The sequence below is a fragment of the Eretmochelys imbricata genome, chromosome 3 (genome assembly GCF_965152235.1).
Source record: "Eretmochelys imbricata isolate rEreImb1 chromosome 3, rEreImb1.hap1, whole genome shotgun sequence".
Classification (NCBI taxonomy): Eukaryota; Metazoa; Chordata; order Testudines; family Cheloniidae; genus Eretmochelys; species Eretmochelys imbricata.
In genome coordinates this window covers 103193916-103255860 of record NC_135574.1, presented here as the reverse complement: position 1 = coordinate 103255860, position 61945 = coordinate 103193916, and the positions used below count along the sequence as shown (strand labels likewise).

The following is a 61945-nucleotide window of genomic DNA, read 5'->3' as shown; positions in this document are numbered from 1 at the left end:
AGTGCAGAGCAATGTGACTCTGCGAACTGCAAATAAAGCTACTGAACCACTTTCCCCCATTCAAAACTTCATTAAAACAACTTGGTGCCTGATAGAAAACCACAAGAGCTAGACATTGCTTCCTACAGGCCCCATCCAAGGCCCAATTAATTCAGTAGGAATTTTTTCCATTGACTTGGATAAGCTTTGGGCTGGGGCAGAGGTAAAGTTCTTCCAGGATCCAAGTTCAAGTGCTGGAGTAGCTTTTGCAATTATTTTCCATGCTAAAAACTTTCAAAGTCCTTACCCAGACCAAGTGCCCATTGATTTCAAAGCGTAAAGGGCTTGAAAGCATAAATATTTAAATATTTCATTACACTACAAGTCCCACTGAAGTCAATGGAGATTGCTAGGCTTATCTACCATTCAACATCTTTAATGTAGTCTGATCCATGTCAGTAGGAGTTTTACCATAACTAGGCTTCAGTGGGAATTGGCTCAGGCCCTTAGTCATTAGCATTCTCTTTGTACAACTTTTGCTTGGTAAATAGTAAGATATTGTATTTACACAGTGTCCATAAATAGAGAGGGAGAGTGTAACTTCCCACTCTGGTTTCTCCGTTGTTTGTACCTAGCTATGTCATGCTGACAGCACCTATTGTTCTGATGCCACTGAAGGGCGGCCAAGTTTTGTATCATTAGATTGTCGTCATGGTGCTAAGACTGCCGTCCATGCACAATAAAGGAGTTTTACTTCACCTACAATCACTATGTGCTGTTATCCCCGTTAATGAAACAGCCAATTATGTCATGGCTGTGCGGGCATACAAATATATGCAAAATGATTTGATTTAAGAGTGGGAGGAAATGGTTTTACAAGGTTAGCGTTCCCTTCGCCATGGAATTCCACTCTAACCCATGAGAGTCCAATTTAGCCAGCGAAGAGCCGGCAGTATTAGAGTATTATTTACAATTTGTTAATAACGGATACAAAAATAATAGTAGTACTTTGCAATTTTATAGCACCTTTCAGCGGAAGATTTCTAAGTGTCTGATGAATTAAAACTCACCCCAATTAACAAGGTGGGGAATGTATTAGTATGACCAAGAAAACATCCAAGCCTCACTGTTAAAAACAGGCTGGCCGGCAGATGAAATGGTTTTCACTTCCCTGGCTGCACGATGGAGAGGCTTTGTGCATGGGCATTCCAAATGAAGGCCACTGAAGCCATAGCTGGCACAGGGCTGCAGCTTGAACGTAGCATATCCAGGCTAAAGTGGCAGACAATGGCATCATAGCCTTGTTCAGCTTTCCGGAGTCCCCAAGTAGTTGTAGCAGCATGGCCAGCTACCACCTCACAAAACCTCAGGCGTTGTTTTACGTGACGATGGTGATGCTCAGGAGAAAGGGGAAAGGAAAAGGGGGCATTGCTGGGGGCAGGAATACAATGGCAGGCTAGCAAGGTCAAACTGCCTGAGGTAAGTTATTTTTAATTTCATTATTCCAAGTGAATTAGCTGACACTCTGCCTGCCTGACGCTAGTACAGGCTTCAGTCAATAATAACATTATTCAACATTCCCCCTCCACTGCAACTCAGGTACCCAGTCTTGCCCTCTCAGAGCTCTGGTGATCTCCACATTTTCCCATGCGTTATCCCCTCTTCATTGTGGCTAATGAGGCTTGGCTGGGGCTAAGTTTGGCTCTCATCAATGAAGGCAAGATTGGGGAGCAGCACAAGCCCATCCTTCCCACCTCCCCTTCCCACCCAGCGGGCTGGAGAGCGAGAGACATAGAAAATGAAGCTAGGGTGCCCAAGGGAACAATGCAGAGCACAGCCTGCTGGGAAACACAGACACTATCTCCCACCCCTCCTCCCCTTCCTCCTGCCCCTCCTCCTGGCTTGGTCACACTGAAGAAGGAAGGTAAGAGTGAGTCTGGCTGTTTAGCCCCTTAAATCATGCCGGTTCCTGGCTCCAGAGAGCGAGGAAGAAGCTTTCAGTATGTGACCACTGGTGAGAGATCAGAATAATGAGAGACAGTGTGGAAAAAGGGATGTAGGGAAAAATTATCTGGCCCACATGTACTCAGTGGGCGGGAGGAACTGTGTGGGTGACAGCGAAGCGCAAATGTGACAAGATTTTACCACGTGATATGGCAGCAAAAAGGGCCAGTGCAATTTTGGGCTGCCTGTGCAGCGGCCTCACATCATTGCGCGGGGATGAGAGAGTCCCACTCTGCATGGGTCAGGTGCAGCTTCACCTGGAATGCTGAATTCATTTCTGAGACCCGTGTTACCAGAGAGACACCTGGAAAATTTGAGAGCGTTTAGAACAGAGCACAAAAATGATCAACGGGTTGGAGGACCCTGGGGGAAGTTTAAAGGAGCTAAATATGTATATCTTGGCATTGTGACAGCTCGTTAGGCTGGGATGGGCATGGCAATGTATAAGAGTGTAAACACAAAGTATATAGAATTATGATTTTGTATGATAGCTGGGGGTATAATTAGCCAGAATTGGATGAAATTAAGAGAGGGAAAAGGTAGGCAGACTATCAGGGGGAACATCCTGGCTTTGATACTGTGGAATAGTGCCCCAAGGGAAGTAATAGACACCCCATTGTTTGAGCCGCTGAAAACGAGACAGGAAAGTAACACTAGCCATGGCACCTTAGGGAACAATCCTGCATTGGCAGGGCCAGGGACTGGATGAGGTAACAGGGCTTTGTTTTTTGGAAGGAATAATACATTGTAGGTCTCCTTGACCACTTGTGCTCCTTAAAGACCCCATGGAACTTTTTATTTTAATGTTAATGTCTCAATCAACCTTCAGTCTGGGGAATTCCAATCTGCTCCATAAATCCCACCTTCATTTCCAATTGCTTATATTCTTCATTTCCTGTCCCAAAGTGCTTGTCTGAAACTACTGCATAGTTTTACTGACCTCTATTAAATGACTGCTGCCTTCCACCCCAGAGTTGGCTGCATTTCAGTGGGGGGGGGAGGGTGAAGTGACCTTGGTATAGCTTAACTATTTAAGGAAAGTTTTGTAATTAATTGGCTAATGGTTGGAAAGTGCTCTAAAAGCCTAAGAAGAAAAGTACTATGGAAATGAAAAGAAACTGCAAAAGTACTATGATTAATCTGGTGGACAGTTTTTGGACTGTCATATCATTAGTTTAGCTATTTATTTATGCAATTTTTAGCTAGGTTTTTTTTTTGGGTCCATCTTGGGGAAAAAAGGGTTAATAAGTCTCAGTAAAACATTGACAGTCACTAGAGACTACTAAACTGAGATGAAAAACAAGACTGCACCTGTATGCTGGCAATTTCAGCTAGATTCTGGTCAGCTATTTTTCTCTAGTGCTTTGTTCTGCCAGCTGCCTCAGTGCTTTGGATGCAGGTGGAAGGATGGACTTTGCTATCTATAAAAAAATTTAATGGTGAAGACCAACTTCCGCTTCACCTCCCAGGGGATCAAAGTTACTGTATTGCTACATAACATGGCAAAGCAGCACAGAACAAGCTGCAGGCTACATGCCTAGCTACTGTGAGGGACACTTTATTCAAAGAAATAGCGGGAGATATTCCTCTTCTTTTTGAAAGACATAATGGATGCATGGAAGGAATCCCAAACTGAGCAACTATACACAGAAGGGACAAGCATTCACTTCAAATCATTGCCAGGCAGTATCAGGACCGTACTTCCTCCACTAAGGAGGAGTTGTATTTGTTCAAATAATCCAGTACACGGAAATGAAGTGCCCTGGAACGCTACGTATATGGCATGATGTATGTCTGACAAAGCAACTCTGAGGGACCCTACAGAGTCAAGTCATACGTGCTGGCATATAATAAACAGCCCCACCTGCTCCTGGAGGCACTTTCATTGTCTGTGGTGGAAAAACAAGCTACCGTCCAGACTTTTCAAAGGGGTTAGACCTATTCTCAGATTGTGAGAGTAATATTGTGAAGTAAATCTTTTAACTGAGATTTATCTAATCGCTTGATCCTCTGGGAGCTCTCTGGGGCAACAACTGCCTTTGTGCTATGAGTATTGCCTAGTAATAATGATAATATTGAGCTCTTATAGAGTGCTTTTCATCAGTAGATCTCAAAGCACTTCACAATCAACGCCACTGTGAGGTTTATCCCCATTTTACAGATGGGGAATTGATGCACAGAGACACTATGTGGCTTGCACCAGGTTACAGTTCTGACTGGAGTGCTTAGGTGTGACTGTGATAGAAATAAATAATAATCCTCTGATAGCAATGTAAGAACTCAGTGTGAGTAAGTCACAAGAAATATAAAGAATCTACATAAAAAAACATTAATAAGAGGGGAGAGAACTATCAGATCTGATGGAAAGGTTAAATGTAAAAGAGCCATGCACCAATTGAGTGGGCTTTGTAAATGCTAGTAGGAGCAAGGGACATTTGCTCTTTTTTTAAGTCACACAAACAGCTGCTTAATTTAGGTTGTTTTCTTAGGTTGTTGTTTTACATCACTGCTCTATGACCCCACGCCTCCAAAGTGACAGAAAAAGAGGAAAAAATACAGAAGTTGCTAAATGGAGATCAACGGGTTACAGCAGCTGAAAATAAGTATGTTGGGGGGGGGGGGTTGGTTTCTTTTAGAAGTGGCTACATAGCAGACAAATGTTAGAAGGTCAATCTATTCATCATGGTATGCCATGATAATCACAATGTTATCTAGGTAACATCACCTATTGCATGTAAGGATAATGAAATCTCCCCTGAAAGGACCCACAAGGAATTAGTTGCATCATGGGTGGTGCTTACCTTACTCTGAAGTAACAGGTGTTGCCTGCTGTGAAAGGCAAGATACCAGGATAGAGGGACCAAGTGTCTTATTTGGTTTAGTAAATTGTATGCTCTTGTGCATTTTCTGGTATTTGGACATTCTGATGCAGTATTGTGGATGCTGCCACAGACCCGCGTGTAGGAGGGGTCTGTCAATGGGCAAACGTCAACACTAGTTTCATATGTGGTCATGGGACAACTCTTACTTTTCCTGTGCACCACATACAGTAAATGAGTCACTGTTCCACCACCTATGGCAGATGAGCACTTACCTGACACATGTCTCTGGACTGCCTGAAGCATGAACAAGCTGCCCAGCTTTCCATTAATGACCTTCAGCTTTATCATATGCTTGGCAGACTACTAGTGCCATTAAGGCACATGACCTATTATATTAAAAGAAATATTTGACTTGGGTGGTGCTGTTGCATGCAGGCTCTGGACAGGTTATTCTGTGAGCCAGATTTATCCTGGCTTCAATGGTGTTACAGCCAGGATTAATTTGCTCTAATATGCTTATACTGTTCTAAAGATAATAAATAAGACCAGCCATTTCATTGGACTATGCATGCATGAGTGAAATAATTTCAAAATCTTCTCCCATTGCATGCACAGATTTTGATAACTGGTATTAACTTGTCTGTGGGGCAGGCTGGGATTGTCACTTGAACCAGCCCACCCGGTTAGCAGATGTTGCTGCTGCTGACATGGAATGTATTGGGTTCTGCGCTCACTGACTAAAGCAGGTGGATCGTTATCTCTGCCTGACGTAAGTGAAAAGGTGGGAGAGGTGCTCTAAAGAGAGGGGAGGGCTGAGCAGTCCTGAGGTAGGAACTCTAGGAGCAGCCAAGCCCGAGAAGAAGGTTTGAGCTGAATCATGTGTTGTACTGTTGTTAATTTCTGTGTTAGCAACTCTCCAGAAAGGGGTGAGTTAGGACTCTCCATTGTGTATGGACTGTGTCTGAGAGCTAGTTGGGAATGGCCCCTGATCGCAGTCTTTGTGTAGTAAATGTGGAAATGTACTCTGCAGTGGTATAGAGCGTGGCGGGTCCTGGGTTTATGGCTATATATTAGGAAGGGTTTGATTAGCTACTATGCCCATGGAGCAAGTTAATGGAATCTCTAGTTTATTTGAATATAAATCCTTCTCTCTTTGTAGGCTTTTCACACTTTGATTTCTACATGGGAATACATTAAAATTGCTCTTGTGTACAAGTCCCTCTCCTTCTCATATGCTTCCTGCAATCTCCCTGGTTCCCCTCCCAGAGCTGTAAAATGTGTGAGATTTTTCTAAGGAGCAGAATATCTAATCAATTGACATGGGGCCAGATTCTGCAATTCACACTCACACTGAGCAGTGTTTATTCAGGGGAGTACTCCCCTTGAAATCCTTGGAGCTAGCTGCATGAGTTAATGATAATCAACATGAGTGTTACATAATCTAGCCATATATTGATAAATGAATCCACATGCATTTCTATGGCTCTCGCCATTGTAGCACCTGAATTAAGGTAAATTAAATGATAATTCTCACAAATCCTAGCGAGCACCTATCCTGGCCACCCACTAGGACTGCTGTGGGGGGAATCCAAGCCTGTATGAGCTGGATCCCCTGAGGTGTGTTAAGCTTAAAGCCTCAGCAGGCTGCCGCTGTATTTCTATCCTTAGCCTCTCTGGCATATTTCCTGGGCACTGACTCTAGGACCAGTGCTGAACCCCACCTCTTTCCCAGAACTCTGCCCTAAGGTGTGAAGCTTCTTGTTTAGTTTAAGACTCTCAGGGGCATGCAGTAGTTGTAAAGCAGCTAACACACACTTTGCACAGAGCTAACCCATTTATGCTCTTTTATTCTTAATCACACAAAAGCACAAGAGAGTACAGATCATACAAAACTGATTAACAGGACTCACATTTCCCTGTCTACCTCACCCTTTCCTTGGGAGTCCTGTGGCACTATTGGGGTTCAGAAAGGCAAGTGGGGGTGTCCTCTGCATCATGAGGTTGTTACATGATGGGTGGTCTCTCCCTCCTGGAGCCCGTTACCCAGATGCTGTGACCTTGCTCTCTCCTGCTGTGCACTTCCTCTTCCTATCCGACTCCCTATTCCTGTGTGGCTCCCTTATTCAAACTCCTCCTGGTTACCTGGCAGCCTTTGTTCTATCTTTTGGGTAACTTTCTGTTGCTCCTGCCTTCCCCACTCCCTTCAGAGGGGTTGTGCTAAAACTGGATTTCTAAGGAGCCAGCTGCTTTTTAGCATAACCTTTGTGAGCAATAACTACCACTGTTAATAAGTATTTCTTATTGTCCCTGTTTGGTGTGTCCTGCTACAGGCCCTTTTGGCAACAGTGGATCCACGAACATGTAGGCACTCATGATATAGCAGTTTTTCCACAGTATACTTCATAATATCAATCAAAATTCATAAGTTTTGCAGACATAGCCCCAATGTATCCCGATAGTGCTGTAGGAGTGTGTTGAAGGTTAGAATTATTCCTTCAATGGACTACAAGGGGTCACTGCAGGGTGACTGAGACCTCCCCTTCCTACAGAGTTTGCTTTGCAGCACTCCTTGGTACTGCCAGGAAGCCAAGGACCAAACTCAAGGATTCGTTTCAAATCTAAGCCATCTGAAGCTGCATCTCCTCATAGGATTAACAGTTCCCAAATGGGCAGTTTTATTAAGAACTGCCAAACGAATCTCATCCATAACCTGTATCTTCCTCCACCCGTCCACTACTAAAATATACATGAAAATTGATAGTCAGTTGTCTTGCCTTCGTGTCTGTTCCCAGTTCCACTTCCACCCTACAGTGCGAGTGGCTAAGTCATTATGCAAGGTAACCTATTTCCCCTTGTTTTTTCCTACACCCCGCCCCCGTTCCTCAGACGTTCTTGTTAAACCCTGGATTTGTGCTGGAAATGGCCCACCTTGATTATCATACACATTGTAAGGAGAGTGATCACTTTAGATAAGCTATTACCAACAGGAGAGTGGGTTTGCGTGTGTGGAAAAGGGGTGGGGAGAAAACCTGGATTTGTGCTGGAAATGGCCCACTTTGATTATCATACACACTGTAAGGAGAGTGATCACTTTAGATAAGTTATTACCAACAGGAGAGTGGGGTGGGGGGAGAGAAAACCTTTTGTAGTGATAAACACCCATTTTTTCATGGTCTGTGTGTATAAAAACATCTTCTGTATTTTCCACAGTATGCATCCGATGAAGTGAGCTGTAGCTCACGAAAGCTTATGCTCAAATAAATTGGTTAGTCTCTAAGGTGCCACAAGTACTCCTTTTCTTATCACCAATGATGTAAAACATTTGCACAAAATAAATAACATCCCGGTTAAGTAAATGTGCTTATACACTTTACCAATAATTAGCTCACATATAAACAGTGCATAACCTTTGATTACCATTTGCGTCTTTTCAGTTACTCTTCTCAACTTGAATGAACTCTGGTGTAAAATATTCCCCTTGTTTTGATTACATATAAAGAAAGTTACATCCAAAAAACTATGTTAAAAGAACATTGAGGTTGCAAAGCCAGGCACTCAGGAGATACCACAGCTGTGGTTAGGGGCGACTCTACCAATTTTGCCGCCCCAAGCAGTCGCAGTCACCGCCGAAAGCCGCCATGGTAGGAAGAGCGGCGGAGCTGCTGCCGAATTGCCGCCACGGGACACGGACTGCCGCCCCATTCTAAATGCTGCCCCAAGCACCTGCTTGGAAAGCTGGTGCCTAGAGCCGGCCCTGGCTGTGGTCCCCCTGGTGTGTATGCGTTATGATACAGTCTTTAATTACAGGATCACTTCCACCAGTTCTTACCACTCTCAGCCTATCCTTGTTCCCACTTTGCTCTTCATCCCTCAGTAGTTGAGTCAGGTTGCTTCCTCCCTCTCCTCTACACTGCCTTGGGGCTATCAGAGGAAGCATTCTGAGCACAGGAGAGCCAATCCTCTTTCTCTTAGTTCTGATGCCTGGCACCACAACGGCCCTCTGTAGTGGGAGGAACATTTTCCGGGATATCCTTCTCAGCCCCTGCAACCTGGGATGGAGCATGCTCTGTACAGACAGAATCTCCAGATAATTTAGCTACCGAACTCAAAAAATCTTTACTGAGCATGTGTGAACTCAGATTTTCAGGTGTTATAATTTGGCCAAACTTGGTTCACAAAAGGCACATCCCGGACAGCAGAGCAATCACTCTGCCAAATGTTAAGTCCCTGATCCCAAGCATGGAGGCACCAGAACTTCTCAGTTAAATGGTTGCAAGATTATTATTTTTTAAGGTGAGCAAAAATTAAAATAAAAAAATAGTCCCTACCCTCATTCTCAGAAATGGCTGAACCGTTTTTGCTAAAACTGTTTTGTTTTTTGATTGATCCCTTTTATTTGTTTTCAAATACAGAAGGAGCATTAAGTAATTTCATTACCTGCAATAGTACTAACCTTCTTACTAATTGTGACATGGCTAGTGTTAGTCAAAGAAGACTCACTCTAAAGCTTCAGGTTCCCAGAAGCTAATCCTGAAACACCTTGCTTATCTCAGAATTCTGGATATATTTAAAACAAATGTCACATTTTGGATTGGACAAGGTTGTCTTTGTCAAAAAGCAGCCTTTGGGACTAGCTGTTGCGATGCTGTTGTTTCATCAGAATTTAGATTATTGTACTTCTGTTTATCAGCAGTTAACATGAAATTCACCAAAACTTTAAGCGAATAGTTCTCCTATGAAATAGTCCTTGCCAAATACATTTTTTGGACAGAATGCCATCTACATCTATGTACAGGAACCATTGTACAAGGGAACATTTAAAATGAATACAAACCAACCTTCCCTAACTATGTTTTAAAGCCAACATGTATGTCACCAGGATCCATAAGATATAGAATATTTGTTCTGAATCGTTATATCATCTCTGTATCTCTTTTAAGCCCAGAATCAACATGCCCCCAGCTACGCAAACATGTCTGACATCTATCTATTCCAACATTCTTAATAAGTAATTTCCAGCCTCATGTGTGTACTTTCACACTTTGTGCTCTGAAAGGTTGTGGAAAATAGAGAATATTGTATTTGAGGTCACATAATTCACAGAGGAACATACTACATAAATGGAGCTTCAAAACCCAGGGCTTCATGGACACTAAAACCTCCAGGGGAAGCCAAATATTCACAGGGTATCTCTGAGCCCACAATTTTTCCCTTTGGGTTTCTGAATCCTCAGGGAGATGATAGCTGCGACACAGGTTGCCCCAGCATATTGCCAGATCAGCATGGACAGCTGTGGCTCTCAACAGTAGGAAGCATTGTTAGGTCAATCTTAAAGTAGGTCCTTGAAGTTAATGTGATTATGCAAATGCTGTCCTAACTACCATGGCTCTCTTTTATCCTTCACAAATGAATGCATTGTCACATTTCATTATGTGGATACAGTCCCATTGGTTTGGTGGTATCATTATATCTCTTGGAAATGGACCACGTAAAGGCCATTCACTGTTGGCATTGCATTGTGCCTTTCCTCAGGCAAAGAAACTTTGACCCACAAATTAGAGTGGTAGGGATTTTCAGGCCAAATGGTGCTTGCCTTATTCACATGATTACTCCCATTGACTTCACTGGGACTACTTGAGTAAGGCAAGCAGGAATTACTGTTAGAGACAATTCTACAGTTAAGTCCAGGCTGCAATTTACACATGTTGAAGCTAATATGTGAGAAACATTAAAGCCCTGTGTTGCTGGACAGATCACTATCATCCTAACATCTGAACAGGGTCAAATAAATGTTAATGGTTTCATTCAAACATATCAAACATGACTGATTTCAGACCCTTTGTTGATTTGTCTTCAATGAAAACTGATAGCACGCAGTTTCATTTTTCATAGCAAAAAATGGTCTTTGCTGTTCACACAGCAAATCTGTTTTTGGATTATTTTCAATTTTTGCAGTGGGGGGCTGTCAGTTCCCTCCATTTATTCCCTTTTGTAAGCCTATGTCTTTCGAGCGAAGAAGGCACATCAATACTCTGAGGCGCATCAATACTTCTCCTGGGTTGGCTAGAAGGGAGTGCCCCTAAGAGAAATATGGAGTGCAACTTCTCAAAGAGCAGCATATACACTATCACTGGAACAGTCCTAGCTCAGGGAGATGGTGAGTGGTACCTGGAGCTCCACATCCTCCCATTATATTCTTCTCTTCTCTATAATATCTTATATCATCCTCGTCGATGTATTCTCTGAATGCCACTAGAGCAGTAGGTAGGTCAGCCCTCTCCCCACCGATGTACATAATGAATAGAAAACCTAAGTTTAAATTATTCTAAATGTAGTGAAATGAATTTCTCCTTTCTTCCATATATTTCAATTTCCTTGTGAACTTTCGACCCCGTCCTAGGCAGGTACTGCCAATGTAACCAGACTGCAGTTCTAGCATCATGAGTCTCTCTGGCATGACACACAAGTACTTGGAAATTTAAACAGCATGGACAAATTGGCCTTTCAGGTGGGATTTCTTTATTTCAAGATAAATTTTTTAACAAGAGTTTATTTCTTGGTTTGGAAATCCTTTGAACAAAGTCAGTTAAAGAGGAAGCAAAAGGAGCTTGTGTCAGTCTGACGGTTAGGGAGGCAAACCAAGGTATCACTTTAAATTTAACAGTCCATCCATTCAAGCTGTCATATCAAAAAGGTGGTTGCTCCATTCATCCAATGCCAAAGTGGATGGTAGCAGGGGTTTTTTGGAAGTCAGAAAGATGCCCAAACCATAGAAGTGACAGCTTAACACTAGGAAAATAATCCAGCATGTTATTTTAATGATCAAATAGGTGGGGAGGGGGGTGCAGTTTTATGATGCCTAAGGCTGAAGTATAGGGCAGGTGTGTCAGATTTATCCCTTTCGCCTCACACTGTTCTTGGGACCTAAACGTTCAGACTATGCCACTTTGGTTGAATGCAGACAATCCAAAGCTGAGCTGGGACACGTTGTTTTTACAGTTGAGGTGCATAGGATATATACACCGTAGTTTCTGTGATGGTTTTCTTTCACTATATGAGCTGCAGTTGTATTTTTATGGGTTTTGTGACAAAGTATATAGATTCCAATCAGAGGTTGGCAAGGGAAGGGTTAATCCTATTTTGGTTAGAGGAAGCTAGGGCTATGTCTTCATTGCAGAGTTAACTGAAGTTATCTACACTCAAGTTACTCTTCTCAAGTTTGCCTAGCTCTAGTGAAAGTGGCCATGCTGTGAAACAAAACTCCAGCTCCTGGGTCGATACTGGAGCTGCCGTGGGCGGCAGGTGAAGCTTCCCCTGGGGGAGGATAGCTCCCTGTCCTGCCTCTTCCTCCCATGCCCCCGCACACTCCGTCCCTGCCCCTGCTCTGCCCTAGGCCTCTGCCCCCTCCCCACTCCATCGGCCACCACCACTCACCACATTGCTCCTCTCCTCGCCCACGAGGCTCCCTCGCCCACCACTCCCCTCATTCCTCTTCTCCTCCATTGTCCTCCCCATCGGGGGGTAGGGGGGGCAGGGTGACCAGACAGCAAGTGTGAAGAATCGGGATGGGGTGGGGGGTAATAGGAGCCTACATAAGAAAAAGACCCCAAAATCGGGACTGTCCCTATAAAATCAGGACATCTGCTCATCCGAGGGCGGAGTGAGGAGGAATGGGGCAAGTAGCGGGCAGGGAGACCTCTCAGGGAGGGGGGTGAAGGAGAGGAGGGACGTGGCGAGTGGCTGGGACTTCCAGAGAGAGGAGGCGGAGTGGAGGACAGGAGAGATTCACCAGGCAGGGGCAGGCAGTGGGGGCCTCAGGGAAGGGGTGGAGTGGGGAGGAGGAGTGCAGGCGGGACCACCACACCGCCCAGGCACCTGGCAGCTAGTCAGCAGTGGCTGTGCCAGGGGAGGCTTAGCTTCCTCTGGCCTATTATACCTGCCGCCCATAGGCACTGCACTCACTCAGATGTGGCACTAAGCCGTTTAGATCCCATGGTGCCTAGCCCTGCATAAGCTGAGCCACTCTATGAATTGTTTACCAGGAAACTGCGGGAGAACCAGTCTGGCCCTTTCTGAGCACATGGTGGGGATTGCGGGAAGGCATTGGAGGACTAGCAGCACTCAAATGGTGCTAGCCTATGCCCACGTTGCAGGAGTAGCTGCTAAGCAGCTGATGAGTTGTGCTAATTCAAGCTTCAGCGGACGTCTCCTGATGGGCCAGCCAATTCCAGTTAAGGGTTTTTGTGTATGGGTGGGATGTGAGTTGCAGCAACACCTGAGCTACAACTCAAGTTAACTTTGCAGTGAAGACAAGCCCTTAGACACCAAGATAGCAAGCACTTCAGAAATACCGTAGTGAGAACCACAGGTGCCTTCCCTGAGTGCAGGGCTGAGTCAGCTGCGGGCAATTAATATTTTCTAGCCCAGTACTGTGTGGGTCTGATCCGAAAGCCACTGAAGTCAATGTGGTTTTTCATTGGTCTCAATGGGCTTTGGCTCAGGCCCTATCACACAGATGTGCTGTGGTGGTTAAGTCTAGCAGCAAGAGAGGAGTGCTAGAAACATGACTGGCGCTGAAAGGCAAAAGAAGAAAGAAAATATTGCTCTTCTTTATTCCATGACTGAAATGAGATGTAGCTAAGACCTTTGCTTTGGAAGGAGCTGAAGTAAGCCCTCGCTTGCCTTTTCTCTGGCTGAGGTAATCCCTGTTGTATTTTGTTTGGCTCTTTACTTTTCTCTTTGAAACAAACCACACCACAGAGGGGTTGAGGCTCCATTGAGGGATGCAGAACCGTTGTCACTGGGTTTAGGCGATCACAGGATGCAGATTGTGTTAGGGAAAGCAGCCAAAGCTTCATACACTTTCTTCATTGCTCCTATGCTAGTGACACCAGTCTTGTGCCACAGTTCAATACCAACAGCTTTTGTTGATCATATTCTATCTGTGCTCATGTGTGGCTATGTTACGGTATTCAGGGGCTATGGTTAAAACTGCAAAAGAGGCATTTCCTTTCCCTCTCTTTATTGATCAGACCTAAGCACGTCATAAACTGTCTACTCACAGCCATCCATACGCAGCAATGCAGGGGATGTTGCTGGCCAAAGACATAATGGCAAAGTCCTATATATGAAAAGGGCTATGGAAACTCTAATGTCCATGCAATGCAAATAGGACACTCCATTGTTAAGGTTCCCTCCAACAGACCTGCCACCACTTCCCCACAACTCCATGATGAATTGCACAGTCCATATTTTATCTACCTACAAAAGTTGGAGTAGTGCTTCTAGGATCAAAACCTGTGGTTATTGGGAATATAGGTACTGTATTGCAAACCCATGGCTTACCATCCCCTCAAGTTTAGAGTGTGCCCACGTCTGTTGATTTGAGAGTAAGTGAAACATTATCGCTAGAAAATGACAAACAGAGGAGTATACATGCATTCATGCCCATCTGTGTTCAGCCATTCAAACTTCCTGATGTATTTGGCATCAGCAGTGCTCTCGTTATGTGCTACACTGGAAATAATTGGGAGATGTGTAGAGTTGGTCAAATAGTGTAAACATTTGTTTATGAACACTTTTCTGAATTAAAAACGTTATTAGGCACTGTTTGTGAATATTCATTTGACCAAAAAAAATAAAAAAAAAATTCAGATAAATGTTTGTAAATGTTACATATTTGTGATTAATCAAAAAACAAAATTTGTTTCCCCCTGAAATGAAATTTGTTTCTGACAAAAGTCAAAGTAGTTCATAAATATTAAGCTATTCAATCAAGGAACAGAAATAGCAGCACCATGTGACTTAGGTGACCAATCACAAACTTCAGTATAAGGAATTCTGATTAGTTGCCCAAATACTTTCTATGAACAATTCACTTAAAGTTCTTAGACCCAAGTATGTTTGTAAAAATGATTTGTAGAACCATATTAAATACATAACAAATTTAATTTGATTGCAGATAGTTCACGAATAAAAAGCATCAAACGTGCTGAATAAATTGCTAACTTTGAATTGTATAACCAGCCCTATTAATGTGCCTGCATTTCTGAGGGCAGAATTTGGCTCTGGATGATATATCCTCACTCATTTAAAACACAATAGTCATCCAAAGGAAAAGCTCTAGCTGTTTCTTTCTGGCAGGAAAAGAAGGTTGTGAGTTCACACTGGCACCAGGGACTGCAGTGAAAACTGCCTAGACGCCTGTGTCAAGTCCAAAAAAAAGAGGTCAACAACAACAACTACTCCAGTCGGTTAGGAATGATCAATTTAATTTGAATTAAAGACATGAGTCCTGAGGATTGAAAGATTTGGCCAGGCTGCCTCTCCTTGGCTGCTCAGCTAAAAGCATACCTCAGACACACTGATTCTTGGCAATGCTTGTCTGCTCTATTGATTGAGTCCTCCCATAATAATGAAAAAGCAGCCAAGCAGGATGCAGAACAGTGTTTAAAAACCATAATACCTACTCTCCTCAACTCGTTTTCTTCTTCCTAGTAGAAACAGCCTGGTTTATTCTATAAACTAAATCCTTCCTCCTCTGCCCCCTGCATAGGGGAATGATTTAGATATAGAATTTAATCTGGCAGAAGGGGAAGGTAGAAAGGGTGGATAAACCACCAGGTTTAAATGATTGACCATGTGGGGTTGCGGTTTGCTCCAGAGCTGTGGTTTTCAACCTGTGGCCCATGGACCCCTGGGAGTCCGCAGACTGTGTCTAAGATTTTCAAAGAGGTCCATACCTCCATTCAAAATTTTTTAGGTGTCCACAAATTAAAAAATGGTTGAACACCACTGTTCTAGAGCCAACCACTTGCCTGGCCAGCCAGCGTGAAGGAGCAATGTCAAAAGGATGGCTAGGGAGAATACAGTAGGACCAAGAGAGTGAGGGTAAAAGTAATAGCAAAAACAATAAGGAGTCCTTGTGGCACCTTAGAGACTTAACACATTTATTTGGGCATAAGCTTTCATGGGCTAAATGACTGGTGACTGAATGAAGTGGGTTTTAGCCTACAAAAGCTTATGCCCAAATAAATGTGTTAAGTCTCTAAGGTGCCACAAGGACTCCTCGTTGTTGTTGCTGATACAGACTAACATTTCTACTACTCTGAAACCTGACACCATGCAAGGCGGTAAAAATAATGAACACCTGGGAAATATTTTTCCTCCAGCTTTTTGTAGCGAGATGTAACCCAGTGGTCAGTTTGTGTTATGGGTCTCCTGCGGTGTCTGATCCACTGCAGATGTGAATCCGTTACAGCCACTAGCTAGGAGAGAGTGGCTCTTTAGCTCAAGATGTACAGACTTATACTTTTCGCTCTGGAGATCCGCAGTCCAAGATGGTAGCTCTCACATAGTTGAGTCTTTTCCAGGATTTGAACCTGGAACCTCTTGCACAGAAAATGCACTATTCTGGAACAATGCACTGAGGACAGGTAAAAAAATGCAAAGCTTGCTGGAAAACTGCTTCATGGGCTGGTATTTTCTGTTACTGTTTCACTGCTCCTCTGCCTCTTTTAAAATACCCCCCCCCCTCGCCGCACCCGAGACAAAATAACACCTTTGAAATTAGTGCCCCCTGCTTAAATAATATACATATATATATAATTCTTTGCAAAATTCAAAAGCCTTCACACTGGTGATGTTATGAACCTATAATTGCAGGGCTGTAAAACGGTTCATAGATGTTTGAGCCAAATTCTGCTCCTAGTTAAATGCAGAATAACTTGACTGAATCTCAGTGGGCTAAATTCTACTTTCACGTACACTATTGACTTTGCTGGAGTGACTTCATATTTCCAACAGTCGGGGGTAAATTCACCCAAGTGCAGAAGCTGAATTGGCACAAAGCCAATTACCTCTTGCGAAGACCATTTACAACCTCAAGAGAGGGTTTGAATGCTGCTTAACTAATGCATAGGACTTATGCTGAGCCTCTGCAAGGAGGTGTATTTTACTCTTTGAGCAGAATTTGACCGAAGGGAACTGTTCAGGTGAACACGGCAAGCAGGATTTAACCTTTATTTTGAAGAGCAAGCACAGTGAAAGTTGGGAGAAAAAAATAAATAATCAAATATGTGGGCCACAGCATTCAAACAAAGCCTGTTCCCTTGTTCATTCCAAGATCCACATGCATGCAGAATTCTATGCAAATCAGGCTTAATCTGCTGAGTGTTTTGCATTTTCAATAAAAGGAGTGAAAGGAAAAAGGAAGAGTTTTCCGACGTATTAGCTATAACTGTCACCATAAATAAGGCACCTATTAAAACGATGTTTGCATGCCATGTTAGGGCGATCAGTCCTCTGCAAAAAGATGAAAGTTCCAATGCTGGGTATTTCCAGAGCAAACCTCCAGATTCTCTATTTAGCTAAACCCTGGCTAGATGGTTACAGTAACGTGCTCTCAAAAACCAGCAGTGCTTTGCAGTTAGGACTGCAGACCTTCACAGCCAGGGGCAGGCTTCTCAGTGAAATGAGAGACCTAGCATAAGTTTGGGGTTGTTTTAGCTTCAAAGCCTTACTTAAGCTGTAACATGCACAAATAGAACACTTTTCATTGTCCATGAAATCCTGCAGCCCCCCCTCTCACTTTGTATAAACAATTTCATGCCCCCATGGCGGAGAGTCGGTGCTATCCCCCACTGTAGCAGACTACAAAGACAGTAAATAAGCCGCAGGAGGCTGAGCAATTCCCCCAGTGTGTGGGCAGCATAAGGCTGACATAAGCAGCCCTCCGCTGGCCTGTGGCTGCTCCTACTTACACCAGGGGCCAAAAGCACCCAAGAATGCAGGCTCTTCAAAGGGGCTGCAAAGTCACATTGGTCCTCTCCTTTCCCTGAACTGCGCCTCTGGAGGTGCACCAGATGACCTAGGCGAGAAACTGTGCTGCACATCTTAGTCACAGCACAGAAGGAAGGCAGCTAAGGTCGCTCCAAGCCCTCTTTTGACCTTGTATTATACTGGGCTGCTTTGGGGACTCCAGGGGCCTCCAAAGTAACTTAGGCAGCCCTGGGGAACCTGTCTACACGAGGCCAAGTCTCTCCGGGCTGGCCTATGGGCTGCAGCATTCCCTGCAACCTCTGCAGCGCTGGTGTCAGAGGCCCACCCTGCCATACACCTCCCGCCCCAGCACACCCATGTGCCAAAGCTTGCAAAGGGCATCCTTGAAGGGCAACCTTATGGCAATCTACTACCGTGCCTGTACCGGGAGAACCTTCCCGCAGGGGGATATGGGGCTCTAAGAGCTCCTTTACACTGTTGCAGCCCTTTTACCTTGAGTAAAGGGGCTAGAGTCAGGGTATGGATCTTAGCCCTGGTTCTTAGAGACTTAGTAGGTTGAGCCTCAAATTATGTTAAATTGTCTCTCAGATTGAGCCAAATTCTGCTCTCATTTACACCAGTGTATCTCTGGAACACCTGCATCAACTTTAGCACAGGGTGTTCTGCAACAGTTAAGTAAGATGAATGATAGTTTTAAATACTGACTTATATGATAGCATCTCTTGAAAAGCTGATAGAGCAAGGGGCAGAGTGCCCTCATTTTCCAGCTACACCTAGGGAGTGTGATTCTCCTCCGCACTGTCCTGGATCTGGCCCTACAGGCCTGATCACTTATCCATGAAACTCACTAGGAGTTTTGGGTTAGATTTTGATCTCTGGCTTGTTGAGCCGTGTAAAAAAGTACGCATGGACGTCCTGCTGCAGTATATGCACCCAGGATATTGCTTTTATTGCATCTGGTATGCCAGTCTCAAATGGGAGGATGCAAATAAACTGGACAATAACCCAGCAGAGCACCAGTTTTGCACAGAAGCTGCTGCTAGCCCCTCAGTTGCCCAGATTACTCTGTTTTTTGGTGTGGCTGTAGCTTTCAGGCCTGAATCTGCTGGAAGCTGAGCACCCTTGACTCCCATAAAGGTCAATAAGAGTTGAGGGTGTTGACTGTGTACCAGGATGAGGCCCTTGAGGTCTGAACAAAGTCCTACTCTTAGACTGCTACTAAGAATACACTACTACTATATACTGGACTGAGGCAGAACCCAACTGCTACTGCTTACTCACCTAATTGTCCCATTGGCCTCAAGGGAAAAAGTCCCGTTGACTTGATGGTGGCAATATTATTTCTGACAATAATGTTTAATAGGAGCAAGTTTCAGAGACTAAGCGAATTTAAGTAAAAAAAGGACACACTTTATTTATCTACAAGGCAGTACATTGTCATACCAAAAATTAAGTGCAGATGAAGCTGCACCAAATGCTATTAAGGCAGCAAAGTCAGAGTCTTATTAAAAACAAACAAACAAACAAAAAAAAACAGTGTTCTTGCCAGATTGGTAGAGGTTTGGTACGGCAGTAAAAAGAACCATATATTTCTAAGAACCTGATTCAGTATGTGAAACCCAAGTTAGGGAACAATTAGGCTAAACATGGAACGAAACAGACAACATGAACAAGACAGCGTTCTCCCAAACATATGAAGGTGCAATGCATGCTCTTACAAACCAATGAGAAACAAAACACAACCAGACAAAAAATAAAAAAGAAATCTCCCAGGAACAGTGTTCAAAAGTATTGCTTATAAAAAAAGGGGGAGGGGGAAAGTAAATATATAAAAAAATAAAATAAAAAGGTCTGAAATGCTAGTGCAGAGTCAATTAGCTAACACCAAAGTTTGTTTTCTTTCCATATAAAGCTCTACTGCCCCTTTTACACTGGCAGCATGTCTACATGCTAAAGTCCGTAGCAGCAAAACACAGTATCCATTTGGCATTTACAAAATTAAATTACTGAATAAAAATATAATTTGCTCTCATAAATCTATGTTTCATACAGTAATAATTTTTAAAGCAAGCTAATAAAAATCCCCCCAAAACAGAAACACACAATGTATAAGTGGTCTAAAACCATAACAAAATCAAATAGTACTTCAAACGGTATGGATTTTTGAGCATTCACAATCTTGATCAGTTTCCCCCTTTGTATAGACTAGCGTTTGTAGTAATGCTTTTTTATTGCAGTATTTTGTACCAATGCATTTTGTTCAGTGATTCAGAATAGAACTGTCTGAGTACCTGCTCTTTATAAAAACCCCACACGGTTTGTCACTGAAATAACAATACTGGTGTATTATGTCTGCTTGATCTGAAAAAGTACAAAAACAATCACTTGATTTTTAAAAGTCTGCATTAAGATAATAATTCGTTGATTAAAATTCAATGCCTAATAATTTAGGCAAGTGTCATTTATTTTAAAAAAATCCGTTTAAGTTGGGTGAAATCCAACAAGAATATGCTCCGTGACTAAATGCACTTTGTGCTGCTCCCAACTGTTGTACCACAACAAAAATATGTTCTTCTCCCATTCGCGAAAAGTTTCCATGTAGAGGAACGGTGAATTCCAGGTCAACGTGAAGTGTTTTGAAAACCGTAATGCTTGTCTGTAGACCCTTTACATGACCAGAGTCCGTGCTGAGAATGCATTCATGTATTTGCGTGCCTGCTCGGTGAGGATCATCTGATCCTCTATCTTCCCACAGGATGCTGATTCCCAGGCATTGCTCAGGTGCTAAATTTTAAAAACAAGGAGAGAAGTTAGGGTCTGGTAGAATATTATTTATTTTTTTGTATCACGGTAGCACCTCCAGGCCCCGACTCAGATCAGACCCCAAGGTGCTAGACACTATACAAACATACTCGGAGACAGTCCCCCGCCCTGAAGAATTTAACATCTAATTAGACAAGATATACCAAGGAAATATTATTCCATTTTACAGATGGGTAACTGAGGCAGAGAAAGAGATTAAATGATTTACGATCAAACAGGCAGAGCAGGGAATGGAACTCAAATCTCCTGAGACTTGGAAGGCTGTCCTTCCCCTGTACAAGAGTATCTTCAGAGAGTTCCCTTCTCTTGCCTTTCTAGTAAAGGCCTAACTAGAGATGTTCTTTGCAGGTTAACCCTAACATTGCTCTGACAGATTAAAAACTACAGGCACATGTAAATTCCTGCTGGATTTTTAGACTATAAAGATAGATTCTACCTGCCTCTGCACCCCTCAACCAGATTTGATGATCATGACGGCAGCTAACAAATAGTTCAACCTTCTTAGCCACTTTTGCCTGTGCGTAGTGATTAGCACATACCCAGTCGCAGATCCACTTTAGCAGAAAGGAGGAGGGGGAGAACTAGCTTTCAGCAGAAATCACAGGCTAATTATAATTGAAGACATTTCAGTTCTTGGATTATTTACAGGGACTGGAGACTGTTCAGTACAGTGTTACACTGAGATAAACATATCCACTGTGAGGGCTGCGCACAGTGTGTTTGTTTACTCACTATACAGGTGAAATGTTCTTCATTGCCTGGAGCCATAAGTAGTGTAGGAATTTCAGCTCCTGGAATTTACTAACACACACATTTTTCCTCTGATCTATTTTTGTTGTTCAAACTAACACTTTTGCCAGGACAATTTACCATCTAAACACACAACTGCATTATTAGGCAGTGCTAGCCATACAAATTTCTGTGTTCCAAACATCTAAACATAATTACTTGCTTCAAAATTGTTCACTAAGAGGGGAATTGTTGTTAACAACCAAGTTGGTGGATCTCCTGATTGCCTGAAGATCTAAAAGTGTGGCCAAATCAGCAGAAACAAACACGAATCCTCCTTTGCCTGCAACATGCAGCATCTTGTACATTTCAAGATCCACACTGTTCAATTACATGGTCATTATTTGCCCTAATTCTAGGACTCTAGCTTAAAGCATGCTCTAGCTGTTTAAGGTACTTGTTTTGGCCTACTGAACACATAATAGGCTCCTTAGTTAGTCTCTAACCTGAATTTATATAGACTATCATCCTAACTGGGAACAATGTTATTTAAGACACATTTAGGTTTGATGTGAAAAGCCATGGAACCCAGTATATAATTTGAACGATTATATACATGTGTTATCCTAGATAACATTTAACAAATATCCCCAATAAAAACTTTGCTGAGCAGAGTGCTGTACAAACACATAGGCAGACGTACTCCTTGCCCAAAAGGGTTTACAATCCGAAAGAGAGAGAATAAATGACCAGTGGAGGGAAAGGGATACAACACATAAACAGTGGAATCCAGGTGAAGGCTGGTGCGCATCATATTATATCTGGATTTTTCTTTTTTAAATTTATTTTTTGCCTTCACCGATTTATTTTTGGATTCCAAATGTTGGGTCTGATCCTACAGTCTTTTTGCATGCAAAACTCCCACTGACTTCCAGTAAAGTCCCCTCACCCAGAAGGAGTACTAGGTCAGACATGAAATCATTAGGCTCTGCATGTATCTGTGAAGAGACATGTCGTACACCTAGTTCAACCCAACCTCATCTTGTCATACACCGTGTGGTGTGACTCCGTCTAGATTACATACCACAGCTGAAAAGCAGGTGTGACATACTTTTCACTTCACAGAGACGCACGTGACATGCCTCAAAATGCTGCAACTTCCTCGTATGTTTTAGGTAAACAGCTTCCAGGGTTCAATTTTCAAAAGCACCTAAGTCATTGAGAAACCTAGTTACATTGACTTTCAATGGGAGTTAGACACCTAAGTGACTTAGGTGCTTGTGAAATGTTTACCCCCCACATTTCTGGATTCTCTCTCAAAAGAGTCAAATTAATCTCTGGTGTAACGCCACTGATTTTACTACAGGGTCAAATTTGGTCTCTAGTAAATAGTTGAAAGAAAACTTTCCCCTGTTTGGTCATTCCAGAAGTCTGATGTTTTAAATGACAAAAGTATGTCTCCATTTTCCTTCTGAGCTTCTGAAGTTTCAATGTGCTGGTCTACAAAAGTGGGTTCAGTCTTCCTTTAAATAGCTGAAAACATATGGCAGCAAGATTCCATCTGTCACAAGCTGACAATTTTTTAAACATGGAACTAAAATCATGCAGAGAGTGTCCCAATTTCATAAACTATTCTTGAGTGTCAGGTATTTTTACACTGGGCTCTTTGCATTAAGAGATGTATGTGTTTAAAAACCCATGTATCCTGCCATCTCCATATCTCAGCAGGCTGCTACATGTCTGTTATTCCACTTAAAAAGCATTAAATAACATTTTTACCACATTGGCCTTCATTTAAGTGAGTGTCAAGATGGAAGAATCCAATGAAACAGTACCAAACCCTACTTTTGGTATCTGTTGTCTCCCATGCCACAATGAGGAAGCAGAGTTAGATCAGGCACACAAATATTATGAGGGGTAGAGGAGAATTCAGTGGATCCACAACATGCATCAGTTTTAAGTGACTTATGTCTATAGAGCAGAACTCACATGATGGCAGATTTTAGCTTCTAATATGTTTTCTATCTGTACTAGAAATTTAGACTTTATTAATTCTCCCTCCCACACACACAAAGTACCCATGAACAGCCAAATTCTTTAGTCCAATTTAAGTTAGTATGAGTTTTGTTTGAATAAGGACCACGAATTTGGACCAAAGTACCTGTGTGATTTCTATTGAAGTTTTCACTCTTGTCGTTTGGTATTCAGATAATGTTTTAAGAAAGTTAGAACAAGCCCCTAACAAAGCACAATGCCTTTGCTCTGCCAGCCTTGCAGCTCACTTTTGGAGGCATGTGTTAAAGTCATCTGAACTCAGGCAACTCTACTTCCACTCTTGGCACAGATTGTTAGGTCTCACAACCCAGGCAGAGCACATTTCCGGATGTGAATAAAAAGTCCAAAAATCCACTTTGTAAAGAGGGAAAAGCAACTTGGAGGCTGAGAAGCACAATGAATCAGATCAGCAAAAGTGTCAGCAGGGCTCAGTTTCAAGAGAATTTCAACATGAGTGCAGAAAGCAGAGCCTCTTACATCAAAAGATTAAAAGAAAGGGACAGGGGTTGAGCAGAAAGCTAGAGACATAAAGGAAACAGGTCAGAACCAGACACTAAAATACACCTTTTAGAGAGCCATCATTACCTTCCCTGTTTCAGAGCTCACTTAACAGTGCCTTACATAGGCAAAACTGTTGCCGTCAATAGGAGTTTTGCTGCACAAAGACTAAAGGATTGGGCCCATAATTAGAAGCTTTAGGGCATGATCCAAAGCCCACTGAAGCCAAATGGGCTCTGGATCAGGCCTTTAAGTCTGCATATGGGTAAGAATTCTTTCAGTCTTCAGTTACCAATATTTCTGTAGCAGTATTTTTGTTCTTTCACTGACAGTTTCTTCCCTCTTTAAATTAGAATAATGGAAAAAAACCAGAATATGTATGCTACCATGAGTTCCCATACAATTAAGAGACCTGTGGTACAATTCTAGCCATGTCATTCTCCTTGGTTCATTTTTTTGCATCAGTAATCCTACCAGGACATCCTTCTCTTGGCAGATGAATTATCTCACTTATCCTGTAACGTGCCTTCAGCTGCCCCAGGCAGAAGTGAACTGTAAACAAACTGTTAAAGCTTTAACTGGGATATCCAATTAAAGCACTTTAAATAAAAACTTGGATCCTTTAAAGAAAACAGAACAGTAAAGCAAGACAAGGCTGTGCAAAGGTGCTTTTCTGACAGGACTAGCCTTTCTGCGCCCAGAGTATGAATTCCTTATATTATGCTGTCTGTATATTTTTAACATGTTCTTTCAGCATTACCACACTGTACCTGCTAAGAATGGTACTCGCAACAAGCACTTCTGTAGTCACGTAATACAGAGCTACTACACTGATGGAAATATAACAAAACTCTTGGGCAAAGGCATGTATTGGAAGATATATTTAAAACTCCCTGGACCAGATTCTGATCTCAGTTAGGCCAGTGAAAATCTGCAATCGCTTCACTGAAGTTATTGATGTTCTTCTACATTTGCCCAGGTGTATCTGAGCAGCATTTGGCCCAGTTGTTCTGACATTAAAGAAACTGTCACAGACATTCTAAGGGGTGAGACAACTGAGAGTGTTTTACCCTCCTTCTCTACTTAAAGAGTATGTGGGGTACTGAGACTAATTGCAACCTATACTGATATTTTATGGCTCAGTGACAGCATGCCGTCAGAAGCAGGGTTACAGTAGAAATGCAGAGCTCCTTACTTAACAGTAACAGCAGAATAGATGCCCTAATAAAGTATTTCCCTAACAGAACATAATACCCATCAAATATAACCTTAAGCTTCCCTATTTCATCAGTATTTGGAACTGAGGCATGTTTTTTCACTAGCTATTTATCAGTTCCATGTGAAGATTAATGCAGATGTCAAGTTACTGTAAACCAATTGTACTTCGTTTGCTTAGCGACTAATCAGTTCTAATTTGCTTAAGTAGCAGCAATATAATAGCACTAAGGATATGTCTACACTGCAAGTAAACACCCGTGGCTGACTCACGTCAGCTGAATTGGGCTTGCAGGGCTATAAAATTGTGTTGTAGACATTTGGGCTTTGGGTGAAGCCTGGGCTCTGGGACCCTACAGGCTGCAGCCTGAGCCTGAACATCTACACTGCCATTTTACAGCCCCACTGCCAAAGCCCGGCATGTCCAAGTCAGCTGACATGAGCCAGCCACGGATGTTTAACTGCGGTGTAGACATTGGCTCTTACTGGGGCACTGAGCAATCCCCTCCCCAACTTGGTGTTCTTCCAGTTGTACAAATATGTAGCCCACTCTTGCTAAATAAAATAAAATGTCACGGCCCTTTGGCTTTTATTATTATACTGATTATATCAATGTTAGGAACAAGTATTTGGTAGTGATAGGAATCCTATTTCAGGCAACATTCACATTTGGAACCAACGAGAGTTTTCCTGGGTAAGGATAATGGGACAAACACTGAACACCTGTTAGATTTGGTTCCCAAGTAAAGACTTCAGGATTTTCCCTTTAGATTTTTCTTCCCCCTTTAGATTACATTATTTCAATTCAAAGCTCATGATAATACTGCAATGGCCTCTCTGCTGCCATGTGCCTGTACCGCTTCTGTGGTCTCTGAAAACTGCATGAAGGAACCACAGCTGTTAAGGCAGCAGTCACCTCTGATGCATCTGCACCTAAGTTCTGCTGCTCAGAGAGAACACTGTTTCACAGACTGATTGTCCCCTGACTTCTGACCTCTTCTGCTTTGCACAACTGAAGGAAGCAAGGGCGCCTGTGTATCAGCCATAGAACAGAGAGAGGGGGCTACCCAACTAGCAGAAAACATACTATACATCATGGCCACATTTCCCTCCACACAAAGTTCAACTCTTCTAGCGGGATTAGGGCTGCTTCACTCTGGGAACAGAGGGAAACATATGGCCTTATGACCCCAATATCCCCAGAAAGCCAGTCACCAGCAGGTTCTTCACAAAGACCTCTGCTGCAAGCTATATATGCGGTCTCATGTGTATGTGTTTCGCTTTCTAGCCTAACTTCAATGTGCTGTAAGAAATCCACAAAATAAAAAAGGAGAAAATTGAAGATCCTGTCATATCATAACCAGGGCCCTTGGAGAAGACTAACAAGGCTCCAGAGTAGAAGTAACTGTGTTTTTAACTTGCATTAAACTCATTCTTTAAAAGAAAATTAAGATTGTGACATAAACCATTGAAAGTCAGGAAATTCAAACTGAAGGGTGTCAGTCTGTGGTTAAAAAGAGGAAAGTGATGGGAGCTAAAGGTTTAAGAATGTGCTGTTTGAACATGTAGGGCTTGTACAACATGTAGTTTCCTTGTGTTATTTCTAAACAAATCAATTTTTTTAGAAGTTTTCTATTTTAAAATGGCTGCTGTGAGGTGATGTGTTTTGCCAGAGTGAAGACTGCAGGAATGGGTGCGCAGTCTGTGATTTAGCCTGTTTTTCTTTCCCTGGTATTGTATATTTTATGATCATTCTTGTTATCCGATGGACTAGTGGATATGTTAGTGAATATATAAATGTTCTTTAAAAGCATGCATATTACACTTGAACAGCCAAATCCTAAAGCCCTTACAGAGCCAGGCTTTCCTCGGACAAAATACCACTGAAGTGAATCAGTTTGCCTGGGTAAGGACTTATCCCAAAGTCTTATCTCTTGAAGTCCTTACTCAGGCAAAATTCCATCTGCAGTGAAATGGAGTTTTGTTTGAATCATGACCGTGAAAGGACTCTGGGTGAAATTAAGCAATCACATAAAGCCCAAACACAGTACACTCTGAACAGCTTGGGGGACATCCAAAGCTTTCAGATAACTGGGTGTTCCGATAAACAAAGGTGTTTGTTTGAGCTGGGGTCTAGCTTCAGGCTGGGCAGTAAAGTTTCAGGTACAGCTACTTTAAAGTGGGTGCATAAAACTGTTCCCGGAAACTAGTTATCAGTGGTTCACAATCAAGCTGGAAGGACATATCAAGTGAGGTCCTGCAGGGATCAGTTCTGAGTCTGGCTCTCTACAATATCTGCATCAATGACTTAGATCAAAGGTGGGCAAACTATGGCCCGCGGGCCACATCCAGCCCGCGGGACCGTCCTGCCTGGCCCCTGAGCTCCCGGCCAGGGAGGCTAGTCCGGCCCCTCCCCCGCAGCCATGCCACCATGCGAGCAGCGCGGCTTGAGCACACCCACCTCCCAGGCTTTCCAATAAGCCTGTCCTGCCGCTGGCATGGTAAGGAGGAGGGAGGGGTTGGATAAGGGGCAGGAGGTCCCAGGGGGCGGTTGGATGGGGTAGAGGTAGCAGTCAGGAGACAGGGAGCGGGGGGGGGATGGATAGGGAGTGGGGGCCAGTTAGGGACAGAGGTCCTGGGAGGGGGCGGTCAGGGGACAAGGAATAGGGGGGTTGGATGGTTCGGGGGTCCCTGGGGGCCTGTCAGGGAGTGGGGGTGTGGATAGGGATCAGGGCAGTCAGAAGACAGGGAGCAGGGGGGATTGGATAGTGGTGGGGTCCTGGGGGGGGGCAGTTGGGGTGGGGGGTCCTGGGAGGGGGCGGTCAGGGGACAAGGAGCGGGGGGGTTGGATGGGTTGGGTGTTTTGAGGGGGGCAGTCAGGGGGCAGGAAGTGGGAGGGGGCGTATAGGGGGCGGGGGCCAGGCTGTTTGAGGAGGCACAGCCTTCCCTACCCGGCCCTCCATACTGTTTTGCAACCCCGATGTGGCCCTCAGGCCAAAAAGTTTGCACAACTGAAGGAAGCAAGGGCGCCTGTGTATCAGCCATAGAACAGAGAGAGGGGGGTTTAGATAGTGGCATAGAGAGTACACTTACAAAGTCTGCAGATGATACCAAGCTGGGAGGGGTTGCAAATGCTTGGAGGATAGGATTAAAATTCAAAATGATCTGGACATATCATTTCAGACCATTTCTCCAAATAGAATGAAATTCAGTAAGGATAAATGCCAAGTACTCCACTGAGGAAGGAACAATCAATTGCACACATACAAAATGGAAAATGACTGCCTAGGAAGGAGTACTGCGGAAATGGATCTGGGGGTCATAGTGGATCACAAGCTAAATATAAGTCAACAGTGTAAAACTGTTGCAAAAAAAAGCAAACATCATTCTGGGATGTATTAGCAGGAATATTGTAAGCAAGACACGAGAAGTAATTCTTCTGCTTTACTCTGTGCTTATTAGGCCTCATCTGGAGTATTGTGTCCATTTCTGCATGCCACATTTCAGGAAAGATGTGGACAAATTGGAGAAAGTCCAGAGGAGAGCAACAAAAATGATTAAAGGTTTAGAAAACATGACCTATGAGGAACGATTGAAAAAGCTGGGTTTGTTTAGTCTGGAGAAGAGAAGACTGAGGGGGGACATAACAGTTTTCAAGTACATAAAAGGCTGTCACAAAGAGGGAGAAAAATTGTTCTCCTTAACCTCTTCAAGATAGGACAAGAAGCAATGGGCTTAAATTTCAGCAACGGAGGTTTAGGTTGGACATTAGGAAAAACTTCCTAACTGTCTGGGTAGTTAAGCACTAGAATGAATTGCCTAGGGAATCTGTGGAATCTCCATCATTGGAGATTTTAAAGAGTAGATTAGACAAACACCTGTAAGGGATGACCTAGATAATACTTAGGCTATGTCTACACTATAGAGCTTACAGTTGCACAGCTATACCGATGCAGCTGCACTGCTGTAAGATCACTCGCGTAGTCGCTCTATGTCGACTGGAGAGAGCTCTCCCATCAACATAATTAATCCACCCACAGTGAGCGGCATGAGAAGCTTTCCCGCCGACATAGTGCTGTGCACACTAATGCTTTTGCAGGCATAATTTATGTCACTCGGGGGGTGGAATATTCACATCCCTGAGCAATATAAGTTTTGCCAACATCAGTGGTAGTCTAGGCATCACCTTAGTCCTGCCTTGAGTGCAGGGGACAGGAGTAGAAGACCTTCCCTTCCGTCCTACGATTCTATGATTACTAGTAAACCTACCTAGGGAGGAAACATTTAGAAAATGGAGCAGGGAGGGGAACAATGTAAGGGAAAGCTTACTGAATCTGGTTATGCACTGAAGAGTTTCAGCTGTTTTATACCTGTTAGAAAACATTCTGCTTTTACTACATACACAGGATCCTCCTATAGTGGATGAAATGAAGTTGATGAGAGTAAAATTGTCCCTACAAGTTGGAGAGAGAAATACTGGCCCAAATTCATCGCTGATGTAAATCCACTGATGTCAACAGTTACACCAGGGATGAATTTGGTTCTTTTGTTCTTTATCTGCATGTCACTAATTTGGATTTGTTGTGAGAGACACAAAGTCAAACCCTGATGCTGTATTACTATAAAATGGCTGTATTTCACCTCTGGGGGGAAAACAGATAAGTCATAATAGGTAAGCATTTCAGCCTGTAGCTTCATTCTTAATTTTTATTTTATATTTGGGTTGAACATTGAATGTCTCTTTGTCAAGTATGGAGAAGAAAAGAATTTAACCTTTGAACTATTGTTCCAAGGTGTCTTCTGTCAGCTACTTGTTTTTTGTATTTTTTACTACTAGTTCTTCTTTCAGTTTCCCAGTTACTAATTATTAGGCTAAGTTATTAAGTCAGTTTTTATTCCGTCCCTACTTAGGTAAAATGCCTTTTTGGCCAAATCCTGAGAGGCGCTAAAAACTCACTGAGCCTCCTTAATGCCCACTGAAGGCAATAGCATTTTTGTCTGATGGAAATGTGTCAAGATTTTGTACAGAAATTAGGCTGATACATTAATCTGTATACATACCAAAACTCTCCACAGATACTGATATGAGGAAGGAGCAAAAATAGAATAAGGCCCTTGGTTGATAACAGTTAATGAAAAAATTTTTAGCAAATTTGACAAAATAGGAAATGTAACTTGATTTAATATTTCCAAAGATCAAAATATCCCATTCACCAGACAGTAATGTTTTGTAAGTTACTCGGGGAGGGATTTTCAAAAACTCCTAAGGAGCACAAGTGCTGATTTTCAATGGGATTTCTGCTCCTATGTCATTTAGGTTTCAGAGTAACAGCCGTGTTAGTCTGTATTCGCAAAAAGAAAAGGAGTACTTGTGGCACCTTAGAGACTAACCAGTTTATTTGAGCATGAGCTTTCGTGAGCTACAGCTCACTTCATCAGATACAACTGATGAAGTGAGCTGTAGCTCACGAAAGCTCATGCTCAAATAAACTGGTTAGTCTCTAAGGTGCCACAAGTACTCCTTTTCTTTATGTCATTTAGGGAGACAAGGTGGGGGAGGTAATATCTTTTACTGGACCAACTTCTGCTGGTGACAGACACAAGCTTTCAAGCTACACAGAACTCTTCTTCAGGTGTGGGAAAGGTACTAAGGGCATGGCTACTCTAGAAACTTCAAAGTGCTGTCGCGGGAGTGCTCCCATGGCAGCACTTTGAAGTGCGAGTGTGGTCACGTGTGAGCACTGGGAGAGAGCTCTCTCTAGCTTTAAAGCGCTCTGACTTGCTGCGCTCAGGGAGGTTATTTTTCACACACACACCCCCCCCTTAGCCAGCAAGTTAGAGCGCTATAAAATGTAAGTGTAGCCAAGCCCTAAGAGCCTCACAGCTAAGTGCAAGAGCAAACAGATAATTCAGCATAAGTAAAAAGAAAAGGAGTACTTGTGGCACCTTAGAGACTAACCAATTTATTTGAGCATAAGCTTTCGTGAGCTACAGCTCACTTCATCGGACGCAGCTGTAGCTCACGAAAGCTTATGCTCAAATAAATTGGTTAGTCTCTAAGGTGCCACAGGTACTCCTTTTCTTTTTGCGAATACAGACTAACATGGCTGTTACTCTGAAACCTTTCAGCATAAGTAGTTAGCACATATTCTAAGGGACCATTCAAGGTAGAGTGGTCCATTAACACCCCTGTAGTCATAGGATAAAAAGAGGGGTTAGTGGGTTACAGAGTTTTGTAATAAGCCATAAATCCAGTGTCTCTATTCAGTCCATGACTTTTAGTGTCTAGCAAAGTTATGAATTTAAGCTCCCAGGCTGGTCTTTTGAATGTGTTGTGCAGGTTTCCTATTTCATTTAGTCATTTTGGAAAATATCACCCTAGAACAGTGGTCGGCAACCTATGGCTCGCGTGCCAAAGATGGCACGCGAGCCAATTTTTAATGGCACACTGCTGTCTGCCGACCCTGGCGGACAGCAGCGTGCCATTAAAAATCCTGCCCGGCCCGCTCTTCTCTGCCCCCCGCTCTTTCCTTGCAGGGCAGGCAAGCTTCCCCCCACCCCACCTCTTCCCCCAGCGTGCTGGGTTCCTGCCCCTCCTCCTCTCCCTCCCTGTAGCCGATCAGCTGACTGCCCTTGCTATGAGCCCCTGTGCACTCTCTGCTCCAGGGACCTTGGGGAAGGGGGTGGAAATAGCATATCCCCTCCAGCCCCCCTGCCATGAGCCACTTAGGGCAGGGGGCTGGGAGCACCCCCACAACCCCAGCCCACACCCCCAGCCCTCTGCCCTGACCCCTGCACCCTCTCATACACCCCCAGTCCTCTGCAGCAGCAGGCTGAGTGGGCCAGTGGTATAAGATCAGCATTTTAATTTAATTTTAAATGAAGCTTCTTAAGCATTTTGAAAACCTTGTTTACATACGACAATAGTTTAGTTATATAATACATAGACTTACAGAGAGAGATCTTCTAAAAAACGTTAAAATGTATTACTGGCATGCAAAACCTTAAATTAAAGTGAATAAATGAAGACTCGGCACTCCACTTCTAAAAGGTTGCCGACCCCTTCCCCTAGAATCTTAAAATTCAGTGGGGGTTTACTTTTCCATGGAAGTGTTCAGGATTTAGCTAGACACCTTTCAGTAACGCAACCTGATCTTATACACATTGACTAGAGCGTGCTGAATTTTTTTTTTTTTTTTTTTTTGGACAGAATGCTTTTTCACCAGAAAATGCTCTTTTGTGTAAACTGCTGATTGTCAAACTGGGGAGAGGGGTGCAATTCCAAAGGCGTGACGAGGTTATCAGAGGCATGGTGGCTGTCTGTGCAGCAGGGAGAGCAGGCAGGAAGTTCCCAGTGGTTGGGGACAGGAAGAGACAGCGCAGTCCTGCTGTGCCCCAGCAGCAGTCGGCTGCTCTCCCCTTTCTCAGTTCCCTGGCCACTGGGGACTCCCTGTGTGCTCTTCCTATTGCTGCCTTGTCCTTTCCTGGATACCTGGCAGGCCACAGCCCCTCATATTTTAAACCCTCTGGAGCCTGCAGGAACAAGAGGCTCTGGGCAGGGAGGGAGGGAGGGTGAGGACCCTGGTCTGCTCCAGTCTGTGCTGCCATAGGCACCTCTGGAGATGAAGACAGTTGGGGTCCTGCAACCACTCTGGATATAAGCTGCCCTCTGCCCTCAGTGAATCACTTTCTTCCCCGGATGGGCGGGAGTTGGGGAAGAGGCCTATATGTGATTCCCATGGAGAAGGGGGGCGCAGCAAAAAAAATTTGGGAACCTCTGGTTCATATTGAAACTTTACACTGGCATGTGTCGATTTTGAAGAAATTGGGTTTAGAAAAGAATATGGAAAAGAAGCATTCTGATACAGTAAAAATGTTCCATTTAATTGTTGGAACGGAACACTTTTTTTTAAACCAATTTTCACTTAGGAAATTATTTTATATTATTAAATGTATATATATTTAAAACTCAGCTTCAAAACAAACTGTTTCAATTGGCCCAAAGCAAAATTTTTTCAAAAATTTGGTTCTGCTGGAAATTTCTAAATTCCTTGTTTTCATTCCAATTTGGAAAGAGAACAAATTTTAAAACTGTGGAATTTCCTGCTAAATAGAAATTCTGGTTCTCACACAGTTCTACTATTGATATTAACATATTGTTAACCTTTGAAATGTAGAAACATGGACAGACTTATGATCTTTTAATGTACTGCTTTATACACCATGGTTTAGCGAATTAATCAAAGGCAGATTTTGCTGCTTTGTTGAACTGTAATAAATAATCAACATTTCTATTCATGCAAATTCAAAAGTAGATTGTTTATCTGTAAAACTATTCTTAATCTGTATTTATTAAAGTAAAGGTTATTCATAAATGCTGAATCATGCTATTACTAGCTAGAGAGGGAGGGGAGGGGTATTAGTGGTATACTGTAGAACACATGCCTGAAAACTAGGAACTATGGGGTTCTAATCCCCACTCTAACAATGACGCACTCTCTGGCACTGGGCAAATCACTTAAATGTCTCTGCCTCGGTTTTCCCCACCTGTAAAAGGGGAATAATGTTGTTTAGCCATCTACCTTAAAATGAACGCTGTGAAGGAAGCTTAATTAGTCAGTATCTGTAAAGTGCTTTATTTTTGTTTTATTCAATTTCCTAACTTTTTATTGTTGTTTTCTAGGGCCTGATTCAAAGAACATAGAGATCAGTGGGAGGACTTCCCATGACCTAACTGGATCAGACCCTATGTTGTTTCTTTTGAATGTTAAAGGCTAAATATTTATATATTAAAATTTGGCAAAACATATATATGTAAACACTTAATGAATCTAGCCTTATTCAAATTACAGTAAAACATACAAACATTTAATACAGTCAAGAGAGACCAATACCAAAAGCTGAACAAAAGACTTGTTGAGTTAAGAGGTTTTCAAGTGGTAGAGTTAAACCAAATAAATGTGTTAGTCTCTAAGGTGCCACAAGGACTCATCGTTGTTTTTAGAGTTAAACATGCGTCTCTGGTATCCTCTTATTTTCAGCTAAGGACTAGCTTGACTGTGCCACTCTGCTACATTATATTGTATGGAGTACCACTGAATGCACAACCAGATAAAGTGAGGCCGAGAGTTTGCTAAACCTTGGTCAATTAATTTTAAGATATCACCTCTCTGCACCTGAAAACTTGTTTAAATCATTCTGTAAGAGATGTCTAGTATACATATAAAGAGATATTTATATCTGAAGATCAATTACCTGCAACGGACTAGCCAATGGCCTGCTTCTAGGTACTGCAAATGTTTTGTGAATGCTTTCATCCTCTTCTGACACTGGCATCTTTAAAACGGAACTAGTAAGAAGATTCTAAACCAAAAAAAAGAGGGAATATTTAGAGGAATTTTCATAACACTAAATTTAGAAAGACCACAAACAATATTTAAACGTTTTAAAAACAGATCCACCCTAATTGCACACTGGATAATAGCATGCCTTGTTGCATAGAGAGCTTGGGCCCTCTCATCCCTGAAGCCTGATTATAGAGCAGCATTATAAAGTGTAGAGTAAGGCCCTGATCCAGTAAAGCACTTAAGCATGTGAGCAATCCTAATGAACTGAATAGAACTACTCAGAGGTTTAAAGCTAAGCACATGCTTTGCCAGAATGGGACCCAAGTGGAAATTCTTCTCTTCTACCAGTTCTAACTCTGTGATCTAGGCGTTTTTATATAGAGGTACAGCTCTAAGTGGATGCCTTTTACAAAGACAATCGGGAATGCCACACCTATATCTGAATGCCTGCAACTCCCACTGTCTTCAGTGGGAGTCACAAAGGTCTAATTAAGACCAGAATTGCCCCTTGTCTTTCACATATGTGTAAAATACACAAACACACAAATGGCACTACATACATAATGCACCAATACTTTTCCTGTTAGGAAGTTTAAAAATAAATTGTTCTGTCTCTTGCCATTAAGAATGTTGGATTAAAAATGAAGAAAGAGTTCTGGAGTTTGGACACTTGTACGTACAGGCACATCTTCCATAGTAGATGCATGTGTGAAGAGCTGAGTGTTCAGGTTTTCCCCTTCCCAGTGATTCGAGCAAAAGAAGTTTCCAGCTTTAGCTGTTGGAGACTCCACCTGGAAGCAGAAAAGGAACCATGTGTTAAAAGGCAACGTCCATGAGAATATTTGTGCTTTAAGTTCCTCAGCAACTGGACTGGTCTGCAGGGTCCAGGTGTCCAAAGCCACAATTTAGCCCTTTGTAGCAATTTTGTTCTTTACATCCAAAAATTCTTAAATACTCAATTAAAAAATAACAGATCTTTGAATATGTGCATTCAGATATTCACTAGTTCCACTTTCATTTATACAAGTTGTAATCCTTTTTTAAAAGTAGTGACAGAGCATGTATTTTGGGGCTTCGCATAAATGATAAATTAATGTAATGAGATATTTTCAAACCACCGGACTTCTAGGTCACTCTGTAGTTTGGTCCCCATTCGGTTATTTTATATATGTCACCAATATTAGAAAAATTAGTCCAAATTTCTGGACAAATCTACCTTTATAAGATGCAAATAATGCACATTATATAATAACCTGAACCACTGGAATCAGAGACTTCCAATGAAGTCAATGGGAGAAGACTTGGGTACTAATAGCTAAGGCTGTGTGTTGGTCATGGAGGTCACAGAAGTCATGGATTTCGTGACTTTCTGTGACCTCAGTGACTTCTGCAGTGGCCGGTGCTGGCTCAGGGGTTGCCTGAGCTGGCAGTCCCTGGTCCAGCAGCAGCAGTCTAGGTGTGGGAGGGGGCTGAGGAAGGAGGTTAGTGTGCCCGCAGTGGGGGGGGGGGTGTTTCCTTACCTGGGAGGGGTCTCTAGCTCCCACCGGCATGTCTCCGCAGCTCCTAGGTGGAAGGGCCAGGGAGGCACTGCCCCTGCAGCTCCAATTGGCTGCAGTTCCCGGGCAATGGGAGCTGCGCCTGCAGAGCCGGGGCTTGTGGAAGGAGCAGTGTGCAAAACCCCTTGGCCGCCCCTCCCCCTAGGAGCTGCAAAGACACGAAGCTGGGTAGGGAGCCTGCGAGCCCCACCAACCCTCCCCTGCCCCCAGAACCAGCGGGGGTCCCGGGCCACCCACCCAGCACTCACAGCACCCCCAAACCGCCACCCCACCCCTCTGAGCATCCATGGCCCCCAGCCTAAGTTTTAGTTTGGGGTATATAGTAAAAGTCATGAACAGATCACAGGCCGTGAATTTTTGTTTACTGCCCGTGACCTGTCCATGACTTTTACAAAAAATACCCAGGACTAAAACACAGTCTTACTAATATTATTAGGAGTAATTATTTAGCTCATATGTTTTATTATTTAGCTCAGGCACTAAGAACTTGGTATTCACCTGGAAAAAAAGACATCTGATTGTTTGAAAATAAGTTTGATAGAACCGTTTGCTGTGAAACTGATTTAGGTTGCCCCACATAAAAGTTTTATGCCTTACCTCTTGTTTGATTTTTTTCACCAAAGGGATTCCACTTTCGTGTAGCCCAGACACAATTCCAGATTCATCAGATTCTTGTTTGATAACATCGTGCAGGTCTTCTACAAGATGAGTTGGAGTTTGAGGCTGAAAGGGAAAAAAAAAATGTATAGTTTATGTCTCAGGCAATCCCTTCACACTAATATCCAAGTGACTTTTATCACCATTTCTTTCTTACCAGCATCTTCAAGGGGCCATATTTGATTTCTTGAGCTGCAAGTGCATTTTTGAATGGAGTAGGTGTTCTTGGAGAACTCTCCAATATTGACCTCTTGATGGCTGGAGTTCTGAAACTTTAAAATGAGAGAGAGAAAAATTTTGTTACAGAGAATGTGTTCGAGCATCTTTGTTCTGACCCTATAATTCAACGAAAAAGTGACCTACTGTTAAAGACCGATGGATTATTAAATTAAATTAATATTAAATACTATCCTGTGATAATGCCATGAGTTCACACTATGCTATTTTACTTTTATGGAGGAAGCACGTGTTTTAATAATTTAATGTAAAACAATAATCTAATAAATTGATGACTGTATATACATGATTGTTACCCATTCAGAAACTCTATAATGAAAAATAGAAGTATTTTTCTAAACTAAAGAAAATCCAAATAAAATGCATCAACAAACAGGACTGTAACAAACAATCCAGCATTTTGTGTTGGCTCAGTCCTAAACTGAAAAAAATAAACCCCGGAGAGTCTGAAAATACAATGTTAAAATAAAAAGGACTTACATATTGTTCTCCTTCTGAGTCTTAAAAGTTTGGTCTCTGTGAAGTGGTGTTGTAACAGACACTTTATGACCACAGAGTGGAGTGGAAGTTAAAGTAGGATTGTCCAGGTCCAGATTTTCATGGTTGGCTGAGGTGTTTAAGAACTGCAGTTATGAAAAGAAAAAGCAATATGAACACCTAGATGATGATGTTGCCTTTGAGCAAAACTGGGGGAAAAAAAATCACCTTTCTAGACAATTAACAAGATTATTTCTATTGATCCACATATAATTGTATGTATGGCTATTCGTGTCTGATTACAGGGTAAGGGTGTTAACTCATGAGCAGCTGCTTGAGAGAATCATGAAAAAAAAATTAGCATTTCAAGTGCTGGAACTATGAACAAAAATTACTTTCTGTTCCAATAAGAAGCAGTTACCACTACTCACAAAGCTAAATCTTAAGAACTCAATTCAGTTTTTAATCAAATAAACTGCAAATGACTGCCACCATCATTTGCCTAAGTAAGACTTCAGTAAAAATGAGTAAGGATTTCAGCAGTTGGCTCATAGAGTATGGTGGTTAAATCCCACTAAGCTTTATGTAAAATATTAGGCATGTTTTTAAATTAGTAAATAAAGTGTTTATTATAGGACACTGAACTCCTGTTATCTCTCTGAAAACAGAGTATTCCATTTGCACAGCACAAAGTGAAAATTATAGCAAGCTACAAATGCACTGAATGTTCTGAAATGCAAGTATTGGACTGATTGAACAGGAGACAGTTGGATTATTTAGGTAAAAATTCTGCATTGGGAGGGTGTGGCCTTAACCTCATTTCCATTTCTAATGCTTATGATTCTATGAATTTAGTGGCATCATTACTCTGTTAGTCAAAGTTTTGCCAAAATACATATTACCCAATAGGCCTACTTGTACTATATTTTTGTATGTGCATCTTCTTAATTTGTTACATCTCAAAATATGCACTTAGCTCAGTCAATAATATATGTTTAAATAAACCGATTTGCAAATGTAGCAGACCTTTAGATAAATAAAATGCATTTGATAACCTCCAATAAATTATTTTTCTCTCTTTAAGGACCATCATAAAAGAAAACCAAGAAATCCACAAAGAAAAAAAATCATGCTGACATAATGCTACAGCTGTGACACAAAGCAACAGATGACAGGAAATTCAAAATGGAGATCAAGATGACCTTCATATACAAATTTTATCCCTGTCCCACCCCACCGCAAGAATCATTTGAATTTTCTGGCTGTTGTCAGTTTGTCTCACAATCTGCATGTTATTTAAATAAACAGTTTGGGTTTTTCTGGGTCAGTGAATCACACCGCGTAAATGGACAGAGATGGGAAAGTGTTACAACGAACAGAAATGTTAAACTCTGGTAGTTGGAGGAATTAAAAGCAAGAAAAAGCAAACAACTATCTTCCCCTTCAAAACCACCAAGAATTAAAGAGACAATAAAAAAAAGAGAATCAACAGTTAGCTTGCTGATAATCTAAACTCAGTGGTGAAGATTAACAGCAGTAAGAAGATTCAAACATGGAGTGAAATCAACAAGTGCAACAGCAATTAGTCATTTGTTCCAAAGGATTAGTTTCTAAACTGTTAACACTCTGGTGACTTTTGAGAATTAGTAACATCTGTGCAGAAGACTTGATCTACCTGCGAGGGAGAGAAGGGTAGGCTTTTGACAGGGGAGCGCTTAGGAGTTGAACTGCTGGCCTCAGCAAATCTGAAGGAGCTAGTGTAGCCACTGGCTAAGTGGCTGGAATGCCCTCTCTTTTTGCGAAGAATGACCAACGGAGCTGTGCTGCATTTTGAGGCAGATAAGGACTTTGGTGAGTCAAGAGAACCCTGACTCAACATTATTTTGCTCAAGTTTGTGCTAGGGCGTCCTTCAGGTCTACACGCATTGGCCTCTCTTTGCTGAAGCTGTAAGACTTTGCCTGAGGGAGTTTTGCTAGGCGAAGTGTCTGCTTCTTCAAAGAATTCAAAACTGCTGAGATCACCCCATGATGAAGGATCCTGAAACAACGTGGGAGGCACGGAACTATAAGACAGTATATAGTGCCACCTCATGAAAATACAGCATTACGATATGCCAGTAACAACAAACAACAAAAAAGCCCTTCCCAATTAATTCACTTTGACCCTAGTTTTTTGAGTAATATTATGAACACTTACTCATCTTTTTAATATATCCACTGAGTCTATTAAACTGAATATTATTCCATTGGTACTGGAAACCAAATTCCTGAAAGTAGCAATGAGTCAAGTGATGTCCTACCAATATTAGTTACGTCAATGTAGAGATAATATCTTCGTATTATGGAAGAATACGTTAATCAGTCTCCAAATAAAGCTCATCCTCTCTCTAACCAGGATGCTTGCAACTACATGCTGAATGAGTGTAGCAAAGTTTGAAATGTGCACCCTAGTTGTTATAAACTAAGATGACACCTACAAAATCATATCAATGTAATAGCTCTATTTCAGCTGACATACCCAAAAATCACAGTGAACAAAAGCCTATGTTAAATGCAGTAAGCCACTCAGTATTAAATTAAGGTTTCCAATTCTTTAAATATGCCATGCAAGCTCTTTAAGCTTTGAAAAGAGGCAGCTATTGATGTTATGTCCCACAGCAAGGAAGAATTCCAGAAAAGCATATAGAAGTGTGCACAATCACACATAAGCCTACAGCCTCCTGACACAAACTGAATATCACTTACACTATTACGCTGGTTTTGTTATCTCTAATTTGATTTCATTTTGAGAGAGGGTATTATGAAGAGTCCATTTAAACCAGTGCTTCTCAAACTATCTGATGTGGCGGACCGGCAATTTTTTTTCAGTATACCAGGGACCGGTACCATATTTATGCCATATTATTATTGTATTCGCATAGGCATGTAGCACATCAGATCAGAAAAACTAACATTCTTCACTGTATTAACTGGAGTGGGAGTGTGGCGTACTCGCAGAGCTGTTCCCATTTAAATGCACTGAAGACTGACCAAAAGGCTGTGCGTCTGTGCGGACATTATAAAATGACTATTATTTGTATTACGATCCAAGAAAATATTACTTGAACGTTCGTAGTAATATTAATTTATATCAGAAACAATATAATGAATGTAATAAAAGTTGGCAGACATTTTTTAGGGGGCTTATCCGCTCCCACCCGACAACCTACTGCAGTGTCTTTTTCCTCCACCAGCTCTGCTGATCAGTGCAGATGCTGTCAAATTTCACAGAGCAACAACACCAACAATAATAATTAATCCTCCTCTCCCCAAACCTGCGCTAAACTGTCTCCCAGCATCAAGGGGCTACTTTTTTTTTTTTTGGAGTGGGGTGGAAGGGTGAGAAAAGGAGAGGGGGTGGCAGCCAAGCCCAAGAAATTGCCAGAGATTAATGAGTCTTCTCCTTATTAGTGTGTCCGTGGGCTTTGTCTGCTCGGGGCTGGGCAGCGCGCAGTGTGAATGGATACCACAACGTGCAGGAAACAAACACACACATACATTACACACACTGTGCCTCTCCCTCTCCGTGGAGTAAAGGGGGGGGGGGGCGGGCGACCCGGCCAATGGCAGCGGCCATGGCAGAATCTCCGGCAGCTGCTGCAGCAATGGCCGGGGTTGAGCCAGCATAAGCCAGGGCAGCGTGCGCAGAGCGGAGCCGGCATGAGCAGAATGTGCTGCCTCGGGTCCCAGGCACCATGGACCTTCAGCCGACAGCTCGTGGACTGGCACCAGTCCGCAGACCACCACTTTGTGAGTAGCACTGATTTAAACTACTGAATTTTGTAGTTTGCCGAAAATTACTCCTCCCACACACACAAGGAGGAAAAAAAAAAAAAAAAAGAAATCCATATATTATATAAGATTAAATCACTCTTTGGGACTTGATACAAACAACCATGTGTTATTTTAAAAATAAATTTCAAATCTTGCATTTATGTCGTTCTGAAAATAGAAATAAATATAAGGAGCTCCCAGCTCCACTCCACTTATACCTAGATTGCATGCAAATTTGCCTGGAACTGAGAGTTCTACTTACGGAATCTATTAACTGAAGTGTTTCTGCAAATTCTAAGAGATTCTTAACATTATCCAGGATGTTGCTCTGATGAACGATCATGCATCTTGCAGGGGATGCGCTTTCTTCAGGTAAGCAACCGTGATCCACCGGCGGAGATGGAGTACAGTGGTGATGCTCCCCCAAACAGGAAACAGGTGCACTGTCGCCATTAGTTCTGGTATTGTCAGCAATTGTGGTGCTGTGCCAGCCTGGGTAGCTTGACGTGTGGTTCTGTGTCTAAGGGAAGAAGAAAAAAAAAAAAAAAAGGAGGGAAAAAAGGCAGAAGGAACTTAGCAATGAAATTGCACAAGGTGTCAGATGCTGCTGGAGGAAAGATAAAAGCAGTTGCATCATCTAAAAGCTTACGCCTATGAAACAATTGTCAAGATGTTTCCTTTCATCAATGCAAGACCTTGCAATGGTACATTTTATTTATCTTGAAAGTACCTCATTATTTAGATCCAGTATTAGGTATCATGGGCATATATATTGTATATCCAATAAATTCATACTACTATGTTACTCCAAAAGTCCCATAGAGTCTACAATTCTTGCATGAAGCAAGAATTCGCAAGAATTCCCTGCTTAACCCTCAGCTCTGTAAGAGGCTAAAGGATTTAAGAGTTAGAGTTGCTTTTGTTTGCACATCTCATCTTCTTCTATCCCTGTCTAACACTACAGCTTACACCAATGCAATGAAGAGGCTGTCAAATCAACGTGGTTAGGAAAGCAGAAGAGCAAATTAACAGAAGTTTCTTTCCAGTGTGATCATGCAACAGAAGAAATTGCAAAACATTAACTAAAGTTAAAAGTGGCCAAACTAACACATCATGCACACAATCATTTTATTATTAACCAGAAAAAATTACTCATAAAAGTATCTGCTGGCTATCACTTATGTTCTAGGATGATTTTGGTTTATTTGTTTTAACTATATTATTACATAGAATAAGCTACTTATCTATTTTACCACCTATGCATGACAAAATGTGAGAATTCAGTAATAGCCAGCACGGGTTGCACACATGCAGCTAAAGGTTCTAACATTATTCACAGAAAAGTAAAACAAATTATCAAACATGCACCAAGTCTGAAGTTTACAAAGTATGTAATACACAGCTGAAGTAAGGAATGCAACAGAGAGGAAAAATTAATGAACAGGCACTACATTTTCATTACATGAACCATTGCACACTTTCAGAAACACACATCCCCAGTAATATCAGATCTGGTGGGATTTACTCTGTTAACTTTAGTGTTATCACCCTTGTGGTAAAATGTAGAGCCCAAACTTGCTCCCGCTGACTTTGCAAAAGTAAAAATACCTGCAAATTGTTTAGTACCATAACATACATAAATTTATAAAGCAAATTCATACTAAATATGTGCTATGTTTCATTCTTTTAAATCGGAAATATAGGGCCTTGATTAGTGTCACAGGCAGAGGGGGAGTAAAAAGGTAAAAAGACAAGCACTGGGGTAAAGCTGCTATCCCTCCATCCAAGCACACAGTGACAGTCTTACTGGTAATGCCTGCTGCCCTTTCAGTTCATTCTCAGTCGACATTAGTAGCAACTCTAATTCCTTTATTCGTTTTTCTTTCTCAGGATCTTCATCATTATAGTGTCTCTGCAATTAAGAGTTAAGGGAAAAGAAAAGATAAAGGTCTGATCGGATGTTGCAACTAAAATGCTTATGGCTTGCCGTCCTGTGGTATCACGGCCAAATTAGCCTCAGAGGTAAAACAAATGTCAATTGCGTTTTCCACTGTAAAAATCCCTGTTGAATTTCAATACAGACATTGAAATAGAAAAAGTGAAAGCCATCACACTAAATATCAGCTAATGTGTTTCAAATTTACCTCGAAAGAACTGATCGTTAGCTATGTCAGAACTCCCTCCCCTTCCCCATTTTCTTCTCCATCACTCAGTATGTTAAAAATGTTTTTTCAAGGTAAGAAGTTTGCATTTTAACTTCCATATCAAATGTTTAACAAATTGACTTGTGAAATGATCTTTAAACTATCTACCTGAATAGCTGCAGCGGCTGGCTGAGGGACATTGACAATATTTACATGCAGTGCTACTGGATATGGGATTTGACCAGGGACCTAGGCCAAAACACAAAAGACACTCAAAGTTATTAATTCCATTATGCGAGCTGCAGTGTGTGTTGGGGTTAAACTCAAGCACTACTCCTGCATCTTACACTGAACATTTAAAATCCATAAAATTCCTCTCTTCTAACTTGCAAGAAAACTGAGCAGCTTTTAACAAGTAAATACGACACTAAGCATCAGAGGAGGAAAGACGTTCAAATAAGAAGCACCCACCAGTTCTGAGAGTGGATGAATAATTCAAAGAAAGTTTTATGTTCGTTAAATGTTTCTAAACTGAAGTGCAAATGGGAAACAGATAGATTGTAATAAAACGTAAAACCCAACTGCAATCTACAATCCATAACACAATTGTGTTTAAAGGTAGCAATAATTTTCATATTAGTTATTAGCATAAAAGGATTTGGATTAAAAACAGTAACAATGACCCTGCAATCAATACTCAAACAGAACAAATACTGAAGTCAATGGGAGAGTCACATAAAAAGGGACTACAGAATCAGGCCCAAATATAGCTGAATTTCAACAAGTGCAATACTTACCACCATAAGAAATGCTAATTCATATGCATTATAGTTGGTTAGTTTGTTTTAAAAATTAAGATGTTAGAATGCTGTAGCACAAAGGTATGAAAGCAGGTTTACCTATTTTAGGGTTATGTATGCCCATTATTGTAGTATATGATACTCCAGTTCTGCAAAGAACTTCCTTAACTTTATGTGTGTGAAGTCCCATTGACTTCAACGGGACATAAGCATGTTCTGAAGGTTAAGCACATGCTGAACTGACTTGTGGAATCAGGGCCTGAGTGTCTAAGATCAGCATTCCTTATTTGCCCTCATTCCTCTAGTCCATCCGTGAAAGCAATAACAAAAACATCATTCTTCATCAATTTCAATGCAGATAGCTTAATCACAGATCTACATATGCAACAAAAAGTTTTCAGCAGCTTACGTTTTGTGGCTCCGAGATGTGGTAATAGGAGTAGTCATTGTTAACTGGGGGTTGGGTGGCTGCTGGAAGTTGTGCAGAAGGTGGAGTGTGAACAAAGCCCATTAAGTGATTGTTTTTCTGAAAACTTGCAGCTAATGATGACTGGTTGGCTTTGGAAGACTCCTGAAGATAACCTTCCTGTTCAACCTTTCGACGCATTGTAGAATTCCAGTGGTTCTTGATAGCATTATCAGTTCTACGGAGGAATATATGCATATAAAGACTTTTTCAAATAAAACTTTCAATTCAAATTCAGTATAGTTGTAGCCATGTCAATCCCAAGCTATTAGAGAGACAAGGAGGATGAAGTAATATTTTTTAGTGGATTAACTTCTTTGGAGAGAGAGACCAGCTTTCGAGCCACACGGAGTTCTGGACCTGAAGAAGAGCTCTGTGTGACTCAGAAGCTTGTCTCTCTCACCAAAGAAGTTGATCCAATAAAAGATATTACCTCACCCACCTTGTCTCTCTAATTCAAATTAAAGTTAATTGACTGGAAACTGTTGTCAGTATAGAGCATTTCTAAGATTCCTCAATAAATTTGTCACAATTCAATGGTGTGTGTAACACAGAAAGGTGTTCTACCTTCCTCCTACTAACCCATAAGTCTTAAGCACAGATTTTTAACAATTCCAAATACAAATCAGCTCTCTCAGGTCATTGCACTTTGAAATCAACTACCAGTGGCAATATGCACCATAAGAATGTATGGGATAAGACGCATGGATCTCTACTATGACTAGGATTTATGGATCTAGTTCTGATGTTTCTCTTCAATTATATCTCACTGTGAGAAATTAATCACTTGAGGTCTACCACATCTCCGCTAGGTGAAGCAACTGGCATGTGGAGCAAACCCCACCTTCTAGGTTGCTTCATGCACCATCATTTTTTTGAAGCATTAACATTCCAATAGAATTTTGCTGCATTCTATTACTACAAAGAGAAAGTGCAGGAACCAGCAGTGAAACGGTTAACCTCCAAGCAAATTTCACAACTGGGCAACTGAACAGTTATTAGGGAAAGTTTTTTTTAAATTTCAGAAAACAAACTTTCAAGTATTCAATTGTGTGATTAGACAAAAGCTATGAGAACTGCATTATTAAAATCAGGTCTTGGGGTAACTCAAATATAACGCCTCTATCTGAGAGTCTTTACTTCACCATCACGCAGTGTTATTAACTGTGGGTGTCTGTGGTACAAGGAAGGCTGCAAGAAGATTGTAAGGCTCTCCAAACGACAAGCCTATTTGTGGTTCTTCTCTCCAGCCAAAAAAGGCCATCACACTTGTGTCTTGGAGATGTTTTACCAACTACTGGAGTCTAGAGGGAAAAGAATGTTGCTTGTTTATTTTGTATATTTGACAGCACTTTGTGTTTGGGCACTTTCACTGTTACCGCTGCAAAGTCAGTAAGACTTACAGATGCACACTTACAGATGAGTAGTCCCATTGAAGCCAACAGAACACCTCATATGAATAAAGTTACTCATTCTACATGAGGGTTTTCAGGATTGGCATTTGAGTTAGTTAGTTTCCCTTAGTTTGTATCTGGATCATTCACATAGCAACAGAGAAGAGTAAAACACTTTAAAATATGGGGAAAATATTAATGTAAAACCATCAAAACTGTCTGGGGCACAGGGGTAGATGTAGCTTATGAAACAACTTTTAATTCATTGTTAAAAATACTGACTGGATTTCAAGCTGACTGTATCCTCTTAGCTGAATGTAAACTTAGTTTCATGTATAGAGTCTGATCTTGCACCATTAAGTCAACAGAAGTTTTGACAAATACTCCAACACAAACAAGACTAGAGCCACACTTAGGAAAGCCCTGATGATTTACTATGCTTACTATTTCTTCATCCAGTGGCAAATACTTTAAAAAATATTTCTCCATATACTTGGTCCCAGTTAGATCAATGGCACTAGGATTTGGCTCAAAGCATTTTGGTTTAGAACATGCAATTCTTTCAGTGTACTAAGAAGTCACCTGAAACAGACTGCTCAGACTCAAAACCTTCTCTTCACTATTTAACGGCTACTATATGTCATTACCTTCCAGGCAGCAACTTTGCAATTTCTGCCCATCTGTTTCCCAGCCTCTTGTGTGCCTGATAAATAATTCTATCTTCTTCTTCAGTCCAGGAGGTTTTCTTTACTTCTGGATTCAGATGGTTGTGCCACCTCTCCCTGCATTGTTTTCCAATCCTCCCCTTCAAGTGCTTGGCAATAACAGACCAGCGCTTTGGGCCGTATTTTTGCACAAGTTCTATCACCTTCAAAGAAACACAGAAGAACCGCCCATGTTTTAGTGTGACATAATGAATTAGTGCAATCATTCTGTAATACTCCAATATCTTCAATGAAGTTTCTCAAAACCGCTGTAGTAGAGCAGATGGGTAGGCACTGCTTCGTATTTTCTATTTATATACTTAACGAAAAGGAAAAGGCTTTGGTAATATCAAAGGCATTTCTAGCGTTTAGATTTGCAGCATTAAAGTATTGATTACTTGATTTGTGTAGAGCACTTTGAAACTGTACCAGGAAGCACTAAATAAATGCTAAATATTGATATTATTGGGGCCAGTCTTCAAGTCCTTCCTCAGGCAGTACTCCCACTGAAATCACTGAAGTCTAGATGAGTTTTATCCTAGTTAAGGCTGCAGTATTGGGCCTATCATTAAGTACTATTTAAAATATGAGGCTGAAAGAAAAGTTGATTACCCGCTGATCCTCTTCTTTAGTCCATGGACCTTTGATAAGTTCAGGATTTAGTACTTTCTGCCATCGATGCTGGCACTGCACATCTGTCCGATTCTAATTGCATATAAAATATACAAATTAATCACTTGTCATATAAGATGAAAGAATTGCAATATTTCTTTCTCAGTGCACTTGCTCCCCAAACAGACCCTCTATGTATCTCATTGCCAATTAATACAATGAAGCTATATGGGAATAACTGAGACAAGATTGAAATGAGGGTCCTCAGCAAATCAACGGCTGGGAAGTACTCTGCACATTGAATTAGAAAAGCATCTTTTCCATAATTGTCACTGTATCATGGTAACTAAACAAATTTATCCTTTAATATCTATTAAAGATATTTTTAAAGAATAAGTGTTATTATATGTTATCTGTAGAATTTGAACAACAATAAGAGATCACAAAAGAGATCTCATATTTTATAAGCAGCATTTACTAGTGATCAAAGCTAGGTTTTTTTTTCTGTACTAAGACATTTTTGTTTTACTGACAGATCAACCATCTGTTCTATAACAAATCCCCAAAAAAGTCTTTTTACATTTCCCCTCCCCCATCTGAGATGAGTAGTGAGATAAATAAAATTGAGCATAAAAATTGATATTCAACAAGGCATCCTACTGTATTATAGCTGCATTTCCTAAGTTACCATTTGTGGGGGGCTTTATATCACATGAAAATGTAGTTAAGAAATAACCTCTCCCCCACCCCTTACTTGAAAATGGGTGATAAAGAGTTGTCATCTCTGCAAACGAAAACAGAAACAGTGTCCACTTACAGGAAGAAAATTGGCAATAACTTTCCAGTCTTCTGTACCATTCTGTTCCACAAGTTTCTTTAGTTTTTCATCCTAGTTTTTCATAAAGACAACATCATCAATGCTCCAATCACTTAGCGCTGCAACTAAAATATATCAGTCAAGCTAAGGTAAAAAAAGAAAATACTCCACGTTGCTGAATTTTTATGGATCCACTTCTTTCAGGGATCCAGGACTGACATAAAAGGGAAGTCTCTGGCCTGATAATACTTTTTTTCTTGCCAAATACACCTTCTCATTCAGCAGATAGTTTTTCTTTGGTTATGGGTAGGAACTTAAATATATTTTCTGGGCTTCTAGACTATGCAAATTATGCTGATCTGCATTTTATCAGCCAAGGCAATTTAAATGATTATTTTGGGGCTGGTATTTTCAAATAAGTCTAAAGGAGTTAGGTGTCCAATGTCCACTGAAATTCAATAGGATTTAGGTGCCATATTCCTTTAGGCTGTTTTCAAAAAGCTTTAAATGTTAATCACAATACTGCATAAGATTCTATACTGAATGCATAACGTAAGTAATCCGCCATATTTGCTGCTGGTGTAAATGGGCAAAACTCCTAAATGGGTGAAACTCCATTTCTTCAAAGGAGTTTTGAATATTTTCATCAGCAGAGATTTTGGCCCAATATCCTAAAAGGAAAGTCCAGTAATGTAGGCCCTAAATACCAAAAACAGCCAATTAAAAACATCAAGAATTGTAATAGCAATTCAAGTTTTTAAAAAAACCTTACATGAAGCAGCCTGCTAATGTTTATGTATCAGAATGAATCACTGGTGTTGAACAAGCCCAAATATCACTCAAATAACTGAATTAACACATTTCACACAAAAATTAAACCATTGTAAATGACCATGGATTATCCACCCCTGTAAATGAACTTTTTATTACTACAATTTGCGCAGAAAATAGACACAAGAGCACTAAAAGTTACCAAAGCATATTCTCTTATATTCAGTCTTTCAAAAGGGGAACGTATCTTTAATGTCAGTTTGAGGTACAGAATAGATGTTTCTTCCAGATTTTAGTTACTGACCCATGGAATCACAACTCCATTATTAAAGCACAAACTTCAGATGATCCATTTATTTGTAATAAGAGGGCAGAAGTTTGTACGACAGTTGTTTGCTGCTGTTAAGATACTGAATAGACGTCATTTCTCACATAGCAACCATTTTCAAACAAAAGAGCCAGCAATAACAATCAAACATTGCTACAGGTAACTTTAAAATTGTCGAACCCTGCCAGCTTAATGCAGTAGTTTGAACACCTATCGGGTATAACAGGCTTTCTGGAGTCAAGGATCAGTATTTAGACTTTTTTTTAAAAAAACAACAACCCACAAATTTACATCTAATTATGTATATAGCCAAATTCTGCCCTCATACATTTGCATGAGATTCACGCTGAAGTTGATATCTAATGAAATCTGCATCTGAGAGAAGAATTTGACCCATTTACTCTCTTTTTAACCCAAATGTAGTAAGTGAACCTTTATTTACCTCTTCACGGGTCCACCTGGTTTTTCCTAAATGACGTTTTCCAGCCTTAGGAAGCAGACCATCGTAGTCATGATCATACATCTCAACATCTTCATCGTCATCATCACTACTATATATACTACAAAAAGAAACAGGAGGCGACTTAGAGTGGAACATGAAGACTTAAGTTCCTGAATTACAAAATATATGAAAAACAACAATCTTTACAAAGGTTATACAGATAAAAGTTTGAAAACTTGCACAACAAGATTTTGTTCTGCATTCTATTCTACTATTCTGAACTGGTTCTGCTGTTTTTGGTATCCACAGATACAAGCAAAAGGCTGGCAACCTTCTTATTACTGTACATGTTTAGACCTGCTCATACTGTTAGATCAGTGGCAACTTACACACTTGGCAGCCTTTCAACCAATGAAAGTTTCAAATTAAAATACGTTTAGGACAATAAAGAGAACAAGAGGCTATGTCCTTTACACAAGTGCATATGCAAAATCTTTAACTCAGGCTACATATTTTGAAGAGTGCTTAATGTTTTCACATATTTGATGAAGTAGCTGGTTACACAATTCCCACATGGTATTTTATGTACAAATATAAAAATAGTAAAATTATGCAATAATATATTAGTCATCATTTTGGGATTAGAAGACCAAAAATATTGAAGGGCACAAGTTTTTCAAAACTAATTAAAATGAAGGCCATCAAGCGATCACATTATTTTGTAAATAAACTCTTATCAATTATGTCACAGTTCATGGTCGAGTATAGACAAAGCTGAGGACAAGTACAATACAAGATCTCTATAGTAACCACATAAATGATCAAGTCTCCTTATACTGAGTATTTTGCTAACTTTATAACTTTACTACCTCTATGCCATTTCTAAATACCTCATACTGTTTTTGAAATACTCTAGTCCTCACCTAATTAATGACGAAGGGATTTCCCCAGAGGCTATCTATGGGTAAAAAGGAATCTATTACTGTTTTCACAACCAGCACTAACCCTATCCCGCTAGCTAAAATTGAAGTGTTTTGCAACAGGAGTTGTCTTTCTGTTGGGTAAAGTATTATTTCCAACTTTAAGATAAAAACATCACTTTTGAAACTTCAACAAAGAGATGACATCTTTCGTACTACAGAAAAGACAATGTAGTATTTGACTAATGATCATGATATATGGAAGAATCTTTAGATACAATATTAAAAACCTGTTTTTGATAAACAGCCATATTAATAAATCCACACTAACAACACTTCAATTAAGGATGGACCAGACACTATTCCTCCTGTTAACCTTGTTTTTCAGAGACTTTTGGGGGGGGTCGGGGTCATTAAGCTGAAGTTCAATGTACAGGTTGCTAGCCAAGATGCAAGTACCACCAAAATTCAAGCAATCAAAAAGCTTAAAAGAAAGTATATTCAGTTAAAATAACATTAAGTCTTTAGCCCTGTCTTCTGGCACATGTTGTGTATCAAGGAAAATCGCTATTTAAGAGGTTTTTCAGCATCTGCAGTGATGCATGTGGCCTATTTGAGACCAAGTCGCAAATGGCTAACAAACTGGCAAAACAGGTCTGCTAATTCCATTCTTAATTTACTACCACTGTGCCTAGGTAGGGTGGCACATGTGACTAGATCAGGGATTCTCAAACTGGGGGTCATGACCTCTAAGGGGATTGTGAAGTTATTACATGTGGGGACCGCCTGAGCTGTCAGCCTCCATCCCAGTCCCCACTTCACGTCCAGTATTTATAATAGTGTTAAATATTTTTAAAAATGTTTTCAATTTATGGGGTGGGGGGTCACATTCAGAGGCTTGCTGTGTGAAAGGGGTCACAAGTACAAAAGTTTGAGAACCACTGGACCAGATAGTTCACTCACAAAGACTTGTGGAATATTTAGGCATAGCTAGTGACTTCAACTCAATCCAATCCTTCAACTCAAAAGAGTAGTTATTCACAGTAGTAGTCTCACTGACTACAGTAGGACTACTTACATGAATAAAGGTTGCAGGGTCCTATTCATATGAACAGAATGACAGCCTTAGCTCTATTTCTTTGCCTTTATTTTTTTTAAAGTTAGATTTTCTTTTCTAAGTAACACATGGAGACAATTGTGTGACTGCTATTAACGTTAACAGAAGTTTTGTAGCTAAATACCCATGTATCATTTTGAAAATTGGTGTCACTGATATTGGAAGTACCAGGTACAGCCAGCAGGGTGACATCTCCAGTGCTGCCAAATGTTCCAGGTACATCAACGGAACATGACACAAGTGAAACTGGAGTAGATTAGTGATGAAAAGGTTACCATTATTTTAATGTAATACTTATAATCTAAATTCTTTCCTTACCTACCAAGGACCTTATTGTGGCATACAGAATGAGTAACTCCCACTCTGTGTCTCCTGTGACAGGAGAATTCGGCGGGGGGGGGGGGGAAAGGTGTTATAGGATGATCCGCACCGCATTTAGCGAATCAGGTTTCTAGCATATGTCTGAAACATTTTTTTTAAAATATCTGAATGCTCAAAATCTGGCCCCAACAACAAATGCACTTGCTAATTACCAGTAGAGTGGACTAAGTGAAAGGGTTAATGATGCCACACATGCTAGCTTTCAGTGCTGTTTAAATACTCTACAAATATGAATGCTACATTTTTGTCAAGGAAACCAAATTGTGCAATGATAAAAAAGGGGGTGGGGGTGGAGAGGAAATGACTTGCTGCTCTACTGTGATTGAAGAAACTGGGCACAAACAACCGAGGGGAATCCACTTTCGTTGTTTTGACTAATCCACTTTGCCGACATCTCCTTGCAGAGCACTTCACGGAGCTGCTTAAGCTATGTAATCTCGAGTTTCCCTTCTCGCACCAGTACATCCCCTTCGCACCCAGAGGGAAAGTATCTGCTGCTCCGCGAGCACGGCGAATCACCACCACTCGGGCTGGGAAGGACCAGTCTGAAGGCTGCTAAGCAGCTCCACTTTCCTCCCGTCTCTCCCGCTCATTCAGTTCCTGTAAAGAGCAACTGACCCTTTCGTTTTGCAGGCCTGGCTTCCTCCACCACTCCTGACACGCTCATTCCGCCACTCTGCAAAGTCAAAATAAAATACAGACTACCCACTAGGCTCTCACCCCCCATCACTACCACCTCCCGTCTAGCCCCAAGAGGGAGGCGCAAGCGAGGCGGGGACACATCTACTGTGACTTGGCCCCCGCCCCCCCGGAGGGACAGGATGAGTAATTCATAGTCCGTCCGTCCTAGTAACACACTCGCTCTCTCATACTCAAGTAACAATCTAGTTTGCACCGAACCCCCACCCCGAGCCTCCTTCTAGATTTCACACGCTGGGCAATGCAAACCTTTTTTAAGTCAGCGATCGGCAACAAGAGGGAAAAGCTGCGGGGGAGGGGGATTTGCTTTTCTGTCGCAAGCCTGGGGGGGGGGGTGGACAGAAAGGAGAAAGAGAATCTCCACGTGTCCGACCGCCAGTCCAGAGATCATTAGAAAACAATCCTCCTACAGTGTGTGTGTGTGTCTGTAACAGCAGCCACCACGAGGCGCTCAGACCTCTCCCTTCCAGTTCGCAGCACGCCGCCCGCCAGAGGGAAGGGAGCAGCAGGGATCAGTCACCCCCAGTACCCCCCCCCCGCCACCACCACAACACAGCTCGCGGTCTGTGCCCCCCCGCCCCCCCTCAGTCCCATGCAACAGCCCATTCCCCAGGAGGAGGAAAACAGCAACGGGAGCAGCCACATGACAGCTGCTGCCAAACGCCCCTCTCTCCTTCTTCTCTCCCCACCCCACCCCCTCCTGCCAAAGTCTAAAGAGTTGCTCTCATCGCGCTGCTGAAAAGCTTGCTCGGGCTCCGACATGTGCGGAGCGGCGTGTGCATTACAAATAAAAAGCCTTGCAGGGCATAATTATAAACCGAGAGTGAGCGGGGCAGAGTCGGAGTCATTAAAAGAAGGGTTCTGCAACTGCAAAAAAAACAAAAAGAAAGAAAGAAAGAAAAAAAAAGGTTTGCTCCCTCCCCAGCGCCTCCTTTTCACGCCGCCTGTCTGCCACCCACCTGACATCCCACCTCCACAAAGAATGAATGAAATGGGAATGAACTACCTGCAGCCACTAAACAAGTCCGACATTTTTGGGCTTACATCTGCCATCTGCTTAGCTCCTCCAGCTCAAACAGACCGCAGAGCAGCTCGGCACAGATCGCTGAAGGCAACAAGTCCAAGTGGGAATCCTGTCTCCCCCTCCCCACACACACACACACACACACTCCCCCCCCCCCTCTAATTTGTAGCCACGCGTGCCATGCACGGTCCTGGGAAATTTCTGCCTGAGCAACTTGCAAAATGCACTGCAAATTGCAATCTTCCCAATATCCTGAGTCTTTTTTTGGGAGGGAGGGAGGGAGAGAGGGGGGTGGTTGAGAAGGGACTGAGGGGGTTCCTAATATGCTATTCATTTGGTCTTGCAGGGTCTGTTTAAGTTTCCCTCTCCCCTTCCCTGTGCACAGTCTGACAGGCGTGGGGAGGATCTGGCAAACCACTCCTGCAAAAACTAAAAAAATAAAAATAACCCAAATAAACCTCTCTATCCATAGACTACTAAACATACACACACACAAATGCTTTCATGCTGCAAAGAGTTTACCTGTGCCTGGGTCTCCTGGCCATCCTGGGACTAGCCACAGGGGGAGGAAGGGGGGACGTGTGCTGGCTGAAGTGCTTTGCTTTCTGTGCTGCTTAAAAGTGCCCCACCGCCGCACAGTGAAGTTTTCAGGAGCAGCAGCAGGAGGAGGAGGAAACAGGTTGAGATTAAAGAGTAAACTCTGTAAACAGAGATGCCATCAAACAAAGGGCTTTTTGGACACTCCCCCTCCCGCCAAATCTGGCGCCCCTGCAATGCGCAAGCGCCTCAGAGCCGGGAGGTTCCAGCCTCGGCCGCTGGGGTTTATTGCCGGGGCCGCGGCTGGCCGAGGAGCCGCTTCCAGCCGCGCCGCCTCTCCCCCTGCGTGGCTGGGAGCCCGCGCGACGGCGGCGGCCAGGAGCGGGGCAAGGGCGGCAGCAGGAGAGGCGCCTTTTGCTGCACAATCCCCGCTCAGCAGCATCAAGTCCCCGTGACTCCCCCTCCCCCCCCAACACACATACACAAGTTGTCCCTGGGCAGCAGAGCTAAGAAGCACCGCTCTCAGCCCCCCCCCAGTGCCAGCTCTCCGGGGGGTTGATGCGAAAAAACTGTAGTGATTAAACCGCCGCCCCCCGCACACACACACCCACACCCACACACCAGAGGAGGGAGGACTTGCGCTGGGTGCATTTCAGAGCCAGGCTCACAGACCCAGTGGTGTGACATGCCCCTCAGCCGGATGGCCACAGCCTGAGAGGAGCCCCTTCTAGGGTGCGTCCCTGGCACGCGTGTGCGAGGGACAGGGGGTGCAGCTGTGGGAGGGGTGCGAGGGTCCTGCTCCTGCAAGCCTGTGCTTAAGTGCGGGGTGTAGTGGGTCTGGATCTCCCGTGGGTCTGAATCTGCCTGCGTGGCGGTGGAGTAGGATTGGCTGGGTAGAGCAGTGTGTGTGTGTGTCTGAGAGGGGGTGATACGTGTGAGTCAATATGTGGTGTGTTTCAGAGTAACAGCCGTGTTAGTCTGTATTCGCAAAAAGAAAAGGAGTACTTGTGGCACCTTAGAGACTAACCAATTTATTTGAGCATGAGCTTTCGTGAGCTACAGCTCACTTCATCATACTCCTTTTCTTTATGTGGTGTGTGACTCTGACTCTAGGTTACTCTGAGTTGTATGTGTGTGTGAGAGTAGTTCATTCAGTGGAAGGGGGAAATGTCCCCAGCTCAAAGTGCACCTGTTGCTTGCTTGTTTAGTGTTAGTTTGCTCTGGTTCAGCAGGGTTTACGCTGAAAAACCAAAACGAAGGGAGTGAAGCCCAGTAGTTTGTAAGGGACGAATCATTGTTTGTTTGGGTTTGTGTTGCTGCTGGTGTAGGAGGCTGATTTTTGCTGGAGTCTGTCATGCAGTCCCGCTGGGGATTTTTACTGTCGTTCCTCTTGCTGCTACCGGGACCTGGACTGTGCCTGTTACTGCAGCTTGCCTTCCCCGTTTTAGCAGAGGTAGTGGGTGTCCGATGAGCTCCAGAAAACTTTTTTTTTAATACATAAATGAGTCACAATTTGAAAATGGTGAAACATGCAAAGTTCCCAGGCTACTCTGCGAGTTACAATTCAGACACCTGTGGTGTTCCCCAGTGTATGGACTCTTCGACCAAAGGCTTAGTTTATGAATGAACGTTTCTTGCCTTCATTCCGTCTGGGGGACAATGGAGCCATAAGCACCCTGAGCACTTTCAGTTTTATGGACTCTAAAGTGTCAGGCTATTTTTAAAGAACAAGACCACAAAAGATCCACATTCTAAGATGTGCACTTTAAAATTACCCAGGCAAATCACCAGAAGGATACTCAGACTGAAAGCGCACCCAAAAGAATGACAATTTATGAGTTCTCGGTGGCGTTGTTCCTCTCTGAATCTAACTGTGAACTCTCCAAAACCTTCCAAACTTGCTGAGCCAGTGGCCTGAGCTCACTTCACTCCAAGTCCTTTAGGGCTTTTTAGAAGTGGAAGACTTCATTCAAGGGTAGTGGTGAATAAAATACAAAGTGTAAAGCATATAACACTTTCATTTGTAATAAACAGTCACATACTGTAGCCCTTGCAGTTATGTAGACTTTTTAATTGGAGCAGTTAACACACTAGTGACTGCAACATTTTATGTTTACATACATGCCTATTTAATTCTGTATATATTTCATAATACAATTTGTTAAATCTTAATATCTGTCTGTGAATTTAATATTTGTGTCAGGGGTACTCCCTAGATTGTTAGGAGTCAGAAGTCACGACATGTTATCGGAAATACGAACTTCAATAAATTAGCAGTAAGGTGTTCTCACTGCAGCTTTGCTACTGACTCACTATATGACCTTGGGCAAAATCCTTTGCTATTCTGTGCTTCTGTTTGGCCATTTGCAAAATAGGTCTAATTTCCTAATTCCCAAGGTTGTTAGGTTTAACTTACAATTTTTTGTAAAGTACACTGAAATTCTCAGATAGAAAGGAAATAATAAGAATAATTAATGCTGACATACTAAAAAACCAAGGACCCATTCTAGCGTCCCTTGAAGCCACCTCCCATTGACTTCAAGAGAAGTTGTATTGGGAATTCAGGGAGGGCAAGAAATACTCATGGCCTCAGAGTTTCTTCTGGTAAAGAAATCCTTTTGGAGTCAGGGAGGTAGCACTGCAGAGGACAAAGCTTATTATACTGTAGTATCTTAATGAAGTTCTTAAGGGATTGGTAAAAATTGGTTACTGAGCAGCAGTGCTGGTGGTTTATTAAAAGTATTCCATAGGAAGTTGTTGGCAATTAAGTTGGTATTCATGAAGGGAAACATCAAATCTTCAGTATTATACCCAGCCATGCTCATTGTATGTTACAGTGAGAACATCTGTTATTTGTAGCAAAGTAACCCTTACTTATTCTCATGTATAGTCAGAGTTTGTCAGCCCAAGAATCAAAACTTTTGGCAATCCACAAGAATAGAACTTTTATTTGGAAAATGTATGCTGCATTGCTGTTGATGGGGGTGGTACTTATTTTACCTCGCCTGGTTTCTTAGGGTCTAATCCTGCATCCCTTGCACAAAGCTCTTTATATGAGTAGGACACATATGAGTAAGTATTGCTCAGTGTGAGTATGGTTTTCACAAATGGGCTGTAAGGTAGGCCTTTAATCAAGATAAACATAAGAATGGGACCTTGAATTTGATGGACCTACTTGTGTAAGTATTACTCACCATGACTAAAGAGTACTCAATGTGAGTAAAAATTGGTCATTTAGTGAAATGATATGTGCATACTGTCTATTATATATATGAAATACCTCCTAAATGTGCTGTTTCATGGTCCTTCCTTCTCTTAAGGAAGATGTTTTCCCTTTTTTGACTACTTTCAGATACATAAAGAGTGAATGTTAGCTGAGACAAACTGAACACATCCCCAGTCTATTCATATCTAAGTTTCCACAAATTAATTCATTGAATTTCTGTTATTGTCTGCTGAATTAAGTAAGTGGGTGGTTATATGTTCAAGCTTCCTTGGAGGTATTTACATTTATGAATACGCCGTTTCTATTATGAACCTGAACAAACACATTTTTCCTCCCAGAATTTAAAAAAAAAAATCAATTTGTCTGTCTGTGTTCAACATCTATTTGGAGTGCATAATGACTGATGTCCTAGAAGATCACATATGCACAGTCAGTATTGGGGGGCGAACAATCTCAAATCTTCGGTTTGCTGCTGACATTGACGGCCTGGTAGGTAGCGAAGATGAACTTGCGACCTTGTGAAACAATTGGATGAAACCTTCGCAAAACATGGCCTGGAAATCAGTACAGAGAAAACCAAGCTAATGACAAACAAACATGACCTGATCTGCTCACATATCATTGTCAGTGGACAAGAGCTGGAGACAGTGAAACAGTTCAAGTATTTGGGGGCAATCATCACTGATGAAGGATCAAAGGCAGAAATTCTGGCAAGAGCTGTGCAAACAACAGCAACAGTAGCGTAGCTAAAGCCAATTTGGAGGAACAAGAACATCTCCCTGGAATCCAAACTGAAACTGCTGCACGCACTGATCATCTCCATTTTTCTGTATGTGTGCGAGACATGGACCCTTACGGCAGAACTTGAATGGAAAATAAAGGTGATAGAGATGAGATACTTTCATAAAATCCTGGGCATCTCCTACTTCGACTACATCACTAATGAAGAGGTCCGCAACATCATCACCCAATGCGCTGTGTCATATGAAGACCTCCTGATGACCGTGAAGAAGCACAAGCTGAAGTGGTACGGCCATGTAACAAGATCATCTGGCCTATCCAAGATCATCCTCCAAGGGGCAGTACAGGGGAAGAGAAGAAGAAGTAGACAGAAGAAGAGATGGATTGACAACATAAAAGAGTGGACAGGAATGGACTTCACAGAGACTCAATCACTGACACACAGTCGTCAGGGGTGGAGACAATTGGTTGATTGTTCATCAGTGATGGTGCCCCAGCGACCAGTGCGGTTATGGGAGTGATGATGATGATGATTCTACGTGAAACTGCAGGCAAAACATGACTTTCAGGGGGAAAGCTTTTATTTTGTAACAAAATTAAGTTAATGGTCAGTCATCTCCTAAGATATATGTGTGCAGCTCCCACTGATGTCAACCGGATTTGTGCACATCACGGGGGAATGTCTTGCATCCTTAAAGTTTACAACATAATAATGATTAACTAAAGGAAAGTAGCCAGAACTTCTTTTCTTTTCACATTTGCACAACTTAAAACAATTTTGGGTGTCAGGGGGATTTTTGTAAATCTTTGCTGAAGACCCGTTTATATCTGAGATATTGAATTTTAAAACCATGTACTCTGGATGTGCAGTGACACATTTTTTTTTATTGTTAACCTCTTCCTGCCCAGACTTCATTAATTTATGATGTGGCTGCACCTATTTACAGCAATTGCACCAGACGACAGAATAACTATAAAAGGCATAACTACATGTTCCAGTGATCTTTTATTTACTTTTGGAAACTGTAATAAGTAACTCAATAAAAGTAATTATGTACATAGTAAATACAGGATAATACGCAAAAATGCTAAATCTTTACTCCCCACACCATCGCCGACACACACTGTATTAAAGTATGTAAAAAAAATGCACAGTTCAGAATGAAATCCATAATGTGGGCACTATGGGTTCATCCTTGATATTTTCCTGTTGTGCGCTATATCTAGTTCTTGAAAGTCTGGCATTCAGTCCTGCAGTCCTTAGTCAGGCAAAATTTCCATTGATTTTAATGGGAATTTATCTTGAGGAAGGATTATAGGATTGCACCCTTAGACTGGGTTTTTCAAAAAGGCTAGGAGTTGGTGCTTAATTTTCTCAGGCCATTTTGCAAATACCAGCTTTAATTCTTAACCGTTATTTGTTCCTGTTTTTTCAGGGTTTGTTACAGAACCTTAAAGGGACACTGCCAATTTAAAATTATATGTTATAAACCAACACCTTTCTTTACCCATGTTACCAGTAACACCTTAGATTATCAAAAGTAATATTTTTTAAATAATTTATTATTTGTGCTGTTTGTTTGCTGTTTGCATTTCCCTCAGATTGGACAATGAAAATCAGTGAAGTAGGTTTTACTTTTATTGTTTGTTTCATTTTTGGATTCTTGTTGCTGTAATGTTTGGGTTTCATATGCTGCAGAAGAATGTTTATTGCTTAAAATCAGCTGGTTTTAAAGGACTTAAAGAAATTTGGAAAAATGTGATATTTTTTAAAAAAAGGTTTGTTTTAACATTTAGATTTGAGGCAGAATTTAAATTGATGGCGTTGCTTTAACATAGACTCTCTCAAATATAATTTTGTATATGTGAATAAGGAAAGAAGAGTGGTTAAGACACAAGAGGGGGAGTCAGGAGGCCTCAGTTGTAACATGGGTTATGCCACAGACTTCTTGCATGTCAAGTCCCTTAGGGTTATATATATTTTGTGTCGTATTCCAGGCTCCCTTAATTGTGGGTACAATTTGTGACTGAAAATCTGCATCTACATTTTTACTCCTGCAAAATGAATCGAGAGTGTACATCGGAGCAGTCAGACTTCTAACTTCTTGACTTTTACCTGCAATCAAGATAGTTAAAAGTGTCACTACTCAGATTTGTAACCGCAAGGGAACTGCAGGAACAAAAAGGTAGGTATAAGTAGTACCCTAAAGGCAGGCCACCTTCCTGAAAATTTACATTTTAATTAATCTGGAAGGGCCAAACCAGATAATGTACTGAGGGTCTGTACAAGGGGAACCACTCTAAAAGGATAGTCAAATACTTAATTCCATTCCACTGTTATCACCTTCTCCAGTGTCCTGTGGAGGACCTTGCAATGGGCTGGAGTTCCATCAGTGGGTAGATAGAGGAACAGTAGTAAGGCTAGGGGAAATCCACTCAAGAGTTAATGAAGAAGAGCCTCTCTGTGCTAAGCCGAGCCCCTCTATGCAGAGGAACTCAGGAACACATGAAGAGGGCCATGATCTCACAGCCTCCCATCAGCCCCCACACTCTGGAGTGCATGTAGGTAACTCAGCCAGTAGCAAACATCAACGTCTGAGTTATCCACATGGAAGTCAATAGAAGTTTTGTGTAAAAGGGGACTGCAGAGTACAGAGATTCAGTTGCGTTCAAGTGCAAACTATATTTCAGGTTCTCACAGTGGCCCAGTTTTGGAAGACCCTGCTATAAGGTCTAAAGTAAGTAATGATCTCTGTATAAGGGTAAGGGAAAATCAACAGTAACCTGAGTGCTTCATGCTGCCAATAGGACAGCACTATAGAGTGCAGCTGTATAGTATCAGGATGGGAGGAAAGAGGTATAAACTGGATGAAATGATGATCCTTCGTGAATGATGAAAAATCCTCCACATTTTAGCAGTGGTTCTTTTTTGTGGCAACCCCTCTTTGTTTGTATAATGGCTTGGAAGGGAGAGCTATGCCCGGGGCCTCCCAACTGCAAAACCAGAATACTATAGAAGCTGAACATGTGTTCTACAAAGGCTATTTCGTTAGTTCTGAAACAACAGCACTATATTTTGTTTCTGCAGAGTGCAGTAGGGTCAAATTCAACCCTGGGGGAAATGGGACCAATTCCTTGGCCATCTGCAAAGTTGCATGTGCTTAAACCAGGGCTGTATTTGAGTCTTAGACTCTGCAAAGGGTGAAAGTGTATTGGACTGCCCAGATCTATGAATTTATATTTAGCAGTGTGAGCTTGATAGTACAGAGGACAAACACAGTGCATACGATGAAACACAATGCTCTCATAAATAAATAAATACATAAAATTATATACTTTTCTTTCCAAGGCACAGTACAGAAAATAAGGAACATCTTGTGCATCCATCTAACCTATAACAGGTTATTTATATCACAGCCTTAAGAGTAATACAAAGATAACAATATAGCAGGATATTAGTATTGTATGCTTTAGGTCTGCACAGTACAAACTACCTTTCCCACATAATCTTGTCACGCTGCAGACTCTAAGCTTCCTTTCTTTCATTTCTTTCATCTCAGCTTCTGACACTGTGTATTTCCAAGGTAATAGTTGTATTTATTAATTTTCTTATTAATTGATCTGAAACACAATGTGATAAAAGTATTGGACACATTAGATTAATAATAGTAAACACGACAAATAGACCTAAACACAAGCAAACTTTTTTTTACGAAATGTTTCATTTAAATACATTAATATGTCAAGAAATAGCAATATGCTTCTTAAAATGATAATGTACACAGAAAATGATTTGCTCTATCTATATTCATGGTTTATTCTGGAGTGTG

At 41.8% G+C, this 61945-nt stretch overlaps 1 protein-coding gene across 3 annotated transcripts; it reads right to left on the bottom strand.

Moving 5' to 3' along the window:
• Positions 1–18973: 18973 nt before the first annotated feature.
• MYB (MYB proto-oncogene, transcription factor) lies at positions 18974–54333 on the bottom strand. Of its 3 annotated transcripts, XM_077813074.1 has the most exons (15): positions 54134–54332; positions 49471–49588; positions 47930–48001; positions 47113–47205; positions 46444–46664; positions 44346–44580; positions 43305–43385; positions 42800–42904; positions 41255–41512; positions 37183–37325; positions 36623–36737; positions 36406–36531; positions 34933–35043; positions 34161–34268; positions 18974–20369 (listed from the first exon to the last, which is right to left on the bottom strand). In XM_077813074.1, exons 1-15 carry the CDS (start codon positions 54154–54156, stop codon positions 20253–20255), a joined length of 1926 nt encoding a protein of 641 aa, XP_077669200.1. In that variant the 5' UTR covers positions 54157–54332; the 3' UTR covers positions 18974–20252. The 3 variants fall into 3 exon arrangements, with proteins under 3 accessions (XP_077669200.1, XP_077669201.1, XP_077669199.1); XM_077813075.1 differs by lacking the exon at positions 43305–43385 and having other exon boundaries at positions 54134–54333; XM_077813073.1 differs by lacking the exon at positions 54134–54332 and having other exon boundaries at positions 49471–49626.
• Between the last annotated feature and the right edge of the window lie 7612 nt (positions 54334–61945).

Bases quoted from the DNA above. Each gene is read 5' to 3' on its own strand.
- MYB (XM_077813073.1), bottom strand. From the start codon at position 49,626: ATGTTCCACTCTAAGTCGCCTCCTGTTTCTTTTTGTAGTATATATAGT. The intron at 48,002-49,470 runs GTAAATAAAGGT...ATGAAAAACTAG, and splicing joins CCAGGTGGACCCGTGAAGAG to GATGAAAAACTAAAGAAACT. The intron at 36,532-36,622 runs GTAAGAAAGAAA...TTTCCCTTTCAG, and splicing joins ATGGCCCCTTGAAGATGCTG to CCTCAAACTCCAACTCATCT.